Below are 72,089 nucleotides of genomic sequence, written 5' to 3' on the forward strand. Positions count from 1 at the left end.
AATTGAATCCACCGTGGCTAAAACATTAATCCAACGTCTGATTGTATGTTAAAACATCCAGCATTATCGCAGACCACGTGACCAAAGAATATTTAAAGCCACACAGCGACAAATGGTAAAAAAACATTGGTACTTTATGTTGCTTTTGAAGCATGTTACAGTATATTTAAAATGTTTTGGGGTCCCTTAACTCCCATAGAATGCCATATCGTGGCTGAATACCAGCGAGAAGGCTATGGACAAAGTCGCTGTTCTTTCTGTCTTCCGGCGTATGGAGAAGTGTATAGTGTGCAGTGCCTTCCGGAATAAAGCAACTTTATCAAAAAACATCAAAAAGAGTACGATTCATTGGTTTGGACATACCTGGCCATAGTTAAACGTAGAAGTTAAACGGGTAAATAATAATTGATATACTCCACAATGCTAACCCTTGTTATGCCTCTCAACTATAACCTATCGAAAAAACATTTTAAGGTGGGGCCAACACTTGAACATTTCAACATTTTAAAGTCCAAACGGAGTAGCATTTGGTCACAACAACTGAAAAACATCCTTTCATGACAGATTTTGTTGGCTATGGCTAAAGATTCAGCCAAGGCTAAAGTTTCAGTCAAGGCTTACTGGCCCACGGAATATTTTTTGAAAGTACAAAAAAGGCGTAACTTTACAATAAAATTTACTTCATTCAATTAACTTGGTTAACTTTTTTCTTATCGCCGATGGAAATTTGTTTATTTTTTTGTAATGTTTGTACCGTTTGGTTAAATGAATACATACGTCACTTAACATACATTAATTTTTAGTTTTTAGTTTGCTTGGGGGAAGACTATTGTTGGACTAACTCAAAACAATTTTGTACAATAAATAAAATTCAAAATAAATTTCCTGCATGTGACGTATACAAAAATTTGATTTAGATAAGCACTTAATTTATGTTTTAAACACTGATTAAGTATTGTAAGCCGTATTCAAAAGACTATCTGTATTAGCTGGGCATTTATCGACGGTCTTGTTTTATTTTAACAGTGTCAATATTATGAGACACTATCATTATAATCATTTTGTTTTGATTACTTGTAGCATATAATTACCCCAATCAATTAAACACGAGAGTCTTAGGAAATTTAAACTGTTTAGTATTTCATATCATTTGTACCATTGCCTTAAAGTAAGCGGGAGAAACTCAAGGAGCTGTTTCGTAATCACGTTACTTCTAATTACACACTTTATGTTACAATAATCAATTTACATACAATAAGGTTAGTTTTATTGGTATCCCATGAATTTATATTTATACATTATTCTGCCAATATAATGTTTCATAGCTAAATGAAGAACGATAATTCACGAAAAAGGTAGTGTGTACACTCTTTCAAATAATTTATCATGCCCTTATTGTATTTGATCATTAACATCCTTATTATACTTGAAAGTGAAACAATATTTGAAGAGTTTGATAATTGCATCAATTTTTAATGAACCTACCAAGGCATTGTATGTATCATATACGATTTTGCAGGAAAGAAAAATAATATTATGGCGGTACTAGCTTAAGAAATGAATAATGAAATGAAATGATGATGAAAAATCTGAAGTTTAGTCCCGTAAAAAAAAAATCAGGAAAAACAATCCGATCCGCAATCTAATATCGAATCATCGATTGTCGATGATTTCGGGTTAAACAATGTGAGTTGATGTGAATGCCTGAGCAATGAACAGAAAAGTAATCTCATTGTTTACCGAAGACGATTGCGTACCAGTTGTGTTTGAACAACGCAAGTGTATGCGTATGTAAGTGAGTTTGTGTAAGATATGTCTTCTCGGTTGTTGGTAGGATCTACTAATCACCTGCGATGATTGTTTCTGTTATGAAGCTTAACATATGGTCGACTCAATGGTCAAAAAAACAAGAATAAGGTAAATGAAGTTATAATTTTTTGCTATGATGCTATGTTTACCTGCCGATATTAGTTAGCTCTTAATTTTGGATCGTTTACTTATTGATGTTCGTATACCAAAAATTCCAAGGTTTGAATTAAAGTGCTCTACCCTATAATCTCTACCCTTGATATAATTTGGATTTTCTTGAATGTAATCAGATTTTCTTTCTATTGCAAAACTTTTTAATCAGTCAGGAAAATTATGTGTACAAACAAAAATTTTCTTTAACTCTTTCATCACAAATACAGTGCACACTTAAGGACATTTACATCGATCGCAGCATCATTGTTTCCAATGATGTGGATGATGTAATTAGCAAACAAACGAAGGACGACCTTCCTCTGCGCCATGCTTATGTTCCCAAGCACTGGGAATCGGAGACATTGAAACGAGTACTGACACCCTGGAGCTTCATTCCTGATGCACCGCTGCAGCAAGTCCCAGGCGGCAATAACGCGAGTGCAAGAGGTGAACCTGTGTTCCAGGGTGTCACATTCAGCACAAAACATACAGGACGATGAGGATGAACGTCCCATCCGCATTAGCAACTCGCCATGTGGAACCTTGCCGTTCGCCACAAGGTAAAGTGCGGATCGCTGCTCTGATGACAATTTCGAGGAGTGGATATTCTTCCACACCATCTTCCAGATAACATTTGGTGACTGCTCCTGGATTTTTGCATTGGGCAACCGTTGCACTAGCGTCTTGCGAAACGCTCTAGTGGACGGGTGTTTCTTAAGTGTGGAGGGAACGTATGCGAGTGTGTGGACAACGCTCCGAAGGCATGGATACATTGATGGGATCGCTGCAATGTCAGGCGGGTTGTCAGCGTACCGTATGTGGTCAGCACCAATCCGCAGGCACTCCTGTTCCACCACATACCGGTTGGACATCAGGGCTATAGTAGTCACAGCTGGGATGTGGAGGTTGAGTCCCCCACGGTTTCGGGGCAGCGCCAGCTGTTGTAGTGGGATCCGTATTCCACCTGCACCGCTCCAGGGGAGAGACCCTACCAGGCTAGTTACCTTGGCTGTGTCCATTGCGCGTGCACCAAAGACCGACGCAACGAACCACAGCTTCGACACCAAGAAGGTGTTGAGCAAAACCACCTTCTGCATTAGATTCAGGTCTATCACCCTGTGTAGCCAACACAGCCGACGAAAATGGTTGATCACTACATCCCAGTTGTGGCCTGCTGCTTCCCGAATGTTGTTGGAAAACAGGATTCCAAGCAGCCGCAGGCGCTCCACAGTGTGCAGCCATGGTATCGAGAGCCAGTGCCCGTCTGATACCGCTCCAATGTCCAGACCCAGAGTCTTTTGGATATTTAGTTTGGCACCAGAGCAGACGCCAAAAGCCTCGATAGCCGCTCTCACCCGCTCAATTTTGGAGGAGGATGTACTCACCACTGAGACATCGTCAGCATTAGCATTGACCAGGTCATCCGGATCGCAGCAAATGCCTTTGATTCTAGTGATGAGGGGATGAAGGTAGAGGATGTACAGGTGCATTGACAAGGGATCTCCTTGTCGCACGGAACGTTGGATGGGAAAGGCAGGTGATAGGGAGCCATTTACAATAACACGGGACGAAGATTGCTCACCAATTTTCCTCAAAAGCCGCACTAGTGCGGGATTAAACCCTAATGAATCCATTGTTCCAAACAGGAAGCCCCTGTCAACACGGTCAAACGCCTGCGAGAGATCGAAAGAGACGAGTTTTGCACACTTCTTCTTCCGTTTGAGTTCGAATATTCTCTCCTTAACAGAGAGCACAGCTTGGAAGATATTGCAGGGTTTATTGCTACACTTCTGCGATGGTGAAATGATTTGCCACCTAGCAATAATCTTCTCAAGCCGCTGCTTCAGAATTCTGGAAAGCAGCTTGTAGTCAGTGTTGAGCAGAGATATCGGACGGTACGAAGATAGTGTGCACCCATCTCCCCTTTTCCTCGCAAGCACTATGACCCCATCAACAAAGGCCGCCGGAAGCTTAAAATTGCATTAATTCCCACAAGAACACTGATTTAACATAAATAACAAAAATTATTTTTATAATGTTTAAACTTTCTTTATTCAGACCTATTGTCCGTTTGGATAAGGTTAAAATATTAATGACGGTTGGCTGATTATAATATTTTTAGAACCTTTATCCTTACAACAACGAGTTTTCTATATTATGAGTATACTACTGACTATTTTTCTTTACAAAATTGAATAATAAACATTTTCAAGATCAATTCGTTAGGTGAATTTTGTTTTCTCACCTCATTGACCAAAAAATGATTGTTCCTACTCACGCAGGCTAGAAAAGAGGGTTTTGCAAAAACCGCGACAAAAAATGCATCAGTCCAAAACATGCTTACGATACAGTAACCTAACTATTAGTAGAAAAGTACCATTACTGTAGTTGCACCGGTGTTGGGTTTTCCCGTTTAGCATAAAATAATCCATTCCTACCTCGATTCGTTCAAACTACAAGGAGTAAAAATTAAAATATACATCGCATGACATAAGTAATGCATTGATCAATACAAGCTTGGAGAATAGAACATTGCTCGAAATGGACCTTACCCGAAACTAAAAGAACTATATGCATGTGAGTTGCAGCCGTACAGTGTTGTTTCTAAGACTCTTTGAAATAGCTCGTCATTTTTTTTTTTGCCGAAAACATGAAAATAAACAGAGTAATTGTGGATTTACTACACACCTTCACTGCAATAATGAAAAACATTAATTCATTTGCGCTTTAAAACTGTACCTATTACCATGGTTGTAGACCGATTTTTCTATTACATTTTTATTTGTGCATTTCAAACTCGACGCATCGAATCGTAGAATTCGGAGAAATAAACATATTTTCAATGCTGCTAAAGTTCACTAGTTTTGTTAGTTTGCAACTAATTGCTCTCAGTTCGATCACCATCTACGATGTTACGCGAATAACGACAAAGACGAAAAACTGATAACATAAATACATATTTTAATCTGTCATACATTATTTCTTAGTTTTTAGTACGTTTGGAGGAACACTTTTGTTTTAAACATTTATTTTTTCATTTAATTTATTTTATTTTACTTTTTTTTATTTTTTGACACGACATCCTTTAGCGGGACAAGGCCTCTCTCCGAAGGGGTTACAGTTACAGTGACCGAAAGACGGTATATTATAGATCGGTGGTCAGCCGTTCGTAATACCGGAGGATGCGCAATATATACTGGTATTGCTAGCACAATCGTTCATTATCGATCTCCTATCGTTTATCTCTATCTCGATTCATATTTGCGACACCCACGAAGGTGAAAACATAAAAATATTTTATAAAAATGAGGTCTTCGATCGCGCGAACTATTCGGTTAGACGTGCCGTCATGGGCCGATTTTTTAAGTTGTGTCTCAAAAATCACGTATTTTTCTTATAAAATGCAATGAAACCTAGAACTATTTGACAAAAAGTAAATGACGCGAAAGCTGATCTCATCTAGTATACGATTTCAATTCCAATTCGATTACATAATGCAAAAATTGATGAAGCAAACACTGGTATCTCTTGGTTGGTTGAAATTGATCAGATGACAAGCTCAGAATTAATTCTTTGAATAACGTAAATCGACATTCGTCCATGCTATAATATTTGACAATATTTTCCTTTAAAATTTGCACCCAAAATTGATCCAACTATATCCAGTACCTTTCGAGTTCAATTAATTGGTGCGCTATACAAATAGCGTGGTAGTATAAAGTACAGTAAAATGATGCTGAGGAATATGTTTTTTGAGTTATGATACCCATAACACTGCTAACTTAACTCGTAAAACAAACCTTACGATCTGCTGCACATTTGACATTTAATCGTGTACAAAATTGTTTAGTCCATTTTTTCTTAAAGTAGAACAAAAACTTAAATCACTCTGTCCAAATATGAAAAATAACCTCATGATTAAGTCAGTAAAGATTATCAGTAGTTTTGTCAAAAATTTGTCAATAGTCATTACGATAACTTCATTTTGAATATTGGCACAATATATTATTTAATATAATTGTTACATTATATAGATCCTGGCAGCTATCTGAGATGAATCCAGAAAAAATACAAAAAAAACATGTTTTTCAATCATAAAAGCTAGGATATTTGCGGGAGTTACTGGAAATATAATAATATGGATCAGGGTAAGCTTTAGGATTTTTTCTAATTAAAGCGGATTCATCTCTCGGCAGGTAATAGTAAAATCTTCTTATTTTTTTGACGTAACAACCGTCTTAGGTCATGTCTACCACCACAAGACCTACCAGAATATACCATTTGCCCATCACTACTTAGGTTGATAAGGAATGATTTTAACTCACTTCTTCTACGCGCTTGTTTTATCCTTTTATGTTCCGAAATTCACGGTCCGTTTGACAAAAAGTTACGACCAATTAAGTTCTATAACTATCCCAACCGAGACCGGACCCCCCCCTGTACGAGAGGACTGACTATCTACGTACAACAGGGAAACAAGTCTCGTAAGCCCTTAACGGGCAGGCATGACCAAGAGGTCGTTACGCCAAGAAGAAGAAGAAGAACTATGGTTGGGTATTGAGAATGAAGGTATTTTTCTTCCAAAAGAACTAATCTGTGCATTTCAATGCAAAGCAGGAAACTACATCTCACTACATCTTTTTTGTTAATGGCGGTTAGAAACGATTTTATGCTTTGCCTGGGTGCTTAAAGAACATTCAATCAATCTTGTTCTGTGTTATTAATGCCTTTTTTTGTTTTTCAGCTTGTTGTTTTTGTTACAAAGCCGTTTGGGCTCTTCATACTTTCAGAAAATATACTGTTGAGTGATTGACGAACTTTTAGTAAATGTTTGCAATCATGTTGAAGGTATGTTTTTTCATCTTTCTTGGTAAAAAATTTAAAACTTTTCATAACGTTCTAAGCCTGTCAACATATTCACTAAACCACATGGTTCGGATAAAACACTGGTTCATGTTTCTGATGTTTTATTGATAAAGTATTTTCGTTATTCAAAGTTCAAGTTGTCCCTTTGCGGATAGGAAACGGTAGCATTCACCTTCAAATCTACGATAATTTCTGCGCTCAGGCGGAACGTGTTTCAAATTGCGATACGTGCCCAAGTGCCAAAACGCCCTCGGGAGAATTATTCAAAAAGGTCACTCGTGATGATAGTTTTGCCAAACTTCTTGTTACACTGACACTCAGGGATACAAACACGTCCTTGCCAATGGGTTTGTACACCTCGGAATATCGATGCTGTGCTGTTTAGTCAAAGGCCGGTAGGGTTCTCTGAATCGATGAATAAGTAAGTTTCGAAGCAGGGTTTTTAAGGATTGCCGCAAGATTTGGGTTACTAATTCATCGTCCCCCGGAATTGAGGTTTGTCCAGATGAACCCTACACATTGGACAGTTGTTTAGCTCTCTCAAGATTTTGAAAGTATTTCGGATAGGAAAATATAGTTGTAGCTGAAAGGTTTTTTTCTCGTTTTTTTAATTTTCTTCTCACAAATTTGAGTTTCGTCATAACATTTCTGTAAGATGTCTTTATTTTACAGTCTTAATATTACAATCTATATTTATTCAAGAAGAACAATAATATAACCAACACATATCTTCTTCTTCTTCTTCTTGGCGTAACGACCTTATTGGGCATGCCTACCCGCTTACGAGACTTTTACCCTGTTGTACGTGGATAGTCAAGTCCTCTCGTACAGGGGAGGGGTCTGTTCGCGGTTGGGATTCGAACCCACGCCCACGAGGTGGAGAGCCTCGGCGCTCATGGGCCGATATTCTAACCGGCTCTACCGCTAGGCTGTCGCAAACTCCCTACAAAACCTATAAATAAACATATAAACTTAAGTTACTATTAAAGACCATGTTTTTGATATTTGTGTAGATGCGAAAAAATCGTGTTACCATGAAAACCACAAACAAAGAAACCGTGTTACAAAGAAACCATAAAAAATTAAAAAAAAATTTGAAAAATTTAAAAAAAAGGAAATTTTAAACTTTTTAACTAAGAGACTTTTTATGTCTGAAATAACTCTTTATATGAGTTTTTAAATAAAATCAAGTGCACATTTTTTTTTGTTTTTGAAATGGTGCTTTTTCTCAAACCAAAAGCATAAACTACATTAACCGTCAAATAAAAAAGTTGTTTTATTTGTACCTGTAATAGTGAGCATCCATACCTACTCTTCTCGGTAAAAACCAATAAAAATTCATAAAAATTCATAAAAAGTTAATACACCATTTGGGCAACTCAAGCTTGGTAAACTTGTTTTTCCCCAAAGGAATAATAAATTCAATCACCTAACCTCACCGCATTACAATTCTTCTTTTGTCCAATGGGTGTCTATTTAGCGTCACAGTAGGTCTTTCTTAAATCAATGTCAATATTTACTCGAACGTGAGAAAAATAAAATGTGACGCATTGCTCGTACAGTACCGTTCCAGATGTCGTATTTTTACAACGATTCATACATAGTCCTAGTGTGATCCATTCAATATGATTTAATTTCCAATTTCAACACAATTGTGAACCATTAGCGAGCGTTTGGATCGTTTTGGTGAAGTCTTTTCAAATATTGTAGAATTGTCTTAGGTTTTGGGTTTATGCTCTAGATTTTTTGCTTTGTTTTTTTTAATATTAATTGAAATCATTTAAATTAAAACATTAAATCAAATATAATATTTCAGGGAAAGTTTTATAAATAAAACAAATTATAACAACATTTTTTTAGGGGCTCTACTTATTACAAAATAGCTTCTACAATAATAGCAAAACAGGTATTATTTCCAATATACAATGCATTCTCATCGTACAGGAGTAGCAATTCTATGAAATTTTCCTTAGCAAAAATGCTTTCGGAATGCACGAAATTGTAGTGTGTTTTCATGAGCCGTGCTCAGCCGATCTCATGCACGAATGAAGCAGTTAGCTGCGAGGTAATTGAAACTTGCACTTAACGCAATCACAATTTAATAGCATCCTTGTTTCAGTTACCAGTTCGGTTCATTTATTTATCACAATAACCCCTGGATACCATTTATTCCATTAAAACCATTACATGCGCACCATTCCGTTCCTAGCATTTTTTTTAATTGGTTTTTACTTTGAAAGAAGAACTCGAAGCACAATGATTAAAAATTAAAACTAAAGTACTGTTCACAAAAGCCCTCTTGCTGTCAATGTTGGATATTACGAAACGTTGGTGATCTTTCTGGATGTTTATAACGCTTAAACATAAAAAAATCATCGACAAACATTTTGCCAACCATATAAAACATAAACAAATGATTCTAGAGCACCAGGACAAAATTTACAGCTGTATAGTATGACTTAGTTTGTACTAACTTAGAGACATCGACTTGTGATTGATTTTGCGAGATTTTTTAAATCGATTCTTAAAAGTAAGTCAGAATTGAGTTAGATTTTCTATAATGTTAAACATATGATTTCAAAAATTTTTTTGTAGAATTTCAAGAATCATTTCTTGATGGTCAGGAGAATTTACAATAAATGCAATTTCTATTTAAGTAACCCTAAATATACGCTCGTTTCCACCGTAATGCTTGCAATCTAAGTGTACATTTAATGATCCTCTCTCTCTATCTTGTAAAAAATAGTATTGAATTTCGAAAGCTGTCGAAACAAAGTTTATCGAAAGCTGAGTCCACGTCAAGTCGAAGTTGTTCTTTCAAAGTCTATTATTATCAGTGGCGTCTCGTGGAAAAATGAGATAGTTGTGCACCTTAAAAAAAGTAATACCTACTTAGGTAAACCATACCATGGTTGATTAGAACCAGAACGACACGACACACGACGACAAATTTTGTCAGGATGTTGAGTGAAATAAGAAATAGTTCTAGGGATCATGATTGGTCTATTTAATTCTGCAATCTTTAATTGCTACTAAATGAATCTACTTGAAAAACGAGTTTAACAGCCCATCTACGATGTCCTGCTTAATGTGGATGTACAAATTGACTGGTAATCTCACGCTAAATAGAACAATTTTGCATGAAAAATCCTTCGAATGAAACTATGTGCACCAGGAGTATTGCCCAGTCCAGCGTGCCTGGACTTAAGCTTTAATAAGCTTTAAACTGTTGGCTATATTTGCGTTTTTGTTCCAAAGTTTTATTTTCTTCCAAATTTAAGAGCAGTTCTTTGGTGATTTTACGATACTTTTTGAAGTGTTATACTTTTTAATGATGTCTGAATCTGTTAGTTTGCTATTGTAAGTCTAATTTCATATGTCTTGAAATCTTTTTCCATCGTTATGATGGATAAATGATGACGTTTCGTTCCAACAAAGTAGTGTGACGCATATATCAATAAAAACTTCAATAATATAATAAATCGAATCATCCGAGTGCTTCTAACGATGCCCAAGAGTCGTCTGCATCGATAATAACAAATATCAAGTGTCGAAACTAACTTACACACCACTTTAGCTAACAAAAATACGATGAAATATAACTGTCCGACTTTGCGTTTGGCCGTCAAAATTCTGACTTTTTCCAGTCTATTGTTCATTGCGCCGGTTGGGTACGATTTTTTTTACCATTCTTTTTGCACGTACTTTGTAGCAAGGTGCACCAAGAAGATGCAATGAACAAAAATCATTGTTATCAATTCTAAGTACTCTAAAATCGACCACAAAGTCGGACGCATGCTCATTTTTTTAGCGTCCGGATTAACTTTGGGCCCAGTGTATACGATTGGCTAGTGCACTGGCAGAAGTGCCCACCCGTAAACAAAACTGATCGACTTTCCAACCTGGATTTTGACTCTTGCTAATAAGAAAACTGGCGGTTCTTCTCCGTTTGTAATGATTCATGATTTATGATTTATTTATTTATTTTGTCTACCATTTTTGGGCTAAACAAAACTTAAACTTAAAATTAAGATACATAAACAGGGGCTTAAGCACTAGATCCTAGCTCAGACTACAATAACAAAAGATAAGCGAGGACCCGAAAAGATGCTGTTGAACCGGAAGCAGAAAGAAGGCAATAGAAAATTAAAGCAAAGCAAGAGTAGAGGATATTGAAGAGCGGAAATTGAGCGGTAATAAGAACTGTTCTTATTTGATTAAAGTTGCTCGTTTGTAGCAGCGTTGCACTTCTGCTGCCCAGCGCTGCGTTGTAATGCGTTAAGTAGATTTTGAACGCAACTGTTGCGCGTGGAAATAACAATACCATAACTAAACAAATAATTTTGTGATTCTTTTTGAAAATTCATGACTTTGCAGTGCACAGGTTGTTCGGGTGGACGAGACGCCGCTGATTATTATAAAGACCAATAGCTTCGTCCAATACCAAGATACATAAGGATTATAGCTAACGTATGAATATGTTATTGATGATTGTCACATATGGATAATACCATGCAATGCTTTGCGATTTGATATGTGTGCAGCTTTTTATTTATTCATTTATTTATTTATTTATTTATTTATTTATTTATTTATTTATTTATTTATTTATTTATTTATTTATTTATTTATTTATTTATTTATTTATTTATTTATTTATTTATTTATTTATTTATTTATTTATTTATTTATTTATTTATTTATTTATTTATTTATTTATTTATTTATTTATTTATTTATTTATTTATTTATTTATTTATTTATTTATTTATTTATTTATTTATTTATTTATTTATTTATTATTTATTACAAAATCGGCCAAGAGCCATCTCGACGGCGTGGGTTCGAATCCCAACCGAGACCAGACCCTCCCCTGTACGAGAGGACTATCCACGTACAACAGGGAAACAAGTCTCGTAAGCCCTTAACGGGCAGGCATGGCAAAGAAGCCGTTACGCCAAGCAGAAGAAGAATATTAGATAAAATACCACAAACACGGCTTAACGGGGCCTCAATTGGGTTTTTACCTTTCGTAACGTTATTGGATAAACCCAATCCCCTATACAAACTCCACTAACTGAGTGGTTCCATTAGACAGTACGATTGAGCGAAGCGAGCACGTAAGCGAGATACACTAATTCGACAATTTCTACCTTGAGCTCAGATAGCAATAGCAAAGGTGAACGAGCGAAGCAAACACGTAAGCGAGATGCACAATTTCAACAATTTCTACCTTGAGCTTAGATAGCAATAGCACCGTTGAACGAGCGAAGCGAGCACGCAAGCGAGATGCACAATTCCCACGCACTTTACGGTTTCCCTAGGCGCTATGCTTTAGCTAAGGATACTATGGATGCAGGATGGTAGGGGAAATTTTTCTTGCGCTGAACGAGTTTTTGGTAGTCGATGGTTACTTTGCCGAAATAATACAAAGTAAAACGTGAACGTGCTACACAATCTCATTCAAAGTTTGCAGTACGAAGGAAATGAAACGTTTTCGAGATTTAAGGGACAATTTTTGCGAAAATTTTAACTCTAGGGAAAAGTGGTGCTGCAACGTGATGGAAATAACCAACGCAGAATAAAATTAAGCTAAAAACGGGCCGTATTACCGGGCCATGTAAACGGGTCCTGTAAACGGGCCGTGTTACCAGGGCATGTAAAAGGGACCTGTCAACGGGCCTTACCGGGCCCTGTCAACTGGGTCCTGTAACTGGGCCCTGTTACCGGGCCTTTGTAAATGGGTCCTGTAAACGGGCCGTGTATACGGGCACTGTATCCGGGCCCTGTAAATTGGCCGTGTTACCGGGCCCTGTAACCGGGACCAGTCAACGGGTCCTGTAAACGGGCCCTGTAAACGGGCACTGTAACCTGGTCCTGTAACTGGGTCCTGTAACTGGGACGTGTAATCGTGCCGTTTTACCTAGTCCCGTATACAAACTCCAGTAACGTGGTGGTTCCATTAGACAGTACGATGTAGCGAAACGAGCACGCAAGCGAGATGCACAATTTCAACAATTTCTACCTTGAGCTTAGATAGCAATAGCACCGTTAAACGAGCGAAGCGAGCACGTAAGCGAGATGCACAATTCGTACGCTCCGGTTTTCCCACGCATTTTACGGTTTCCACAGGCGCTATGCTGATAAGGATGCACGATGGAAGGGGAAATTTTTCTTGCGCTGAACGAGTTTTTTGGTAATCGATGGTTACTTTGCCGGAAAATAAAACAAAGCAAGGCGGAAATCTGCTACACAGTTTCATTGAATATTTGCAGTACGAAGGAAACGCAACGTTTTCGTGATTTGGAGTACATTTTTTTTCGAACATTGCATTTACTCTTGCAAAAGGTGGTGCTTCAACGTGATGAAAATAACCAATGCAGATTAAAATTCAGGCCCTGTAAACGGGCTCTGTTACCGGGCCCTGTAAACGGACGCTGTAACCGGAACCTGTAACTGGGCCTTTTAACCGGGCCGTGTTACCGGGCCATGTAAATGGGTCCTGCAACCGGGTCCTGTAACCAGGCCGTGTTACTGGGCCATGTAAACGGGTCCTGTAACTGGGTCCTGTAACTGGGCCGTGTAACCGGGCCGTTTTGCCTAGTGAAAAATACAAACACACCATTCATAAAAACAACAGAACATTTCTTTTAGTTGCGTCACAAATCCTGTAAAAGCACAGCACCCACAAACGTAATTATTTGCAACAATTGGTAACTTCTCTAACACTCTTTCGAGACAGCGGAACCCTATCCTCCAGTTTTAGAAAAAATCATAATTTCAAGATGCGCCGTCAACAAGAGGTACCCACAGTGAAAAAGATGGAATCCTCTTATCTAGAAGACGACTAAAAATTTGGACTCAACAACGTGAAAACCGGTTCAACAAACAATCACTCAGCAATTACGAGTATTACTTCTTTCTCTTCGTGGTTCTTTCCATAACGCTATTGATAAATGTTTTCTACTAAGTTACTAGCAAATGTCAAACCATTCCATTTTGTCTTCACAACCCTCTTGGGCTATAAGTATCCACTTCATTTGGTATAGGTTTACTGTTTTTCTAACCTGCGTAACTTGCCTTTCCCGCTTCGTAGGAATTGAAAAGAAGCATTCAAAAAAGTAACATAAGGGAGTAACACAACACAAATTAACAGACGGCTTCTAGTAGCCATAAAATTTCAATTGCTATCTGTTAAATGATCCACTTTTACTCTTAAATGATCCACAATCTTTGTAGAATGTCCAAATAACGGTCTCCTTTTACAACCAACCATCTGACAAGATGCGTGGAAATCCGATTTTTTGTGCATGTGCGAGCTGCACTCAACCATCAAGTTGCCGGGTTTGCACGTAGAATATTGTTCCGTCAATTAAAACCGATAAACTATGCCCTTCGGCACACTGCCGATAAAGTGCTAACCACTCAGCCTTCCACTCCATAATGCTTGCTTTTAATGGTCAATCGTATCGTCGGTGGTGGTAACAGTGTTATTCTAAAACATGTTTTAGAAGCTGCAGTTGGTACCTCAGTTCAGTCTACACTCAGGCGCTCAAACACGTGGTTGCAATCAACATGTACCACCCAACATACCTAACCACTTCGAAGGCCTTGTCGGTTCTTGAGTTTAGTAAATTGGGAGCTATCGGATACGTTTTGCTCTATCGATCGATTTGGTATATCGACCAACAAGTGTTCATTTTCAGGATACTTGGTTCACTAAGCAATCGCGAACGTTGAAAGCTATCTATCGAAATAGCAGTGGATAAAACGGCTGTCAAACGCGAACAAATTTGTCGAGTAGTTGCTATATCGATAGATATTGCTATCGCGAACGCTAAAAGATGAACCCTATCGATCGATATAGTATCCACTGCTATGGACCAGTCGATAGCGAGTTAAAAGACCATTTTAAATGATGGTACACTAAAAAATCAACACGAATCCACAATAGCCAACACCAGTGAGCATCACAATTCGTTATTTCTACCAAAATCACTGATTTTATTGATTATTTCTTTTCATCTGATTTCATATGTTTACCAAATGTATCACTTGAGCAGTAAAAAAAAGGATACTTGGATCCAGCTGGATGACGAATGTCTTCCATGCGATTTTTACATCCATAGAAAAGTAGCTTGGGGGTGCCCATGGCGCAGCGGTAGCGCGAGGAAACACCACACCACAGGTGTGGGATCGAATCTCGAGTCTGGCACCCTCCGGTATTACGAACGGCTGACCACCGATCTATAATATACCGTCTTTCGGTCACACAAACTCTCTTCGGAGAGAGGCCTTGTCCCATTAGGGGATGTCGTGCCACATAAATAAAAAAAAAAAAGAAAAGTAGCTAGTTAGCAGCCAGAAAACTGGTTGCCTTATCGACCGATAAATTTTTATCGACCGATTCAGAAAAAGCGTACGCGATGCCAAATTCGAGTAGATAACTTTATCGACCTATAAAAATGCATCGATCGATAAGTGAAACCTACTTCGTTCGCGATAGGCATCATTGTATGAAGTTCGACTTTTGCCCGACGTTCAATTTTTTTACTTAGACCGTTCCACGCAAGACGAAGAATCCAACAATCAAGCATCGAATGGCTTGTTCTCTTCTATCACTGTGTGATTGAGCTTTTTCTCGTATACTCCACAACAAACTAGAATAGTTTAAAGTCACTAAGCAAACAGTCCATATGAATCAAACTTTTCAATCAGTATCTTCTTTATTTAGAATAATTTTTACTCTTTTATTGTTTGTTTAACTCTATATATATATTATATAGATATCTATATATATATATTTATATTTAACTCTTATATACAGTTAGTTACAGTTTGTTTATTTCTTATCGGGAACAATTTTTGGAGTGTTTTTACATTGGATTTACATAGGTTTCGGTTTTTACCACAACTCTATACATATAAGTTTTTTCTGCTGTTTGCGGGTATGCATTTTTCCTGGAGGATGGCCGTGAATGTTTGATACAGGGAAAAATGTGAAAAAACCCTCTGCCTATCATTTTTGAGTTATATCTACTAGCTACCTTAATTTCCTATTTGTACAAAACATCCAAGCCTAATACTTAACAACTAATTGAATAAGAATAATTACCGTCGATCGCGGTGCCGTAAGATTAATCGGTTGTTGTGTTTATGAGAGATGTTTCCTATATGCTGTGGCATTTTCTTGATGTTCGTTTTTCTATGTATATCGTTAGTGCTGTGCCAGGGGGGTAGATTTAAAATTCGTTTAAGAGTCTTGTTTTGAAACCTTTGAAGCTTAAATAGGTGTATTTCTGCACAATTCGACCATACCGGACATGCATAAACCAGTACAGGTCTGATGATCGAAGTATAGATTAGTAGTTTGTTATTAAGCGTCAGTTTTGATTTTCTATTTAAGAAGCAATGGAGGGATTTCAATAATTTTTCTCTGCTTATTAATTTAGCTTCGATGTGTTTACTAATGGTAAGTCTTTTATCTAGTGTGACTCCTAGATATTTCACCTCGCTGCTCCAGCTAATATCAACATTATTGATGGTCAAGTTGGGACTCGGGAGATTCCTGTTGCTAGTGCAACGAGAGAAATAAACAGCTACGGTTTTAGAGTTGTTGATTTTAAGTTTCCAATTTTTGCAATAATTGCTGTACTTAAGCATGCCACGATTAAGGTTTTTGCTACTGTTTTTGGGAATACACTGCACGAGCTCATTGCAAAGTCGTCGGCGAAGGCGTATTTCTTTGTGGACTTCATTTTTGGGAGATCTGCCGTGAAAATGTTAAATAGTGTAGGGGAAAGGACACTTCCTTGTGGAAGGCCTGCACGGGGTTTGAAAGTCTCGGAGGTAGTAGATGCAATATGTACTGAGCACACGCGGTTGGTAAGAAACGAATAGATCATGAGGATGTCTTTTGGAGGAAAATTAAAAGAAATAAGCTTATATATTAGACCCTGGTGCCAAACTGTGTCGAAAGCTTATTCAAAGTCGAGTAGAACCATGCCTGTTGATTTTTTGATGTTCCTATTATTTTTTATGTTGTTACAGAGTCTTTGTATCTGGTGAGAAGTGGAAAGTCCAGGTTGGAAGCCGTATTGGAATGAGGGGATTATTTGATGGTTGTTTAAATGTTTTACTAAACGTTTCAATATCAGCTTCTCTATGATTTTACCCATGCAGCTCAGGAGACTAATTGGTCGATAATTTTCAGGTACTGAAACGTCTTTGTTAGGTTTAGCTACCGGTAAAACTTTTGCTATCTTCCACGCGTCGGGAAAGTAGTTTAGTTTTGTGAGGTGTGCGTGAATGAGTTGGCCTAGGGTGTGTGTGTCATGGGGGTGCACTGAGGTCTAGGCCGTACGCTCCTAAGTCCGCTAGTGTGCCAGCAATTGTCGTGGAGGCAAGCCGTGTGCAGTAGCAGCCGGGTCGGGTGTTTCCTGCATCATTATAAAGTCACACATTGGCGATCCTGCCAGGTTTCTGCTTTTCGCAGCAGAATAATTCATCAAATTGCTTCTTCATTTTCGGCCGGTGGGAAACACCCGATGCCGGTTTGTTTTTCGCCTCGATCTTTCTCGATCAATCAATCGATATAGGAGAAGGAAACAGCATGTACCAGCAAAAGAAAAGTGACAAAGAAAAGCACGTGCATGGTGCAGGCTATGGAGCGCTAGCGCTCCGCTCCGCTCGCTTACCTCTTACAGTGTTGCGTGTAGTAGTGGTGTGTAGTAGAGGCGCGAAAGTAGAGGTGTGAACGGAGCGGAGGCATGTGCATAGAGTGGTAGTGATCGTGACGTGCTTGCATGGAGTTATACAAAATGTAAGGGCAATGTATCGCTCGGGACGATCGCGTGGAAGCACTTCTTTTGGATCAAAAGGGAAAAAGGTAAATAGTAGCTCGGGACGAACACGGGAAAGGAGTAGCTCGGGACGAGTACTCGAAAGCGCAGCTCGGGACGAGCAAATTAGCGCATGCTCAGGAGGAGCAGGAGAGAAAGTAAATCGTAGCTCGGGACGAGCACGGAAAGGAGAAGCTCGGGACGAGTACTCGAAAGCGCAGCTCGGGACGAGCAAATTAGCGCATGCTCAGGAGGAGCAGGAGAGAAAGTAAATCGTAGCTCGGGACGAGCACGGAAAGGAGTAGCTTGGGACGAGTACTCGAAAGCGCAGCTCGGGACGAGCAAATTAGCGCATGCTCAGGAGGAGCAGGAGAGAAAGTAAATCGTAGCTCGGGACGAGCACGGAAAGGAGAAGCTCGGGACGAGTACTCGAAAGCGCAGCTCGGGACGAGCAAATTAGCGCATGCTCAGGAGGATCAGATCGAAAAATGAATCGTAGCTCGGGATGAGCATGGACAAGCGAAGCTCGGGACGAGCAAATTGACGCGAACTCAGGAGGATCAGGCTAGGAGTGGATTATCTTATTTCGCTCGGGGTGAGCAGAGGGAACAAGTACACTACGAATTTCTCGGAAGCGTGTTTGTTTTTTTGTTATCCTTTGAATGTTTTGGTATTGAGGAAACGTGTCGACAACTTACTGGAAGAAATGACTGAGCAAGACAGAACTAACTCGCTAGGGTAGTTTTCTCCTGTGGAGTGCGTGGACACTTCGCTGCAACTTGCCGCAGGAAGCGGATCAATGTTGTGGAGGAGAGCGGCTCCGGATCAAAATTTTGCCAGTCCGAATTCCCCCGTTCGCCTACAGGGGCTGTAGGTCAAAAGCCGCAGGTGTACGCCCCCTCATTTGAGGATGTCTTGGTTGACCGTGCAATCAACACATCGGAACTAATCAGGTTCCTTATTGATTCCGCAGCGTATACTAATGTAATTGGCGGTGATGATTGACGAAAACTCCATGAACAAGTACAACGGGGAACGGTAAACCTCGAGCCCATTGAAATCCCGAGGGACAGAGGCGTTCGGGGCTAACCAATGCTGGTAAAGTGTGGTTTTAAAGCCAACGTTCGAGTAGTTGGGCTCAACAAACCAGTTGTTACGGCAAATTTCTGGGTAGTGGAACAATGCCGCTGTTCGCTACTTGGTAGGAACACCGCTAGTGATATGCACTTATTGAAAGTAGGGGCTGAAGTCTACAGTTGTAGGCAGACAGAACAAAGGAGAATATTCCCAAAAATGTCAGGAATCAGGGTAAAGTTGTGCGTTTGCAAATCGGTTCCTCCAGAAAAAAAAAAAAAAAAACGCTTACTATAATGTGCCGGCAGCATATCGCGAGGCTGCAAGCAACCGATTGAAAGACATGGAAGCGCAAGGGATTTTCGAGAAGCTAAATGGAGCGCTGGAGTGGATCTGCGGCATGTCAGCAGTGCCCAAGGGTAAATACGATTTTCGCTTGGTGGTTAGCATGCGCGCACCCAACAGAGCAATCAAGCGCCAGTATTGTCGGTTGCCTTTGTTGAAAGAAATGAAGGTCAGGGTACATGGAGCTTAGTACTTCTCGAAACTGGCAGAGGATGGCATGTATCGGTTTACTCAGCTTATGTTTGGCGTGAACTGTGCCCCTGAATTTGTTCAGCGAGAAACGTCTCGAGCCTTGGAGGAAGTGGAGAGCAAAATCGTCTACATTGATGATATCCTGCTGTTTGTGCAAACGCTGGAAGAGGTACACAAGACGGTGGCTCATGTGCTACGAATATTGAACGCGAACAACCTAACCCTAAATACATACGTCGAAATGTGAGTTCGATAAAACTCGTATTTAATTTTGGGGTCACGTGCTTGATGAATCTGGGTTCAACATCGATGACTCAAAAATCAAGGACATAAGGAAATTCCGTTACCCGCACACTTCATCAGAACTAAGGAGCTTCTTGGGTTTAGCATCTTTCGTCAGTCCGTACATGAGGAAAACTTTGCGGCCATTTCCGCTCCTTTGTGGACAGCTCTCTCCTCGAATTCCTGGTCGTGGGGGCGGGAGCAAGAAGAAGCATTCGAACTAGTTAAATACCGTATTGTGCATTGTACAGTGTCAGTGATTATTTTTCAGAGAGAGACAAAACGGTGCTGTATACGGATGCCTCCCCCAACGCGCTGGGAGCGATGTTGGTCCATGGACATGAAGGAAAAACGCGCGGGAAGCTTTGGCTGCGGTATGGGCGGTCGAACATTTCCCCTACTTCCTGTTAGGAAGATATTTCACTCTACGCACCGATGCTAAGGGTATAACATTTATACTTAATAGAGCTCGGGAAACAGCAAAACGAGCATTAACAAGAGCTGATGGCTGGGCGTTAAGGCTAAGCCCCTACAGCCACGACGTGGAGTTCATACGTGGTTTCGAGAACATCGCGGACCCTTTTTTTTTCGCCTGTATGAGGGGAATAACGATGCCTTCAACGAGAAAACCAGCCCATGGGAGATCGCACATCTAGAGGTGAATGCCGTCCGATTTTTCAAACGAGGAAGAGATCAAAGAACACACGGCTCGAGATACGACCCTTCAACGAGTGCTGGATTCTCTGGAATCGGGAATCTGGCCTAACGATTTACAGAAGTTTAAATCAGTTTCTAGTGATTTATACACTAGAGAGGGGATATTCGTAAAACGAGGATGCGCTGTCATCCTAGCTGACTTAAGAGAGAGAACGCTAGCGATAGCACATACCGGTTGATACGCATGTATCAACCACTGCTCCAAAAATAATAATAACAATCAAATCAAATTATCGAACATCACCAACGGTTTATTCAAACAATTGAGCGGTAACCCTTTATACACTTTTGCATACACCTTGATAAATCTCGAATTCGAATTTGGTAATGCCGAATATCGAATCTCGAACGTAAATCTCGAACGTTCGGATCTCGGAATAGCTCTTAAAATTCGGAGGAATATCCGTTTTAGTCTTTATCGATTTAAGATCAAGATATGCGATAGCTCGTCCGGTAAAATCAACAGTATTCGAGTACACAAGAAAAATCCTGGATGATGTTTTTGAAAGGGAAGGGTTCCCGAAAGCTATCAAAACGGACAACGGGGCTCCATTCAATGGTGAAGAGTATGGAAAATACTGTTCGGATCGAGGTATCCACGCGATTTTCTCAACACCATTCTTCCTTCAGCAAAATGGGCTAGCAGAGAGTTTCATGAAAGTAATCAATAAGGCGATGTCCATAGCAGTCGCGAGTGGGAATAGCTACGTAGAAGAACTGAAGAATGCTGTTGAAGCATACAACGCAGGAGTTCATTCGGTGATCAAGTTCGCCCCAGAAGAAGTTATGATGGGACGGAAAATCAATCGGTTCCTTCCACTCCTGGAACGCGGAAATTCGGATTCTAACGACAAATTGTAAGAGAAGAGAGATCTAGAGGTGAAGATGAAGGGAAAAAGCCGAGAGGATAATCGCAGGGGAGCAAAGGGTGCGTCAGTAAAGCCTGGGGACACGGAAGTTCTCGATCGACAAAATAAGGGAAAAGGGGATACAAGACTTGACACGAAGCGGTTCACTGTTATCAAGGCAAATAATGGTAACCTGGTACTTTCGGACGATGCGGATCGCACCGTAACGCGACATGTATCGGAAACGAAAAAGTTCATCGGTGGAGGGATAGCCGCGACAATGATCCTGATGGTAAAATTCTGAGTGGAGTAACCCATCGTCCGGGAAGGATTTTCAAAACTCCACACCACCTTTCCGACTACATTCGTTAATCAGAAGGAGTACGCCTGCGCGAAACGGTCTTAATAAAGACCGAATTTCTTCCTTTTCCTCTTCGCATTGACTAGCGTCTAAAACAACGTTCTGTAACTGTAAAATCTTATGTATTTTTTTTTGTTTTCCTTGGGAGAAGAGGGGAGATGTGTGGTGTGCGTGAATGAGTTGGCCTAGGGTGTGTGTGTCATGGGGGTGCACTGAGGTCTAGGCCGTACGCTCCTAAGTCCGCTAGTGTGCCAGCAATTGTCGTGGAGGCAAGCCGTGTGCAGTAGCAGCCGGGTCGGGTGTTTCCTGCATCATTATAAAGTCACACAAGTTTTAGACACGAATTGAAGATAAATGTGAGGAAAACTAATGCTTTTTTGGCAGTCTTTTCAAGGATCTATTGTTCACGCTGTCTGCCCCAGTAGACTTTTTCCAGTTAGGTTTTTGATGATAGCTAGTACTGCCTTAACTGTAAACAGATTATTTGCTTGCGGGCAGTCGGCGGAGTTGTGGTAGTTCAAGAATGTGTTTAATGCATCCTCTACTGTATGTTCATACTGGCTGTGGTAATTCCTAGTGGAATCGTTTGCTTTTTCAAAACATTGTTTAAATGCCTCGCATTTTTCTTTTGGGGTGATTAGTGTATTATCGTTTGTTCGAAGTGGTGGGATTGCCATTTTCTTGCCTTTAATTATATTGATGAATCTCCAGAGTCGGTTGTTGTTTGCAGAACTGTTAATCTTGGATAGATTTTTCCCCCACGATTCATTTCTGAGTTTTTCGATATCTGATTTGATTTCGTTAGTTAGTGTGTTCTGCATATCTTTGAGAAAATAGTTTCTCCTGCATCTTTGCCACCGTCTTCTATAAGAGTTCCTAAGCTTTATTTTGTTGGTAATGTTTGTTGGTAAGATAAGTTTATATCCGTCTGTAGGGGCAAGAGGTACGGATGTGTAATGGGCATGTATAATAATTTTGGTTAAGTATTTGATCATAGTGTCAATTTGATCAGGGTCATTAATTTCTGCTAGGTTTAAGTGATTTAAGTGTATGCTACGGTTTAAATAGGTTTTGAAATTATTCCAGTTTGCTTGGCCATAGTTTGGAATCATTGGTCTACTTCGAACTGAGATGATAGATGTTTTTATGTTGAAGATGACTGGCAGGTGATCTGAAGAGAACTGTGTGACACTAATAGGCTTTGAGATTTCATGGAAACAGTTCGACAATATTAAATCAAGCGTGGATGGCGAGCAGTTGTGATCGCTAGGGTAGAAGGTATAATCGTCAGGATGGAGAATTGAAAAGTGTTCCTCTTGCGTCACGTCAAGAAGGGTTTTTCCCATCGTATTTGCTGTGCTACAGTTCCATAGACGATGTTTAGCATTAAAATCACCGCATATAACTAAACTGCCTTGAATATTTAAAAGGCATCGAATGTCTCTCTTGAAGTTTTGATGGCATCTATTAGAGCCTGGGTTATAGCATGCCAATACCGTGAGTTTTCCTGTTGCCGTTTGTACGGATACCCCTACCGCTTCGAGACATATCAATTGAACATGTTTTAAGGTTTCATAAACAAGACTCTTATCGACAATCAAAGCCACCCCGCCTTTTTCTCTACCTATTTGATCTATCCTAATGATGTTATAATCTGCATGGTTAAGACGAATGTTTGGTTTGAGGAAGGTTTCGCAGACAGCAGCGATTTGAATTTTTTCACTTTTTAAGTAATTAAAGAATTCAATAGATTTGTTTTTCAGCCCGTTGGCGTTCCAGGATATGATTTTCAGATGATTCTTATTTTCCATTGAGGATATGTTTAGCCGTGAGCTGGATGATAATAGCGATCGCTTGATCTCTGGATTGACATTTGCGAAGCTCTAAACAGACTTCTTGGATAATGGAACCGATCTCGTTAATATCGATTCCCGGGATATGATGTGACCCTTTGTGGCTGGAAGATGTATTTTGGGGATACATGTGTGTGTTGGCTTGTGGCGAGAAGATTTGGGAGGGATCTGTGTGTGTATTGTTGGCGAGATGTGGATGTTGGTTCCGGATGAACAAATTTGCATCCGCCAATAAAGACCAACTGGGGGGCACGGGAGATTTTGGTAATGCGGGGAAGTCTTTCTCCTAGGCCGTATAATTTTGTTTATCTCTCTTTACAGTCGGCTTTCTCGGTGCTGGTCGCTTAGGGCAGCCCGTAAATGTTGAAGTGTGGTTGCCCTCGCAGTTTGCACACTTCAGCTTGTGATCTGGTATTTTACCTAGTTCGTTAGTATTGTTACACAGCGGGCAGCTAACGGATGCATGCTCGTCTCCACACTTGTTGCATTTGAGCACCCGATTGCAATTCGCGGCGCCATGGCCGAACAATTGGCATCTTTTGCACTGCATTGGACCTACACGTTGGACAAAATATTGCCATGTCATTTTGCAGTGATAGAGAGCCTTTATTGAGCGCAGTAGTTGCATGCTTGTTTGGTCCTTTGGGAAGTGAAGGAGATAGACGGCATGCTCGTCATAGCGTTTATTCCGCACTTCTAATTTACGTATCATAGTCGGGAGGATTCCTTCTTCGCCTAAAATTTGTGATACTTCCTCGATCGGAAGATCAACCAGGCCATGTAAGACGATTTTAGTCGTCTTTTCTTCTTCCAATTGGTACGTGTGGAAGTTTACGTTGCGAGATTTAAAGTGTTTGACCACTGTCCGGAAATCTTTGGTGCATGTCAGTTGAACGACCGTTCCGGTTCTTTTTTGTGTCGTCGTATAACGAACCACTTTTGCTTCGATCAGTAGCCTGTGCACGCAAGCTACCGAGTTGCTGGCCACCGAGATTGGTGGTACTTTATTGCGGTTACCGGACACCTGCTGGCTGGTAGGATCGGGTCTCCGTGCGGTTACTGCTGTTGGCCCAAATTGGTCATCACTCAGAATAGATACCCTATCGGTGGAGGTCATTCCACTCTCCATCTCCGGATTCATCTCAGTCTCATCTGAGCTGAGTAGAGAATATCGGTTACCTCTCGAGTTTGACCTGCTACGGCCCTCCATCACGTGATCGCTTTTCAACACATTAGGGGGTCTTCCCCTTTTGCTACGAGTGCCTCTCTTCACACTGGCCTCCATTCCGAGAGAGCGTCAGCCAGTCACTATCGAGATAAAAAACTTGCTTTGTTAGATATATATATATATATATATACATATATATATATATGTATATATATATATATATATATATATATATATATATATATATATATATATATATATATATATATATATATATATATATATATATATATATATATATATATATATATTGTAATAGTAGACATAGGAATAAGTAATTCACGATTACTATGGCAACGATAATACTATATATAAGCAGTGCATCTGCTAATAAAGATCATTCAGTTAAGGAACCATTCTGCAATAGGTTATGGGCCCAGAAGAGTAAAAACAAAAGTCTGAAATGAGTACTGGAAGTTCCGTTGAACAAAACGCTACGGAGGGAAGAAGAGCAGGATTGCCGACGGCTGGCGTAGCTGAACGGAATCGCCTAATGAAGGCGAAGTAGTGGACAAAGAGACAAAATTGCGTGCATTGGCAACAATCTGTCTGAGTCTGGAGAGTTACAACTACAGTCTGGTTCAGGACGCAACGGATGCAGCTTCAGCATGGAAGAAATTGGCCGCAGCATTTCAAGACCCCGGATTGACCAGGAAGATCGGCTTGCTTCGGAAGTTAACGAACATCAGGTTAACCTCCAGCATGAGCCTAGAAGAGTATGTTAACGAGCTGATGTCGACCAGTCACAAGCTTGCTGCGATCGGATTTCAAGTAGATGATTCCTGGATGGTAGCATTGCTTTTAATGGGATTACCGGATCATTACGAACCAATGATCATGGGGCTAGAAGCATCAGGAGCGAAGCTTACGTCGGATGCAGTAAAGGCAAAAATTCTGCAGGACGTGAAGTGTGATAGGATTCTTGATGGCAGTATGAATAACGAAGCATTGTACATGCGAAGAGAGCATAAACCAAAGGCGCAGTATAAGAAAAGGACGGAAAAGACGTGCTATAATTGTAAAAAGCCTGGACATTTTGCAGCCAAGTCCAATATCTGGAGAAAAAGGAAAATCAAGTTCACTATGGAGTTCGTTTGCTAGTGGCGATGCAAACAGTGAATCTTGGTATTTTGATTCCGGAGCAACTTGTCACATGGCAAAACCGAATCTAAATTTTACTGATGAGGCAACGTTGCAGCAAGCGATATGGACAGCGAATAATGGCAGCATGATGGCTATAGCACGAGGTACAGTAAAATTAGAAGAGAATAACGCCAACGTATATCAAGTTCTGAAGGTTCCTAATTTGGTTACGAATCTATTGTCTGTGAGTGCAATATGTAAAAAAGGGCACACTGTGATTTTAACAGCTGACAAATGTAAAGTTATAGATACAAATGGAGAAGTTATTGTATCTGGGAAACAGGAAATTTTTTTCCTAAAAATCCCCTAGTGGCAAAATCAGCATGCTTTCTCGTTCTGTCCAATTGACAATTGATACCGCCAGAATGAGAAAGCATGCTGATTTTGTCACCGGGGAAGGCCTTTACAGATTGCTACAACCGGAACAGACATTTATGACAAGGAACTTGGAATTATGGCATAGAAAGATGGGACATCTGAACGAGGCTAGTTTGAAGCAAATCGAACAATTATCGGATTGCGTGCAAGGAAAAAAAAATGAAAGATTGCATAGCATGCTTGGAAGGGAAGCTAGCGCGGAAACCATTTCCAAAGAGCGAATCCAAGACATCAGACTTGCTTGAACTAGTGCATTCAGATATCTGTGGACCATTTGAATATTTCGTGACGTTTATAGATGATGCAAGCAAGCGATTTGCAGTGTATTTCTTAAAGGCGAAGAACGAAGTACTAAATGCGTTCAAGTTGTTCCAAGCAGAAGCGGAACGTCAAACAGGAAAAAAGTTAAAGATTCTGAGGACGGACAATGGTGGAGAATTTATTTCGAAAGAATTTAAGAGAGTTCTAGAAAAGGAAGGTATTCGTCACCAGAAGACCTGTCCATATACTCCAGAGCAAAATGGCACGGCCGAACGAATGAACCGGACCTTGGTTGAAAGGGCTCGATGCATGTTGAATGATGCGTGTATGAAGAAAGAATTTTGAGCAGAAGCAATATCGACGGCAGCATACTTAGTGAATCGTTCGCCAACATTGTCTATTGGAAATAAGATGCCTTTAGAAGTATGGACTGGAAAGAAGCCTTATTTGAAACATATTAAAGTATTTGGTTCGATCGTGATGGCTCACATTCCGAAGATTAAGAGAAAGAAGCTCGATTCAAAGGCAGAGAAAGCTATATTAGTTGGTTATTGCGAGGACACTAAAGGATATAAAGTGTACTATCTTAAGAGAGAGTGTTTTGAAATTAATCGTGATATTGTGGTGCTAAATGAAGAAGTCGAAAACAAGTGTGAAAGTATAGCAGAAAATGTAGAAAGTGTTAGCGAAACACCGCATGTTACAGGACAAAGCGAAGAAACTCAGCCAGTTTTGAGACGAAGTAGTCGCCAGCGTAATTATCCAAATAGATACAATGAGTTTGTAAGTTACAACACCATTTCAAACCATCCACCGGAAGAAGATATTCCGCAGAGTTACGATGAAGCTATGAGGAGACCTGATCGTGAAAATTGGATCGAGGAAATGAAGCAGGAGATGGTATCCCTGAATGAGAACCAGATGTGGATGATCACCGATTTACCTAAGGGTCGAAAAACCATTCGAAACAAGTGGGTTTGCTCCATCAAGCGAGGATCTGACGGAAATGTGGACCGGTACAAGGCGAGACTAGTTGTTAAAGGATGTTCGCAGAAACCGGGAATCGACTATGAAGAAGTGTATGCTCCTGTAGTGCGATATTCAACTGTCCGATACCTGATGACACTTGCTACGAAGTTTGATATGGATGTGGACCAGATGGATGTGGTTACCGCATTTTTGCATGGAGAACTAGGTGATGAGCAAATTTTCATGGAGCAACCCGAGGGGTTTGCAATTCCAAATGGAAAAGTATGTAAACTGAAGAAAGCGTTATACGGTTTGAAGCAATCGAGCCGGGTGTGGAATGCAAAGTTGAATGAAGTACTCATAGAATTTGGCCTACAACGATCGAAAGTTGATACTTGTTTATATTGGAAGATGAATGAAGATAAAATGCTGTTCGTAACAATATATGTTGACGATCTGTTAATTTTCTCGAATGATAATCCTTTGAAGAAAAGACTAAAACAATTTCTAATGCAGAAATTCAAAATGAAGGATTTAGGCACAGCATCACATTGTCTTGGCATTCGAATCAAGCGAGATCGAAGTGCAGGAATATTATCACTAGATCAACAGTTATATATCGAAGAGATCGTTCGGCGATTTAGAATGGTCGACGCAAAACCTGCAACAACTCCAATGAATCCTGATCTTAAATTGGAAAAGTCAATGACACCAAAGAATGACGCTGAAGTTGAGGAAATAAGAAGTGTATCATTTAAAGAAGCAATTGGATGTTTGTCCTTTGTAGCGCAAATAACTCGACCTGATATTGCCTTTGCTGTGAATACTGTTAACCAATTTTCTTCAAATCCCGGAAGACAACATTGGGAGGCTGTGAAGAATATAATAAGATAACTGAGCAGGAAATTGCAGTATAGAAAGGATGAAAGCGGAGAATTGGCAGGATATACCGATGCTGATTGGGGAGGAGATCCTGACAGTCGCAGATCAATGAGTGGATACGTGTTTATGTTGCAAGGTGCAGCAATAGCATGGGGCGTAAAGAAGCAACCAACAGTAGCTCTTTCATCTTGCGAAGCAGAATACATGGCTCTCTCTCGAAGCATTCTAGAGGCAATATGGTGGAAAAAACTTTGTTCGGAATTCAGCGATGTAGGAACAGTTCTGATTTACTGCGACAATCAGTCTGCAATCACCATCGCTAAAAACGGATCGTATAACCCTCGGACGAAGCATATAAGCATACGCTACCATTTTGTGCATGAAAGCTTAGAAAATCAAGTGGTGAAACTCGAATATGTATCGAGTAAATTACAACTGGCCGATGGATTCACTAAGTCTTTGCAACGGATGAACCAGGCGAGGTTTTGTAATAGTATAGGAATCGTGAATTAGGGAGGAGTTTTATAGTAGACATAGGAATAAGTAATTCACGATTACTATGGCATTGATAATACTATATAAGAAGTGCATCTACTAATAAAGAACATTCGGTTAAGGAACCATTCTGCAATATATATGTATAGCTACGGTATGCACCAAACAATAACTGCACGGCAAGCAGTTCATCGACACCGCATGACCGCATGGCAACGAACAACCGTACCAGCGCCAAGCAGCGTCAGCAACGCAACGCCAGCCGAGGGCACCGTACCTGCAAAGCAGAGTCAGCGGAAAAGCGACCAACCAACGACCAGCTGAGCGACCAGCCGATGCAGCACGTGCAGGAAGAAAAGAAATAAGAATAGGAGACACAGAGGCTAGCTCCAGCACCTAGTTAATAAGAATCGATTAGTTTTAATTCAGACTTTGGAGACGACAGGCTCACCTGTTTGAAATAAAGTTATTTTTTTTTAGGATAACTCCTTAACACTTAACGTTTTTATATATATATTTTTTGTGCTTAACAAAAAAGATGATGATGTTCAATATGAAGCTTCAACTTTTCTTTATGCATGTAATGGGTTATGACTGGTTATACAGCACAAATACTTATTTATTCAATTATGAATACTACTGCATTGGATATCTTGAGTTTACGAAAATTGTCTTGTTTATGAACATTCACACCCTAAAATATACTATATTTACTATGTCTTAATAAATCAGTTCAATTATCATCAAGGGTTTATGTGTAAAAATAATATAAAAAGTACCCGCTTGATAGGTAATCCAAAAGTAAGATACAAAACCACTTTCTATACTAGATCTGAAAGAATCAGCAACATAAGTGTCAAAGATTTATAATTTTGTATGTGTTATCAAGTACAGCAATCTATTTAAAATTAAATGAATTTGTTTCAATCTAACGCTAAAACACGAAACAATTGTCTGCGGTGGAAACGGTCGGTCGAAAACGTACGGATGAAACGAACATTGTATCGCTTATTCCCTCTTCCCATTACATGGATCTAAAACAATACTATCCAAGAACAAAAAACAGAACAGCTTCCAGTGATACGTAAGCTAACTGAAAAATGCATACGTTTTTATGAACGAGTTTGCGAACGGGAAAACCATGCCTGTTGTGCAAGTTTCAACTAATGAACAAATCATGCAATGTGTTCGTTCCGATTTTTTCAACGTTACCATAACCACTGCTTCCCTAAGGATCGATGTTCATCGAATCGGATGCGATGCACGCTTAGACAATGAGCCATTAGACATCCTCGTTGTATATTCCGCATTTACCTTATGTTTAGATGTCGCGCCTTTTCTCCACGAGTTTGCGATTCCTTCGCTGCTTGTGAGTATCTGGAGAACTGTATCGAATGAATCGGTTTGAAAGCAACATCAGAGTAGATTCCTTCAGTTGTTTGGAACAAAAACATAACTCATAATCAACATGCTCATACGATGACTTTATGTGTGTGCCATAGACGAAACAAATCCCGAGCGTGAGTGTTTTCTAATCGGACCAGCTCTGACATTGAAAAACTGGTTAGGCACAGCCCAATCGAATCCAGGTTCACCGTGTTTCGGGCCACACATTGTGTCGTCTTGTTCACAGAGTCGATTTTGCCGACGTTTGGTTTCAAAACAAACTAGTGCGATGCTTTAAAAAAATCACACAGACTGATCGAAACCAAACATGCGTTGCACGAATGGAACTGATCAAAGAATGTCATTGGAAAACAAAAAATACTAAACCACCGGGATGAGTCCTCATAATCTCATTTGAGTAGCTAGATACCATTGAATTGAAAGTGGATGTACTCCGTTTGTGAAGTGATGCGCTTAGCGATCTCTGAAACGATTCGAATGACGGAGGAGTGTACTTGAAGGAGACTACGAACATTTGATCGATTGCAAGATCCCGTCACTCTACGTCAATCAGTAGATTGATGGAAAATTTGTCTAAAAGTGACCGGAAGCCATGGGGTATTTAACACGTTAAGCGCTACGCGTAATTTGTACTGCTTTCCGTTCTGCCGGCGATTCGTAGCAAACTATCAACGACGAGCGAGGCAGTGCTCTCACGTTCAATCATGTCCCGACGAAACAGAACCAGGCAAAACAGAGAAATGAAAATACGGTCAGACTTTGAATGTGTGGCATCTGTTTTCTTTAGAATTAGAACAATTCTGTCTACAAAGCGATGTCTGACTACTAATAGAAACAATGTTTCCACAGCGATATCTGCCGACATCGATGAACAAAATCATGTTCAATTATTATTTCAACTGTGTTTTATTCTAGAAAATGCAAAGCCTTATGATGAAATTTTGTTCGTTTCCCAACGACTCGTAAACAAATGGTTCTAATATTGCGGACCGACAGAAAAACTTACTACGCTGTCGGTCCCGAAGCACCGGTGCCCCTACCAAACCGGCTCTGTCGGTCCGAGTGGGCCGACGCCGGCATACGGGAAAGAACACTGTCGGCCCCATGGGACCGACGTAGCGCTTAACGTGTTAACAAAGATTGTCCATACTCTAAACTTAAAAGGAAAACTAAATGCAATCAAATCTCATCATGCTACCAAAATCATCAACATTGCGCATATTTATTTTATAGATTGCTGTTTATTTCTTATAACAAAAATGTTGTTCAATATCAGATATTGATTAACTGGAAAAAGACAGTATTCAACGAACTCCACTGATGCACTAAGAATGTACTTTTCAATCCAAGCTACGCTTTCACTTTAGACAAATGGGCTGCCAAAAGTCTCTATCATTTTATAACCATTCTCTTGGTCAAGTCTAAAATCCTTTTCCTATTGATTGTAAATTTATCTAACAGACATCAATCGAAAATAATACAAGCGTAATTAGGCAGTAATGCTTCTGGAGTTTAACAAAAACTGTTTTTGATTAAAACAAACAAACAGTACTATACATTCATTTTAAGATTCGTCTCTCATCGAATAATGAGTAATTCATTCCTGGCGATGGTGTATGGCTTTTCTTTATCGTTTCGGATTTGTAGTAATCTTGATAGGATTTACTATTTCTTTGAAATTTTATAATACCTGACGTAACTGCGTCTAAGTGAGTATAACCCATAGAAAGCAAGCTGGTAGAGGGTGATTCGCGAAGCCGGCACAAATTTATTTTTGACAGATTTCCTGTTTACTACCCGGTTGACAGAAATTGACATTGTTGCTGGTACTATGTAGTTCCAGCAAGAGTCCCAGCAATCTGCCATGGAAAAACTTGCTGGTACTACATGACAGCTGCAAAAAATTTGAATTTTTGTCAACCGGGTAGTTTCTTCGTAATATCGGAAACAATCAAGCGTAGGAATACTAACGATAATATGATCAACTACGTGATATGGTTCTAAGTTCCATTCCGTGTGCTGACCCGGCTTTTCAAATTGTGCGACACGTGCGATGTTGACACATCCGTTTTACAATGATGAATGTTCTTTATTATCAGCAATACATGAAAACACTTGAAAACATTTCAAGTGTGTTTGGACTTCGGAACAAAACATTGGTCCAAATTTGAAGCCAACGTCTCAACTACATTTTTTGTTCAAGAAATAATCTTTTGCTAAGTTTGTAGCTAACAAATCAAATTTAAGTTTTTAACACTCGAAACATCCAAAATACGCGATAGTTGACAATCAATCGCTCTTTCTCAAACTTCAAACTGAAAAGCTGGGAAAAATAATAAGAAAAAAAACCCGTAAACTTCTCTTCAAAAATCGTTTTTGTTCGTCCTGAAAACGATTAGTTGGTCTTTTGAGTTTATTCAAGCGTCAAGATACTGGTCGACGTACGTTTTGCAAAGGCAATTTTTAGCCAGCCTTCCTCTAAGCTGTTTGCGAAAACCCATGGTCAGCAGCACTGCGCGCTTAGTAAAAATCTTCTGTTTTATGCTATTTTTTTTTTTTTGTAAATTATATGATACTCTTTTATACATGTATCAACGTCATGGCAGTAGTGCTGTCTTGGGCACATCTACAAGGAACAAAATTTAATGTATGCGAAAACTCCCAAAGGTGGCACAAACAAACTCCAAGAAAGAGTGCGCAAGAGATAAAAAGCTGCACAAAATGTTTTCTTTTTAACATTATCCGGCTATTCATTCAACATGCACAAAAAATCTTTTTTTTGTTCATTTGTGTGAGGAAAAGTAGTATGTAAAAGTTAGTACATTTTTAGGCAAACAGAAAAGCTGTTTTGAAGAAACACCCCCTGAATGGTGTGAGTTGTAATCCCCACCAAAACTGGACCCTTGTGCAAGAGGAAAGCCCACGTACGCAAATGAACAAGTCTAAGAAAAGAAAGAAAACAGTTTGTCGTTAACGCTATATTTGTTGGCTTTCTTCGGCCTTTGTTTAATTTTTTCACGCACCTCTGCATCATCCCATCAGCTCAAAACAAACAACAAAAATGACTTGAATGTGTAAAACAAAAATTCAACGGAGTTTGAATTTATTTTGTTTATTTATTTGTTTATTTATTGGGTCCATCAGACATTATTAGTCTACATGAACTTTATAACGAAACTAGGCAAAACGCGCACGCTAGTCACGGAAACTTTGGGACATGTCAAAGCTAAAAAGGTCTGAATTCTCATTAAAAACTGCGGCCATGGCATTTACTGGTTCTGATTGCCTGAAATTTGTGCGAAAATGCCTTTCCCTTAGAACGTGGCAAGGCCGAAGAATTCTTGGTGGCGCTGCAAAATGTATCTCACTCAATAGGTTAGGCGCATCGATGTGGTTATTAATTAGTCCTGTTATGAAAATACATTGAGCTGACTTACGGCGCGAACACAACTGTTGTATGCCGAGCAACATACACCTGGCGTCGTACGAGGGGAGGGTGTCCCCTTTCCTCCAAGGAAGTAGCCTAATGGCATAACGTGTTGCTTTTCGTTGAATAGTGGTGATTACACAACTTTCATCGTTTATAGACAATTATACAAACAATAAACTGCAATACAGTGAATTATCTTTTCACCTTCGTTATGTCTTCATCTTGGCGTAACGACCTTGTTGGTCATGCCTGCCCCGTTAAGGGCTTACGAGCGAAGCCGGGATAAAAATCAAAAATTCATCTTTGGATTTCAGAAAAATGAATATGTATTCTCAAATTACAAGATGAAACTAAGCAATGACCCAAAAACTAGAGCCTCTGTTCTTCTATGTTCTGAGAAACAGCCCGTCAAAGTCAAGATTTGTGAAAATATTTCGTGAAAAATTGAAAAAATCCGTCAACTTTGAAGGTCTGTAACTCCTATAATAATGGCCGGAATCGGATTTTAAGTACAGTGTTGGAAAGGTATATTATCATGCTTTAAAATTGTTGACAGTTTAAGTAAATTGAAGTGGAATGTCATAAAATATTATGCATTGTTTCAAAAAATTCCTGAAAAATTCATAAATTTTCTGTTTTTAACCTTACGCCATCTGTTGTTGATTCACGTTTCGGAGTTCGCACAAGAAAAGGCGACACAGTAGATATTTTTTAAGCACTATGAGAAGGCTAAAAATTCAGTCTACTTGCCGCAAGTGTTGTTTTTTGTTTATTTATTGATTTGATCTTTGTTGTTCTTCTCGGAAGTACCTGCGCCATCTGCTGGATTATGTTTATCGGTCGATCGTCAGCATCGATCGCACTCGATCGAACGTCAATCATTTTGTCAACAAAAACATCAATAAAATTATTGACATCATCGCTAAGGATTGTAAAAGATTGTAAAATGATGCCTACCCCCCTATAGTCTAGAATATTTTGTAACAATAAATGGTCATATTTTTTGCGGTTAAGCGCGATCTTTGCCTTTTTTCGTACTTCATATTGTAATATGTTTTTATCACCCGGATAGGAGAACTCGGAACACTTTTATATTTTCGAACTTTGAAGCTTGTTCCTGCTTCACCGATAACTTTAATTCCGAATAATTTTACATCGCTCGTAGCGCGCTTTTATATTAATTTGAACAAAGGCCTACGCTTAGAACCGCGTAATTGCGCGCAAGGTGACCGCTTGATTATGCTGACCAATTTGATCCTTTACACACGGTTCCATTTGAGTTACACACGGCTCCAAATCTTAAGATCTCTGACCACGAAACAATTGTGATCGGACTCTGCGATAGTTTTCTTTCGTCTAATCAAAAACGAATCAAGTGCTGGGACAAATATTCAAGTACCACGCTCACATTTCTCGTACAGGAAGAACTTAGACAAAACATACTCAACTTTGAGGAGAGAGCGAGCCGGCTTATCCGAGTCCTAGAGGATAGCGTCACTAAATTAGTCTATGAAAAAGAAATAACGACTTAATGCTCGAAACCATGGTATACAGCTGGTCTAACTAATTTAAAATCCAAACGAGACAGTTTATATGTGAGATTCTTGAAATACAACAGGATTGAAGATTGGGAAGCATATAAAAAACTTAGGAATGAGTATTCAAGTAGTATCAAGCAAACGCGGGAGAAGTTTTTTGATGCTAAGATAACTGAATACAAGAATAATCCTAAAGAATTGTGGAGAATATTGAAACATATGCTTAGCCCAATACAGAGAGTTTATATCAAGTTTAATGATTCGGTCGTCTACGACGGGAAGACTATCGCAGAAAAGTTTAATGCATATTTCGTTGGTAGTGTTGAAGAAGTCCATCAGAGCATTCCTCATGAACCAGAGCCCCCTGCATTAATACACTTGTTTCCTGCAACACAGCTATTTAAATTCAAAACAATAGACTGCGAACAATTAAGGAACATATGCAGTACACTGAAACACACTGCGGGGGTGCGCAATGTCAATTCTCGGGTAGTTCAGGACTGCTTCGACACCATAGGACGGGAGTTAGTTGAGGTGATTAACGAGTCCTTGAGTACAGGTCCATTTCCAGCTGCATGGAAGGAATCCTTTGTCATTCCTGTACCTAAGATGACGGGAACTATCAAAGCAGGGGAGTTTCGTCCCATAAACATGCTAAATATTTTGGAAAAGGTTCTGGAAGTTGTTGTAAAAAAACAACTTGTAGAACACTTGACCAGAAGCCACTTGCTGATCTCGGAACAGTCCGGTTATCGTGAGGGTCACTCTTGCGAAACTGCACTGAATCTCATATTGGCTAAGTGGAAAATGTTTATGGAACGGAAACAGGTTACGCTTGCTGTGTTTCTGGACCTCAAAAGAGCTTTTGATACTATATCCAGGCCGCTCCTGTTGGAATCATTGGAGGGTTTCGGCATAACGGGAACCGAACTTATGTGGTTCAAAAGCTATCTGGAAGGGAGAACACAGAGGACTTTGTTTGATGGATGTTTATCTAGTCCGATTATAAATACCTTGGGAGTTCCGCAGGGGAGTGTACTGGGACCAATACTTTTAATAATGTACATAAATGATATGAAAAAGGTCTTGAAATACTCCGACATAAACCTGTTCGCTGATGACACAGTGATTTTCACTTCATGTACTGACGTAAAAGAGGCAGAATAAGTTAAATGTTGTTTATAAGTGTTGTTTAATAAGTTAAATGTTGACCTGGAAGCTGTGAATAAATGACTTAGGTTTAAAAAGCTCAAGCTTAACGTCAAAAAGACAAAAATGCTGGTGTTTTCACGAGGCAAGCTGGTATCGCAACCAACTGTTGGCTTAGATGGAGAATCGATCAGTTTGTCATCCGAAATTAAATATCTAGGAGTGACAATCGATGATCGTCTAACTTTTTCGGGCCATATCAACGACACGATAAGAAGGATGGCGAAGAAGTGTGGAGTTATCACTCGACTAAGGAATGAGGTGAATTTAACTGGAAAGATTCAGCTTTACATGCCATTGATAGCCCCACACATTGATTTCTGTTCTACTATCCTTTTTTGGCTACGGAGACACAGATGGTTAGGTTGCAGAGACTCCAAAACAGGGTAATGAGAGTTGTTCTAGGCTGCAGTCGGTACACTTTTTTTTTAATGTGGCACGACATCGCCTAGTGGGACAAGGCCTCTCTCCGAAGAGAGTTTGTGTGACCGAAAGATGGTATATAATAGATCGGTGGTCAGCCGTTCGTAATACCGGAGGGTGCCAGACTCGAGAGTCGGTACACTTCCTCGGTAGTAATGCTGAATATTCTGCACTGGATGTCTGTAAAGCAGCGTGTGGTGTACCAGACAATGGTCTTCGTGTATAAACTGTTGCATGGGCTGTTGCCGGATTATCTTGAAGAGAGAGTAATTCGAGGCACTAATGTTCACGCCCATGGGACAAGGAGAGCTAATGAACCAAGGATACCACAGTTTGTGTCATCCAATGCTAGGAACTCACTTCTGTTCAAAGGTATCCAGTACTTAAACAGACTGCCTCCTCGTGTTGTCAATCAGACCACATTGTCCGGGTTCAGGCGTTCTTGCGCTGACTACGTTAAATGTTGTATCGTTTAGGTGGTAGATAGAAGTAGATGTATTGTTGTTCTTTTTAGTACCTTGCGTTGATCAACAACTTGATGATGATGATGTTTTTTATTTTGTGTTTGTTTTTTGACTTGCACTGCACTGACTGAATATAAAGATAGATTAAAATGTAAATTTAGAGTAAATGCATGTGTCTGCTTAGGTTTGAGACTCGCGCGCGTATAGTGGACCTTCGTGTGATCATTAGACTGATTAGGAGAGAATAGAGTTGATCTCTGCAGGCGGGCAACCTGCGACCTATGTTTTGAGTCTGGTGTGCTCACGGAACCATCCACTCGACTACTACTAAATATTGAAAAACTGCTTGAAACTTAATATCACAAGATAACTTCGCCTTCTCTCAATCCTAGACAGTGGTGGGTTCTTCATCATCTTTTACCTTTACATTTTAATAACAACCCTATCCTACCTAAATCATATCTCAAACTAACTTAATTGAAATCACCTATCTGATAAGAGTATTGACTATTTAATTAATATAATATTTAAATCGAAATTTTATGGTTAATTTACAATCTATGGTAAAACAACTATCTATCTCTTTCTAATATGTTATCGTTCTATCTTATCTTAACTGCCTAGTTCAATTTAACTTCTATTATAACTTAACGAAAATATGAATCTTACACCTGCAACGCGTGAGCTGCAAACCTGTCCTCCAGGATCTCAACAGCGGAACAAAACGGGCATGTTGGTGTGTCGGCCCTGTGTGTGTGGGGAAGCTCCAACCACCCTTGGGTCCAGTAGGGAGTTTGTTGCTGCGCGCCGCAGACCTCGTGTTGTAGGCGTTCGTCGGAGTGTCTTTGGCACGTACTCCAAGTGCCGGATATCCATGCGGAGGCAAGGGTAGGACGATGGGACGGAGTTGGTGTCGGGAGGGTTCCCAGCATTGGCGATATGCTCGGACCCGATCACCAAGCATCCCTGCTCCGCAAGGTACTGGTTTATTAGCAACGCTTGTGTGGCGATGATGGGGATGTGAAGGTTTAGACCACCGCGGTCAGTTCAAACGTGATAAAATATATTTTGGTACTTCTGCCTGGAACGTTAAGATAAACTCATTCCTTAGATACGTGTGTTTTCATTCAATTAAATCCCTTTTACATGTAAAGATTTTTTGATAAAAAAAAATTGAAAATAAAAAACTGCGTTGATTATATTTTTAGAAAAACTAGCGCTAGGGCAAACCTCAAACACTTTCGCTACGGAGCGTTTTTAGAACATTTTTCAATACAATAATTTTAGATAAAATTTGTTTATTCAATAAAGTTAACGAAATGTTTTTAAATAAATTACCAATAGACTATGCTTTCCTAATGCTAGTTTGTTACACCAGCCGACCACTATATTAGTGCAATACTATTATTGGCAGTCAAAGTGTGAAAATCTATGAAACCCTTAACGAGAAGGTAATAAAGTAGGTGATTCTACCATTGAAAATCATGAAGGGAAAAAATGGATTGAAATCTTTTACGATTGAAATCGAATGATGGACCAGATTCAATGGCTGAAAACAAAACAAAAAAAACTTTATCCCAAAGGATGCGGATGGAGGAAAACTATTTACAGTATGCATAGGAAATCCTTCCATTTTCTTACAGATATGTATGAGCCTACATTGAATGAATCTACATTGCAATAAAATGCAAAATTTTATAGGAATACGATATTTTACGGGACGCTTTAAAAGCAGTTGAAGCAGGTAGCTGTGCCCGATTTATGTGTATACGAAAAACTTTTTTTTTTTGAAACACCATGCTAAATCAAAACGAGGCAAAACAGTTATTTTTCATGAATTTATGTCACTGGTTTACTACCTGCTTCGGTTTTTACGATGGCCGACATCGAATGTTGTCCCTCATAGGACAACATAACATTTTGTTGATTTTGTACATCTCAACTCAGAACAAAAAAATGCACGCTCCAAAATGAAGATTGCTTTTCAAGTTGACCTCTCCTAGTTAAACATAATAGGATACATTTTTATACAACATATTCAATTGAATTTATATGGAATGTATGTTGCTTTCATCAGTTTAATATAAGATATTAAACCAAATTGTGCACACATGTTTGTGAGAATATGGCATGAGAAAAGGGTTTGGAATATATTTCATTTACCGAGTCTCCAACTTTTAATTAGTTTAATATTTTCATGTACAGCTTGGCCTCAGCTTTTGTCACACGCGGTCTAAGTCGTTCGAGAAAAACGTTCGTAGATTATTTAAAAAATTATCAAAAAGACGAAATTTACATATTAGAAACTCAATCAATACAAACGAAACACTGTTAATAATTGTAATTAACACATCAACACTAAGTGAAATCATCTAATAGGAATTAATACATATTGTTTTCATTATTTTAGAATGAAATCATTTCCATCGTTTACCAAAACATGCGTAGCTGCTTCACAACGAGTGCTCTGTTTGTGTAAGCCACCTTGCTGAGTTTTAGATGGTATCTAAAATTTTGTGATAACAGTTTGAAGTGCAGATTATTCTTCCCACTACTCGTCCTTTTATTGAATGATATTATTTATTGATAAGAATATGAATTTGACTCGTTAAATCAAAAGAATGCCAAAGAAAAGGTTGTACAACTAGAACTAGAATGTACCTAAACCCTGATAAATTTAAAATATGGGTTGTGAATCTCTATGAAGCGTATTGCATACAAATTAACCTATTTACTTTTGTATTCTTCTAAATACCAAGTAGTTTCCCTTGGGTTCAACGTATTTACAAGCTACGTGGCTCGCACCTTGTGCCCACCATAAAGTTTAGCCGTAGCTGCTAAGAAGAGAATTTGGGTATTGTGTTCTTGTATAGTAGACGAAATATTTTTTTTATATAAGTTTCCAGCAAATGAGACTAATGAAACACCGATTACGAAGTCGGGAAAGTTAGAATACGGCATCAAAGAAGCTTTTAAGACATCTAAGAAGGAAAGAAACTATAAGCTCCTAGAATTTCATTGGAAAAGTTTTTCAATAGTCTGACCAACCAATGTGCCTTGATTACAAATGAGTTTTCAATGTGAGCACAAACAGAATACAAACAGCTTGAGTCGATGAAAGACTTCGAAATTGGCGGTTTTTAGAACCAAATAGAGTTTGGATTTGGTATTGCGGTAGTTTAAGTGGTTAGCTCACTACAGAAAACTAATGATAAAAATGAAGGATCTGAAATACAATTATATTTTTTTTTATACCAAAGCAACTTTTCGCAACGTAATTTTTTTTAAGGTTTTCGGGGGCTTACGCCTTTTCGGATCGATTTCGGATTTCGGATGTTCGCTGGGAAACAGGTCTTGGTCGATGTCCAGATGCGAAGAGAGTTAATTTTATTACTGACTATGCCAAGGCAGTGCCTTGTTCTAAAATAATTATGGGGCCTAATTATGTCACCCGTTTAGAAGTGTGGGTCGAGTGCTCCGTGGTGGTGCTTGAACTGAGCGTAATGTTCGTTACGCCACAGGTTGAATTAAAAGAATTTTGTTTAAAGCATCTTTAATAATTAAATAAATAAATCATTCATAAAATGATTAATAAAACTTAGTATTGAGTATACATTACACAAGTCTGTTTTATACATGAAATATCATGACTTTACCTTATTTTTGCATTAATATGCTCCCTGCAAGCTAGGATCGGTCAGAAAGCTACGTAAATTTGATTAGAATGATTGTAAACTAAAGAATAATTTAGATCGCTGAAAGCAATGACTTATTTCGGGGAAACTAATTAAATCGTATCACCATGTTCATGAAAAGACGACACTGTGAAAGGCTTAGTTTCAATGACGTACTCCAGTGGGAAATCATCGTCCTCGTACCGTGAATAAACGTAGATGAAAATTGTACAGAAATTACTGTTGCTCCTTGTTGTTGTTATGATGGAGTAATAGTGTTATTCATGCTCGAAACAATTAAGCAAATTATTTTATATCTTATTAAGAACCTTTTTCATTTTTTTAAATATATATTTGGACGGCCAGGCCGTATTGTACTTGTAATACTAAAAACTATACGTTTTCCTTAAACTAAGTCTTGAAACTAATTGTAGCGTGACATTTCCACCAGCTAACCTCGCTAACCTATCCCCTCCTCGAGGACTATTGCATCCATACCTACAAATTAATTTACACAACAAAAGAAAGATAGGGGATTTTATGGAATATTTAAATATCATCCACGCGTATTTGAAATCGTTTTGCCCAGGATGTCATAGATGAAGGTCACTGGGGGCCTCCCCAATGCCTGGGGCTCGGCTAATAGTTCGAAATCCATGCATGACCAGAGAATGTGGTCAACGTCACGACCCACTTCGAAACCTTTGAACCAGGGGCGCAAGGTTACCTGGGGTGTGATCGAATACTGGAACCTCCCGAACCCGTCATCATGCCACATCCTCTACCACCTAGATAAGCAGAGGTGTTATAGCATGGAAAAGAACTCGTGATACGGAATGGGCATCTCAAAGGAGCTGCCCTCGTGGGTACCGGGTTTAGCTAGAGTATCGGCCATTTAGTTACCCATAATGCCGCAATACGCTCGAACCCATATTAGTGATATCCTGAACGCTTTATTAAACATTGAGCACAAGACGTCGTGAATTTTATGAATAATATGATCTTTGCTCTTAAGAGACTTGGCTGAGCTTAGCGCTTCCACAGCACTTAGAATGTCTGTGAAAATGTGATAAGTGTCAGGTGGTCTCGCGCCGATGGTTATCAGTGCCTGACTGTCGCGATCGATAAGTCAACGAGAGCAGACGTATTTTTGGTACACTCCACAGAGAGTAAATTCAATTATCGATTAGTCGTAGTGATTCCGCGAGTGCTACAGTGATTCTGTAAAGAGAGACACTACCACACACGAGGTTCCTTGAGTATTGTGCTCCCTCTCCCATCATGGGACGAGGTAATAGGAGTGGCGCGACGAGCAGCCGCGCCAAGCAAGGTGCTCCATTAGAGAGCGTTAGAAGATAGCCCTTCTCAGCGATGAAAGTGATAAAATGGAGGAGTCTGTGCAGCCACAAGAGCTGATTAGCCAGCCAAGAACTACGGCTACCGAGAGATCGGAAGAAAGGGACCCTCAACGGTCATTGCCTCCAATTGTAGTGAAAAGCACTTCTGTTTACGCAGTACACAAATTGGTATTAGCAGCGGGTGTGAACAAATATTTGACAAACCAATCACGCAACGGCGTGATAGTGAAAGTGACAAGCAGCAGAGACTTTCGAGCCGTGATAAGCCATTTAAAAAAGACAAATGTGCAGTATCACACATATCAACTGGATGAAGACAAAACAACGAAAATAGTGTTACACGGTCTAATAGACCTTCCTACGGAGGAAGTAAACGAAATTTTACAAAACGAAGGTATAATGCCCTCAAGCATTAAAAAGATTTCTGTAAAGCAGAAAAGGTATGACGAACATGCTGTATACCTTTTGCACTTTCCGAAAGGCACGTGCAATATCAATTTGCTGAGAACGATTCGTGGCCTGTACCACTGCAAGGTCACATGGAGCTACTTCTCCACAAAAGCGGCCCAATGCAATGCAAAAGGTGCCAAACATTCGGTCATGGAGCAGCTAACTGTAACAGATCGATGACTTGTAAACTGTGTGCGGGTAGCCACGAGACAAAAATGTGCCCACACAAAGCCGGGCCATCGACTGGAGATGGTCTAATACCACAGCACAAGCTGAAATGCGTCAATTGTGAAGGGAATCACTCTGGAGGGTATATTAATTGCCCTAAACGTCCGCAAACTATCGCAAAACAAGCGAAACCCATACAAAAACAGCAGTTCTCACTGCAAAACGAAAAATTCCAAATCTTGGCAACAACTGCTCCGTGGGCAATTATGTGCAATCAGGCAAACGTCACTAACACACAAACAAAGCAGCTAGAAACAGGTCCCAATGAGACGAACAAAAAGACGGGTAATGACACGTTCTTGCCATCAGATATTCTTCCGATTGTCACGGAAATCTTTAACAAGTTACCAAAGTGCAAAAACAAGCCAGAGCAGATTGCTCTTATGTTCGAAATAGTCTAAAAATATTGTTTATAATGAAACCGCTACCGCATAACCTAAATACAAACAGGCTTAAAATAGCCTATTGGAATGCTAATGGCATTTTAAATAAGTCCAGAGAACTGACAAACTTCCTTAACAAACACAACCTAGACGTTATGGCGATCTCTGAAACGTTTTTAAAACCAGGAAATAAATTAAGCATCCCCGAATACGTAGTGCACAGACTAGAGCGGTTAAGTGGTCCCAAAGGTGGGGTACTAATTATTATTAAAAAAGGAATCAAGCATGAATTACTTAAAAACTACCAGTTAAACATTATAGAAGCCATAGGCATAAAAATATTTACTCAGAACTCTCCCGTGATTATCACTAGTGCATACCACCCTGGCTCCAACAAGGATATCACCAAATTCAAAACTGATGTAACAAAATTGACAAACTACCCTAGTAACTTTTTCATCTGCGGAGACCTGAACGCTAGGCACAGACAATGGGATTGTACTACTTCGAACTCAGCGGGCAAAATACTATACGAAATTTCACAATCAGGCAAATTTACAATCCAACACCCTGCTACCCACACATATTATCCGGCTGACACTCTTCGAAACCCTTCTACAATAGATATTTGTCTTACAAATAACCTCGTAGACGTTTCAACTCTCAAAACACACACAGATTTAACATCAGACCACCTACCGGTAATCCTTTCTATAGGAAACGCAAGTTACAATAATTATCGAAATCAACTTATCTTTGACTACAAGAATGCTAATTGGAATCAATTCAGAGACGAAATCAATAGCAAAATAGATCTTGCAAACTGCCATCTAAGCAATATAATTTCAACCAACATTATTGATCAAATGATCATCAATCTAACAGACATAATGCAAACTGGTCACAACAATGCAATCCCAAAAACAACGCCGGGGAAGTACAATGTGAAATTATCCACGACCACTCTTTCACTTATTAAGATCAGAAATAAGTTTAGAAAGAAGTGGCAAAGACACCGTTCAAGCTGGTTCTTCAAGTAAGAGTATTACTCGTTGAAACAGGAAATAGAAACAAGAATTGCGCAAGAACGAAATGATAGCTGGACAAAAACGCTTGAAAGTGCAAACTCACGAAATAACAACAATAGTAAAATTTGGAAATTAATAAGAACAACAAAAAATAGCAATCCAGGTGTCCCACCATTGAGAGACAATAATAAATTACTAATCACAAACGGGGAAAAATGCAACTCCATAAAAGAACATTTCGAAAAGGCCCACAAAATCACATTTGACACTATCAGTCCAATAAGGAATAGAATAAATTCCAGTAACAGTAGTTTCTTTACACTAAACACGGCTCCAATATCTGATACAATAACCTTCCAGATGATAAAACCGAAAGACCTTATGAAAATAATTAGTAAAATCAAAACAAAAATATCTACAGGCCCGGACAACATAAATAACAAGGCAATTAAAAACCTCCCAAAAAAAGCTATAGTGTACCTAACTACAATTCTGAACAGCTGCTTCAAACAGGGATATTTTCCTGATAACTGGAAAAAATCTACTGTTATTCCGATACCCAAACCTGGGAAAGACAATTCAAATCCATCTATTTATAGGCCAATAAGCCTCCTAAGTTGCATAGGGAAATTATTTGAAAAAATAATTGCATCACAAATTAAAAATTTTACGGAGTCAAACAATATCATCCCTGATCACCAATTTGGATTTCGTGAAAAATTTTCAACAACACACCAATTGCATACACTTAAAAATAATATTGTTGAAAATAGAAACATTAAAAAATCTACAGGAATGGTCCTATTAGATAGTGAAAAAGCTTTTGATTGCATTGGGCACGAAGGTTTAATTTATAAACTCATTACACTTAACTTCCCAAAACACATCATTTATGTAATTAAATCATTCCTATTAAACAGAAAGAACTCTGTTAAAATTAGAAACAAACATTCGGAGCCCTTTACCCCGGTTGCAGGTGTGCCACAAGGTAGCATTTTGTCTCCTATACTCTTCAACATTTTCATGGCAGATATGCCTAGTTTGGAAAATTGCACAACTTATCAATTCGCCGATGACGTTGCAATAACCGCGGAAAGAAAGTCTCCTAAGCGCATAATCAAATCGCTCACTAAGGCCCTAAAAACATTCTCTAAATTTTGCAATAATTGGAAACTAAAAATAAACAATTCCAAATCTGTAGCCATTTTCGTCACAAGAAATCGCTGTTCACGTAAACTCCCGATCAGTAATATTAATTCTAATAATGAACAAATTCCTTGGAAAAATAGTGTCAAATATTTGGGGCTCCACCTAGAAAAAAATCTCACATTCAAAACGCACATCGAAAATACAATACGGAGAGTGAATAATTTAAATAAATCCTATATCCGTTCTTAAATAGAAAATCCAAACTTAACGTTAAAAACAAAATTCTTTTATATACAACATGCTTCAGACCAATAATGTGCTATGCGGCCCCAGTATGGCATACCTGTGCTAAAACTCACATAAAAAAACTACAAATCATCCAAAACAAAATAATGAAAACTATAATAAACGTTCCTCCGTGGTTCAGCACTAGACAACTCCACCAGCGAACCAAAATAGAAATGCTACATGATTATATACATAATTTAACAAACAAGTACAGGTTGAAATGTCAACAGAGCTCAATCAGAGCACTAAATAGTTTAGCTAGATAATAAGGTGTGGGTAGTTAGGGTTAGGGTTAGTTACAAAAATTCATAAAATTCTTCTATTTTTTTTTTTAAGCCTGAGGTTTTTGAAAAATTTTCCTTGGAATCAAACAAAGTCAGCAAAAGCGTATGATAACTAGCAATAAGAAATGCCTTAACGGTAAAAGAAGCCATCAGAATCACAGAGGAAAACAATTGATGAACCCTGTAATATAAATGTTAAGTATACTATGTAATGAATTAAACTGAAGACCAATAAATCACAAATAATAAATAATATCAGTGCCTGAAAGATTGCTACCAGTTCTGCTATGTAGACGAAGTATGGCTGGCGCAGTTTATGATAGATCTCGGAGTGCTTTCATGCGAGGAGGAGCCGTCTGTGTAAAACGTGTTGCCCGTCGGTAAGTGTCCAAACTCCTTCACAAAAAATGCTGGGAATGGACATCCTGCGTAGGGAATCCTTGGTTTCCTTGGTTTCTTTCTTCAATGAGGTATCTATTAAAATAAAAAAAAATGTAGGATTCTGGGAGAGCAGCCCGATGTGTAACAGGGGGTGTTGGGATGATTTTCTTTAACCAGGCTTCGGGCACAAGGGGCACAGGGCACAAGGGTTCTGAAACTATTTATTTACATATAGTATGGTATATTACATTATTCCTCCCTTGCCCTTTCTACTTACTCCTCTCCCCCTCTGTCCTTCTAATTTCGGTGGTTCTTTACTAACGTTACTCACTCACTACTTTCACTCTGGGCGCACTAATCACGTGTACTGCTATTCCGCTACTACCCGATTGAGACCCTGCCTTTCCCTTTTATACGGTCCAGGATCCTAATCGGGTAGGAATACTCATTTCTGGGGTGTCGAACGATCGTCGCAACAGGGGAAGAGTGACGGCAGACTTGTAATGATAGAAAATCATGGAAAGTTTTCATGATTTTGCATTTCGATCCCATATCTAGCAAATTCTCAAAATTCTCTAACACTTAAGGATTAGATGCTCGGATAAGAAGGCGAAGCGAAAACTGAGTGAAACGAAGAATCAGTGGCAAATCTCCGGACATGTTAAGTGTTGATTTCATGTTTCCTAGAAAAATACGCCAACAACTGTACTGGATCCGCTCCAGCTTGATCGAGTGCGTCTTGGCCGCCCAGTGGAAGCAGATGCAACCATATTCCAATACGGACAGCACCGTGATCTGATATAGCCTCAGGAGATCGGAGGTGTATGCTCCCCCATCAAAATTGTGGTGGATATACGGTATCCATAACTCGTGGTCACCTTGTATCAACGCATACTGCGTGAAACCACTCGCGGTCGCGGACTTATCAAAGCGGAGGGTTTGTCATCGTGTACAACTTGAACTTAGATGAAAACTCAGAAGTTTTTAACTTACTGGATGCGCGACGGGCATTACGACCACGTCCGATCAGTGTCCACCGAATAGTTCTCTGGTCTATTCGGTATCGATTTATTTATACCGTTTCTTAAGGCTAGTTTACAGGTAGTTGGATAAGTGTTGGGTTTGAGACTGACCTAGTTTACAAACTTTTGTTTATCGATTCTATAAATGCTGGTTGGATAATTTTGGTGTTTTTAATCATGGTTAGGTTATTGACGTCGATCGCGCAAACGTTTTTGCGCGCATCGTTCCCTGCCTGTTTCATAACATCCGGCCCGAAGTGGGTCATGCTAACTTGGCTCAAATGCCCGAACCCGTTGGTTCCCTGTTTTTCATGCACCGGCTTGCCGTGGGTCATATTACTTATGTGCAATGCTCGCGCACGATCGTGTCGCAACTTGTTTGCGCGGTATCGCTGGGTGCGTCGATCTATCAATTTGCCTAGATTGCAGTTTTGGGTGTTTTGCGGTTGTTTCTGGGTTGAGGTTTTACCGAAATGGGTTTTGTTTGTTTTGAGGCGGTGTCACCTGATTTTGTTGTTTTCGATACTTAGTTTATAACATTTGATTATGAAATGGAGAGTTCATTGTGCTTTCCACGCTCAGCAAAAACGCGGTACTTCTGTGGTGGTTGATTTTCAGCCGTATAGCATAGGCATGCTACACGCCCCCCTTTTCTTGAGGAAGGTTATGGTTCTTACTCAATTGTCAAGAATCATGACCTTACTCACTAGGTTGTTTAATTATTCTGTTTTTATGAACTGTACTCTCCTTTTTAGATTGACAATTTTGTATTATGCAATTGGTATCCTGTATGCTTTTTATGAAAAATGGTCCAATGTACATGGGATCTAGTTTTCTTCCAGTTTCATTTGTAATGTACACTGTATCTCCTATTTTTAGGTTTATTGGATTTGTGGTTTTGTTCAAGATTGCCTGTCGTTTTTCTTTTGTTCTGATTAAATTTTCCCTGGCTATTTCGTTTGATTTTTGCAACTTGAATTTCATTTCATTGTAGTATTGCTCGATATTATAAACTGGTTCTGTTTTTGCTTTATATAAATCTTGTGGTAAATTTGCTGTTCTCCCGAAAACTAGTTCAAATGGTGTATATCTTGTATCTGTATGGGTTGTGGTATTGTACACGAATTCGTAAAATTTAGTCCAGGTATCCCAATCATTATGGTGTTCGTTTGAGAATGACCTTAAATATTCGTTTAAGCATCTATGGTTTCTTTCTAACGCTCCTATGGTTTGTGGATGATATGCGGTTGCAAATGTATGTTTTATTTTGAGAATTTCTGCTACTTTGCTTAAAATTTCATTGTTGTACTCCAGACCTTGATCAGATTTTAGTTCTAAGAAATTACCAAAAGTGAGAATAAAGTTTTCTACCAATGCTCTGGCTATTGTGTTTGCTTCTTTGTTTTGTATGGGGATTATAACAACGTATTTTGTTAGGTCACATTGAATTGTAACTGCGTATCTATTTTCGTTGTTTGTTTTTGGAAGTGGTCCAACTGTGTCTATGGATATTACGCTAAATGGTTTCGAAGGGGTTGTCGTCACAACTGTCTCTTCTTTAGTATGCTTAATTGTTTTATTCCTAATACACGCGTTACAATTTCGTACGTAATTTTTTATGTCTTCCTTCATGTTTTTCCATCTATACTTCACTCTAAGTTTTAGATACGTTCTGTACTGGCCTATATGTCCTCCCGAAGGGGTCATATGATAATCGTGGATTATTCTCAGCTGATTTTCCCTTTCTGTGATCCAACTGGTTGGAGTGAACAGAATTATACTGAAATTAGAAATAGTCCTATTGGCTACTTCCTTTACCATTTCATGGGAGAAGTACTTGAACAATATATCTTGCATTGACAAGGCTAACTTGTCTCGGTGGTAGTCTTTTGCTACTTGGCACAACTTTAGAAGAGCAAGCTCTAGTGCTTGACTTCCATTTTTCGGTGCATCATTATTAGAGGGGATTATTATCGACCCTAGCGCTTTATTTCCTTTATGGTTATATACCATGAGCTCTATTCCTTTTATATTTTCATTTGTCTTTATTTTCAGTATTTTGGATACCTCGGAAGGTCTATCCGTTTCCCACATCGCAGGATGATCAGTCCTCGATTCATTTTTCTTCTTCTTTTCCTCACTCTTCTCAGATTTGTTTATCTCCTTCTTCTTTAACATTGCTCTCGTTGTCACTGTTAAGATTGTGCTCTTCATCTGTACATTCATCTTATCCTCCTTATTTTTGGGAATAAATGATTTTAGTTCATCTGAATTGATGACTATTCTGGACAATGCATCTGCAGCTACATTGGCTTTACCTGCTAAAAATTCAATCTCGAAATCGAATTCTTCTAAATCTACAAAATACTTTATCTAGGTTACTGATATGATGCTGTGCACCGCATCCAGTAACAATTATATCATCTATATATATACAAATGCGAGTTCAGGTGCCCATACTTGCTGCATCGAGCTCCTGCATTCTTTGCACTGCTTCTGAGACAGTTGCAAACTTAGTTGCCATTAGCAATGTCTTCGTTCTCTCGCCACTAATTTTTTCCACAAGTGTATCGACTGCCAGTCCTACTACCATCTTATTTGCAAAGTCGTCAGGGACTTTATTTTCCCTATACAAAGCCATCAGCTTGTTGGTGAGGAGTTCAATCTCCTCTCCTATTGCCTTATTGTCCGACTTCCTGATTGCTTTGATAGCAGCGATCACTTTCAATGGATCAGTTTTTTCTTCAAATCTCTTCTTGATTTCGGCGATGATGTCATCAATTTTCATAATGTCCTCGGGCATCGCTTGAGCTGCCTTCCCTATCAGCTTTGTTTCTAATACCCTTACAAACATTGGCTCATTATCCTTGGCCAGATCCTTGGCTATCTTGATCGCCTTGATGAACATTTTCACATTTTCTGGCTTGCCATCAAACGACGGTACAACCGCGTTAATCGTTTTGAAATCGAACGTAGCCATTTTCTTATGCTTTTTGTGTAATTTTGTCAAATTAATAATGCAACGTACCAGTATTCTGAACTGTACGTGTTGCGGTTTTGACATATGCAATTTGACTAACTCTTTAATCTTTGTCAGCAAGTTTCTTGCTGCTACCATATATGCAGTTACTTCGTGGTCCGAGTACTTGCTCTCATGCTTAAGGAAATAATGTTGTAACCCTTCGAATGTTTCTTCTGAAGTTAATTCGATTGCTCTTAATGTGGCCTTTCTATGCCTTTTCGTACAATCTTTAATCCTATCTAAGATCCTTTCTAATTTTTTAATTCCATCCGCGGGTTTAATATTGTCTGGCATCGTTCATCTTGTAACTATTTGTTGGATTAATTGTAAACTTTGTTATAGAAATTCTCATTTATACGCATATTATCCCCAATGTCTCATATTTTCATATTTTTTCGTTCATATTCTGTTTCATTGTCGTATTATTTTCTTTTATCCGTAGAGCATCTTTCTTTACTTTAGTTCTTATTCTTACTCTAATATATTTATGATAAAAATGTAATAAACTTAACTTTCATGCTTCTCGCCACCATCGTGTATCGTTGACCTGGGGTGCAGGGATATTCGTCATCATCCTATATTGCTGCTATCGTCATCCTTCCTTCCTTCCTTCCTTCCTTCGGTAGAGTAGTCTTCACTGCTGTAGTCGCTTGGTGTGCGCCTTTTCCTTTGATACAAGTGCCGTTCCGGTTACCACTCGATTCATTTCCGCCAATAACTGTGTTTTGCGTAATATAGTCAATCATACACACAACAAGATTTTCTAACGATAGGCGTTAAGCATTTCACTCTGTTTTGTTTGCTGCGTGCGTCGACACTGCTTTTTCACGCACCATTATTTTAATTGTTTTTATCTTTGTATAATTGGCACTTTGTGTCTGTGTCCGTTAAACTCAAATTTGCGATAACTATCGTCACTTTTATCGTGGTAGCTCTAATGCCTTTAATGCTTGTTTTTTGGCGTTTTTCACAACGAGTTTGTAAGCATATTTCAAACACTGCAGCAGTAAGATTGCTGTCACCAAAACCAAAAGAATGTTGAGCTTGAGCTCATGTCCTTTGTGCATTTCTGTATGCACTTCCTGATTTTGCACAATTGTAATGTCTTTTGTTCCAGAGACATCAGCCTGCGGTTTTGACGATTTTCCTCCCATTTTGTCTATTTTTAAAGGTTATCGTTTTTGAATGTATAATTACACTTTTCCGCACTCTCAACCATCAAGGTTCTTGTTGGTCACGATGATTCGAGTCACTTATTAATCACTTCACTCCGAAGATTGCTGATTATAATCACGGTCGCCATGTGGTGGATATACGGTATCCATAACTCGTGGTCACCTTGTATCAACGCATACTGCGTGAAACCACTCGCGGTCGCGGACTTATCAAAGCGGAGGGTTTGTCATCGTGTACAACTTGAACTTAGATGAAAACTCAGAAGTTTTTAACTTACTGGATGCGCGACGGGCATTACGACCACGTCCGATCAGTGTCCACCGAATAGTTCTCTGGTCTATTCGGTATCGATTTATTTATACCGTTTCTTAAGGCTAGTTTACAGGTAGTTGGATAAGTGTTGGGTTTGAGACTGACCTAGTTTACAAACTTTTGTTTATCGATTCTATAAATGCTGGTTGGATAATTTTGGTGTTTTTAATCATGGTTAGGTTATTGACGTCGATCGCGCAAACGTTTTTGCGCGCATCGTTCCCTGCCTGTTTCATAACATCCGGCCCGAAGTGGGTCATGCTAACTTGGCTCAAATGCCCGAACCCGTTGGTTCCCTGTTTTTCATGCACCGGCTTGCCGTGGGTCATATTACTTATGTGCAATGCTCGCGCACGATCGTGTCGCAACTTGTTTGCGCGGTATCGCTGGGTGCGTCGATCTATCAATTTGCCTAGATTGCAGTTTTGGGTGTTTTGCGGTTGTTTCTGGGTTGAGGTTTTACCGAAATGGGTTTTGTTTGTTTTGAGGCGGTGTCACCTGATTTTGTTGTTTTCGATACTTAGTTTATAACATTTGATTATGAAATGGAGAGTTCATTGTGCTTTCCACGCTCAGCAAAAACGCGGTACTTCTGTGGTGGTTGATTTTCAGCCGTATAGCATAGGCATGCTACAAAATAACGAGACTGTCCTCAAGAAGTTGATCCTCTTACTACATTTCTGTATTAAGTAATTAACATATGACCTCCACACATTTTTTGTATCGAACCATACCATATCTAAAAGTTCTGGCAATCGTGATTTTTGTGCCATAGAAAAAGACATCAAAGACCGGATTGACCACGTTTGTGGTCGAAATTCATTGCCTTGATCGAAAAGAGGTTGTACACCATCGTCACTGGCTAAGCCCCGCCGACTGAATTTTGTTTTCATAGTATATCGACAGTAGTATATCTGAGTTGAGAGCGGGCCATCTCTATTTCGGTTACCAATAGCGCATGGCAGTCGTTTGTCCCTTTACCCTTGCGAAACCCAAACTAAGAATTGGAAAGAAAGTTGCTTGATTCGAGCCATCTCTCTAATCGAAAAAGGGTCAACCTTCTCGAATAGCTTCCATAAGCATGAAAGCATAGCGATGCGTATGTAAGATCCATGTCTTGATGGCGGTTTTTTTTTTTTATGTGGCACGACATCCCCTAGTGGGACAAGGCCTCTCTCCGAAGAGAGTTTGTGTGACCGAAAGACGGTATATTATAGATCGGTGGTCAGCCGTTCGTAATACCGGGGGGTGCCAGACTCGAGATTCGATCCCACACCTGTGGCGTGGTGTTTCCTCGCGCTACCGCTGCGCCATGGGCACCCCCAACGATGGCGGTTTACCAAGTTTCAAATTGGCGATGACTCTCATGGTGTTGAGCTCCAACATTCTCAACATGTCTAGGCCTGGTACAGAATCACGGTTAGAAAGAAGGGCGAGAGAGAGCTCGACCATCGTGAATCGTGAGTCCATGATAGGGTCACAGCCAGGCGCATGTTGGGTAAAGGTTTGCTCAGGGGCGGGATCAGGATAAACCCTTCGTGCAATGGGCTCTAGCAAATCATCATTATAAGATTCGCTCGAATTTGTTACGTTCCTACTTCACATCCTTCTAGAGTGGTTGAGACTATCTACGTATCTTGGAGACTATCGTACGCCAATAGCTCTTCGTTTTTGCTTTTAGCAAGTTATTGCATTTATTCTCCAAGGCTTTATACATATCATATAGGGCCGTGGAGCCAGTATCTCTAAATAAAACGCATGCCTCTCGCTTCCCTTGCGATGCTGCTTCACAGTCTCTGTCCCTCCAAGGTTTGGTTGTATTCTTGTATTTTGTTCCTTGGGGGTGATTCCATGTTTGGGCTGCAAGTTCACACTCGTTAGTACAATAATCGGGATTTTTATACTCCTCTAGAGGAAATGAATTGGATTCAATGAGAGAGCTGGAGCGAGACATTAACTCGCACCCCAGTCTCAATTAGTAAAGGAGTTATCAACTGCAGGACTCCGCTTAGGGATAGAGATTTCGATCGGCAAGTGGTCGCTGCCGTTCGGGTCCTGGATGACCTTCCACGTTATATCCAGCGCCAGCAACCACGAAACTAGAGATAGGTCCACAGGGTTATGTCATGCTGAAGGTCTAGCTACCTTAGTTGCCTCACCAGAATTCACAATGACCATCCTGTATTTGTCACAAAGATCCCTGAACCCCATTCGCAACACTTTTCCCTCCGACCACAGCGTGCAAACCTCCCATGAATTGACAGCCTATCAATATACACTAAAAGGCATCGTTTGACGTACGCGAACACCCATTTATCGTTTTTGCTCAAACCGATGTGACTGTCAGCAACAGCTAGCAAGCCGCAGTTTTCTCTCTTCGCAGTTGAGCGAAAACGTTAAATGAGTGTTCGCGTACGTCAAACGATGCCTTTTGGTGTATGTTTATGATTTGTTTTGTCTGAGCACAGACAAAAAATTAGCCGCGCGCCATCAGATCAAAAGTTGCAGCAATAAAACGATGTAAACATCGTGAATCGTTCAGACCGCTAAGTGTTAAAATCTATCAAAGTAAAGATACCTAATAAATTTGGGCGATAGAAGATTACCTGCAAGACTTGGCGCCTCCATGTTTACACCCATTCATATGAAGAACCAGGCGTCTCCATCACTTAACCCTCAAGATGTTTTATTGATACTAGCAATTACTGTGAAAAGAATAACGCCAAATCCATGTACTTAGTTTTCAATACTTCTTTTGTTAAGCTGGTCTACGGTTAGCGCTACTTCACTAACGATTTCTTAACGCTTTGATGACGGGCGTCTTTTACCCAAAGCTAGCTGTTATCACCGTGTTGAGCCACGGTGTGTATCGATTTACGCTATGCTTGTACCCACCGTTTTCGCCAACTGTTTTTTTTTATAAATCGGTAACGAACGAACGACCGAAACGGAAACGATGAATCGAACGAAAAAATAAATGCTCTATAACGCAATAGTATGCGTGCATCGGACGAGAATCTCCGTCTTTTCTTTGACAACGTTGTGTCAAAAACAGACGAAGATCTTCGTCTCCCGTCAATAAAGTGTTAACACCTGCTCATGGTTGTCGTGCTATTCATTACCGCGAATAATCGGATTTCTACTGTATCAGTAATCTTTATCAGAAATTGTTCTTACTGATAGGTGTGTTTCATTATCGAGATTTATCAAATACCGTTCTAAAGATTGTGAGAAATTTAACAAATTTAAACATCAGCAAAAGAAAATAACTTGGAAGAAAAGTAGAGCAAAAACCCATAAACTAAAACATTTCAACAACCACCGATATAGATCCCACCATTTTCAACTAGACGCTCATAAATTGCCAAAGACGGAGGAATGTAAATTAAACCATATTGAATAGATCCCACGAGATCCTCAGGAACCATCGGGAACAATCGATAAGTTGCCTCTAAATCGGGACTGAGGGGTGCCCATGGCGCAGCGGTAGTGCGAAGAAACACCACGCCGCAGGTTTGGGATCGATTCTCGAGTCTGGCACCCTCCGGTATTATGAACGGCTAACTACCGATCCATAATAAACTGTCTTTCGGTCACACAAACTCTCTTCGGAGAGGCCTTGTCCCACTAGTAGATATCGTGTCACATATAAAAGAAGAAACTACACAAACAATGAACCAAACCTGATGTTTCCCACGTATGAGATATTGAAGTATGAGAATATTGAAATTTTTTGTTTTAAGTAGTATCAACAATGATGAGAAGTGCAAACTCAGAGATAAAATAGAAAACGGTTGCATACAGCACCACGAATGTTGTTTTTCCTAGCCAGGTTAACTAGTAAACCTATTTTACATTAGATTGCTTTTTTGTGATGTCGAGAAATGCGTTGAGACTTCAATTTTGTATAGAGCGAGTCTTCAAATAATTCTATCATTTTTAAATTCTTGTAATCTTCTTGTGGCTAAAATATTGCCAATTGTTCTCTTCGTAACATGATGAAATTAATATGTATCTATCAATATTAATAACTAATACTGAACACTCAATGTGTTTACAAGTAAGAGCTTTTGACTTGATCTAGTCAATCTTTGTATTTACTCCGCGGACTGTTCTAACAGGTATATATTCAAAAATATTTTTTCATGGAATATAACCTTTTACTTATCAAATTATTTCTTCAATCAGATGCTGTTCACGGTAGATTTTCGTGCAGTAGCTTGCTATTTCCCACATTTTGCTTTTATTCTTACTTGCCCCAAAGGGACATGAAATCCTTAATCTGTCGTCAAGGTGGTTTGGGAGATTTGCAAAAGGTCACGTTTTGGGATGTCGCCAACAAACTTGTACCCGAGTACGCCATAGTATGTGCATCACAGCAATAAAACATTACAAAAAACATAACATAAAAGGAAAATTCACTGCCGGATAGGTTAGTTAATCTGAACTTATGAAGTATCTTTAATACGCAGTGCTACAAAATACAAGCTCACAAAGTCTTCAATTGAATTTCAAAACCGAAAATTACTAACTCATACATAATTATACAAACGGTCAATAAAAGTTTTTTTTTTTATATATATATTTGGACGGCCAGGCCGTATTCCGGTCAATAAAAGTGACTGAAAAGCAAATGCGGCAGCATTTATGGCGTAATTTTTTATTATTTCTGTAATTTATTCTGATTATAAGCAGAGATAAAATATAGAAAAAAACTTAAGTAAGTATAAGTTAAAGATGACAAAACGGAAATTTCATTTTTAAAGACAAATATGCAGTTTTGTCGCAGTCTCTGGTCGAGTGATATTTATACAACTTCTTTCAACTTCTTTTTACAGAAATTTAATAACAAATCATCTACGTAATTTCTACAAGTTGTTTATCAGGAATTTTCACGTACGCAAGAACATTCCCTAACTCAAAACCTAGGCAACTGGGAGACACTTTCAATAAATTTTCAGCTACTTTAACTCTTTATCAATTGATACTTTTGTTCACCATTCACCAAAAGGAAGCATGAAGTCCCTTCTTGTCTCGGTCAGCGCTCGCAATGCCTAAAGTTGCACGTGAGTTTGTCGCCCTAATAGTGTAATGGTTTTCTTTTGTTAATAGTTAGTGGTGCAATACATGTGCTAAATAAATTTAATTAACACCGCGTTAGATGAATATAAATGGAGGAATTTAACATAAACACTACATGAAGCTTTGAGCAACTGTCTCTGCCATTCACATACGATTACTCTTTTTTCCGTTCGATTCAATTTTTTTTTCAACATATGAAAGTAATGGGATTATATGAACCTTTTTCATGTACAATAAATTCTACATAATTCTAAATAATGAGTAAAACATAGGTTAAAATAGGCAAGTCTAATTATTGTTATTGAATACATACTGCACTTCCTGGCTTTCTGTCATTCTCACGGATTCAGATACCAAGTGAATATCCCAAGTATACAACTGCAATTTTCTTCGTTTATAAACTTTTAAATAAAAATTAAAATTTTAAATTTTCATTCGCCACATTTTTTTTAACAGCAATGAGTTGACCACTTACCTAGCAGTTAAAGGTGAATTTTGATTCTGAAAAACCTCGTAATATTTTAAATTTATAAGATGGCAATCCTTTGTCAGTGCTTTAACTTGAAATATTTGCACAGTGAATCTTTTATGCATCGTTTCTAACCAAAATCTGTTGAACTGGTTGATTTTTTTCGATACTATCAATTAATTAAATTAAACATTACTAAAAAACAGCCACCATTTGGTTTCATTTATCATAATTTGAGACCTGTGGGCTTTGGCTTCAATTCATTTTCCCCTAGCTAAAATTTTGAAGAATGAAAAAAGCGACATTTTTCAGCCCGATTTACAAGCGAATCAATTTTGTCGCTTTGCCAGTTTACAACTTTCCCAGCGGCGTTCGGATGAAACCCGTAATCCGTGCAACCGTACGTGCTCTCGTAACCTTCAGTCAGAACGTTCCGAAACCTACGTGTGTCGATTGAAGATCGTAAGATGATGGTAAGAAGCTCAGCTTACGTACAAGTTGGCAACACGAATGTCTTCATCGCTTTTCATGTTGGTCTCTTACCGGTAGCTAACGTTGAAAAACTGTAACAGAAAAAGGTAGAAGTAAAAGAGGACATATTTCCTTCCGCTGCCTTACACCACGTCAGTTAAAGATTCTGTGGAGTATACTTTTCGGCGAAATGGTGATGGTTTCTTTCTTTAATAAATACGGAGACACACTAGGATTCCGGATGCCAACCCGCAAGAAACACTGTGCACTGCGTCATAAGCCAATTCACAGATATGGTGTAACCGATATCAAAATTGTAGCCATCTTTGTTTGGTTTCAGGATATACTCGACAGCATAGAAGCACTTCGAAATTCGCCACCGGTGTAGACAAGGTACCGTTTCTGACTAATGCTCCTATTTTCTTCTTTACAGTTAAATTATTTATCGCTTCTTATGGTCAGAAGAAAGGCAACATTCCACTCGGTTAAAAGATGGAACACGAAGAAAAGTTTTCAGGATTTACAGGGATCGTTGTTGAGTTTAAAGCACTTAATTGAAAATGCCAACCCATGAAATTGAAAAGTGTCCATAATTGAAATATATAAAATACTCATGCATTACGTTAAATGTATCACACCTTAGCTAGAAGAAGTTGATAAACACTTACATTTACACTTTTTGATTACTTACCAGTAATTCAATTTTAGTTAATTTCTGGAATTTCTTGCTCATTTTCGGGAATACAACTATTTCATTCTAAAGTAAATTCTATTCCGATCGTGGTCAGGCATGGGTTATCATGACAATCCGCAAAAAAAGCGTTACGCCATTCCTCAATGGACATGCCACACGGACTACGGATGAGCACCATGAAATGGCCAGAAAGCCTCATTCTGTTTACGATTAATAAAACGCATTAAAAAAAACTTGAACTAAGTATCGGTATCCAGTCACCTCGGAAACTTTACCAGCAGTAAATCATACAGCTATTGCCGACATGACTTCTTAATCTCCTGTCGGGATTCTGTTAATAATGTTATCAAGTTACTTTTTGTCTTGCGAAAAAGTTCTTAATGAGAAAAAAATCATTAAACAATCCCTTCAATGTCAAGTACTTGGTCGACGAATAGGTTTTCCCAACACATGAACATTCTAAATAAACATTCTACTTTGTACATTGAACATGCAACAACTTTGAACGTTGGTTGAACATTCCAAATAAAAATTATGTTACTGTTGCAAATAGGCTAGAAAAACCACATCGTCATCACATGTAAGAAAACGAGCAGTCCAGTTCTGCATGCAGATTTTGATGATCTCTCTCGAATTGCAATCATGTTAGTCCACAGCTCGCACGTACTTGGCCCTTTATATCATGGACACCGTATGGATACCGGAAGCACGTGGAATTGCACGACGAGATTTATATGATTCTCTATTCCGTAAGAGTCTGTCTGTTCGGCATGAGCTATCTGAAGCAATGATGTCAAGATCAAGTGATAACGAAGCCATCAACATGCGTGGTGAAAATTTGTTTACCTTCTATCATTTTGTGTAAATTTTGGGGTTCTTATCATGTGCGTGGGTGGAACAAAACAAATGCAGACAAATAGAGGCGAAGGTATCAAAATGTACATTGAGCCAGCATCCGGTCTTGCAAGATACTGTTAAGCTTCCCTTCAAATACCCTTGAGCATTTAGAGGATTTCTGCCTAAAATGGGCAGCTTTAAGGTACATCAACTTAACGCTTTTTTGTGGGAAAATTAGGGGATCCCAAAAGCATACCAAAAAAAGCCTTAAGATGGAGATAAGTTTACTTCTAACGCTTTTATTCCTTCTGATCGAATGTGCGCAAAGCTTGATTCGGATATTTTTATGGCACAATCCATCATTACGATCCCCGCACTTGGGAGCGACTTTTGAGGAGTTGTAGAATACTTTAAACCTACTGGAATACTTAAAACCCTACATGCACTTATCCACACCCCTTTAATCCTGAGAGTCAAAACGATGGATAACCGCGAACCGCAATTAAAAAACGAAAGCTAATACGGAGCTAAACGGACACAATTACCGTTTTCCCAGCAGCTCAAGTATAAATCGATATGTCAGCGGTTTTATTGCTGACTACATAAAATTGGGGGTCCGCGACAGCCGAGCGGTAGCGCCGGTTAGAAAATCGGCCCATGAGCGTCGGGGCTCACCACCTCGACGGCGTGGCTTCGAATCCCAACCGAGACCGGACCCTCCCCTGTACGAGAGGACTGACTATCCACGTACAACAGGGAAATAAGACTCGTAAGCCCTTAACGGGCAGGCATGACCAAGAGGTCTTTACGCCAAGAAGAAGAAGAAGAAGATTGTAGAAAATTTCTACGTAGCTTCTTTTCATGGCTTCCTTATTAATCAAAGGCAAGGCAACATCGTTTCACCTTTTCGTTTGATACATGAAATTCGCGCTAGCTCAACCATAAATATAATTGTTTGGAAGATTTGCAATGCACTTTTCATATGTATGTTTATATTTGGGATTTTACAGATGCTTTCTAGAGCACATTTTTTTGCAAGGCTCACATGTTTAACTTTGGAGAATATAAAAACTTGGGAAAAAGAAAAAAATCGATTATATGCTACCTTTTAATCATTGATAATATCATTCTTGCCAGATTTTTTATTTTAATGCGCAGCAAATCTACCAACAATCGCTATACTGATAATGAAAAAAAAATGCAGCTATTAAAAATAATACATCTAACAATGAAGGATGGTACTACAAACTGCTTCCTCCCATTCATCAATATGCTTCTTCATTTGCTTAATATTTACTTTTATCGTTCAACCGTTTTGGAGGCGGATTTCCAGCATATGCGCCAACATTATCCCCAAAAAGGATCATCATCTCTACAGAAAGCAATACGGGTAACGATTGAAAGCGGAAATCAAAACCCTGACACGAAGCTATACTGTTTGATAATGGAAGAACGTTCTTCATGTCCCCATCTCCCTTCATGTCCCCAACTCTTACATCATTATCGTCAATCCATTTCATTTTGGGTTTTCTTGAATGCAGTCAGATGGAACGTGTAACTACATCGAGGCCAAAAGAACGTTTTTGAAAACTCACTCGGAATGCTAAGTCTCAACACATTCTAAAGCTGGAAACATCTGCTTTTTTATTTGTTTTGCCTTCGACCGTGAATCATAACAGTTAAAAAAGTGTGTTTGTCAGTAGTGTATGGTTTTCTTAAAAAAAGGCACAAACGTGAAAACCGTATATTGCGGTTTTAATTTACTGATTAACTGAATAGTTCATCAGCACAATTTTCAAGATGTAAAAGAGCGTCATGAAAGATAATGAAATATGCACGAATATCAAACACAGCTGATACCGGTAATGAAAAAGAAATGCCATACTTTGAAATTGAACATAACAATCCAATCAGTACGGACAACTTGCAAAAACTGATGTAGCAACAATAAGATAATATCGCAGGCAATTCATTCCATCTAAATGTGTTTTAATATTAAAATTATTGCTTCAAATAATACTACACTACCACTACAAAAATTAATATCCATAACGTGTCTTAATTTGGATAATATGAAACAAATGGGGTCCGTGACAGCCAAGTGAAGGCCCCGGATAGAAAATCGGCCCATGAGCGCCGCGGATCACCTTCTCGACGACGGGGGTTCGAATCCCAACGGAGACCGGACCCTCTCACTGTACGAGAGGATTGACTATCCACGTACACATAGAGTAAAAAGTATCGTAAGCCCTTAACGGGGCAGGCATGACCAACAGGGTCGTTACGCCAAGAAGAAGAAGAATTCCGATTGAAATTTATGAATCATACATCATCCACATCATTGGAAACAATGATGCTGCGATCGATGTAAATGTCCTTAAGTGTGCACTGTATTTGTGATGATAGATTTTAAGAAATTTTTATTTATAAATCTTATCTAGTTATAAAATAAATAATTTATATTTTATAAAAAAAATGTGCAGATTCCTTTCTGCCATACAGCCCTACGCTAATAGTTCGCCTCCTCGTCAGTAATTAACAGCTCATGGGTTTCAGTGCGTCCGCGGATTTCCTTCACACTTCTATTTTATCATCCCATCCAAAAATATTAATTTACCCTCTCCTTTGAATAATATCGTGACCAGAACTCTTTGAAATTGTTTATCACGTATACCGTGAAATCTAATCGCCGCGGGCTATTTACTGCTCCATCGTGATGTTTCTTTCGTTGAATGTAAGCATTGTAGTTAAATTGGTCAAAGTATCTTCAACGGTTTCACCACTATTTGCTAGGCAATGCTTCTCATACAATGTTGTCTCCACAGTCGGTGCCCTCATGTTTAGCTCTACAACCAGATCTTGCTAAATTTCCAAGAAGACTCTCGTTTTCTATACTAAACCACTTTTGTTTATTTTTGTATGGAGTCTTGTGTATAATAAAAGCTCGAACAATACTGAACCATCGATTCCGATACTTTCCACACGTTGAGTTGCAGATATTGTTGAAGCTTTTTATGATCACTACTTTTTAGTAAAATCATTAAAACTTTACATTTTAAACTCAGTTTTACTAACACAAAATGAACAAAGTCTACTTCAGTTGCACAAACCAAAGATTGTCCGTCAAAAAGTCAAAACCATTATGATTTGATCACAATGATTTGATATAATATGCTATATTCTTTTAGATTTCAATCAGTCAGCAACCTCATTAGTGTAAACATTATTCCACCACGCACTGACTATGTTATCTGAAGGGCAAAACTTACAGTTCACATTTCAAGAGTTACCATTATGTCAGTATGTCGTTCATCGGTAGAATGTTCCATGCTATGCTCTCCCTTTTGCACACGTTGAAAAGAATTCGTTAAAAAAAATTTCTACAATGTATTTTATTTGATATACCCCTCATTGGCCAAGCTTTTCCAGCTTAGTCTTAGCTGAAACTTGTCAGCTATCCGTTTTTTCCGATCGGTGGCGTTTTATTTTATAGAAATAAATTTGACGTTATCGAAGTCAACTAGCAGGCTCAGATTTCAGTCGCCCTGCTAAACTGGTTCCTGTTGAATGTTGATTTCGGTTGTTGGTCCAAAATTTCACGGGTTGAACGTAATTAACTGTGTGTATAGCCCTCATCAACCAACTCCTCACACATTGCCAATTGAGAAACAAGGCGACGGTGTCCATGGATTGAAGAACATATGGCTACTTTTCTCATCTGCCTGCTTCTCGGCAACGTTCTACATTGTCTATTTGGACCAGTGTTTAGATTGTACCATTGAATTATTTGTTCTAGTTTCTTCTTGAACCTGTCTCTTAGGAAATATTGGAGCAAACCTGAAGATGTTTTTCTAAAAACAGAAATGTATAGCTTAAAAAACTGATTTTAACTGATAAAAATATCCTTGTTTGATTTCTGAAAAACTAACTAACATTTTTTAAATGTAAAACTCTAAACATTTCTATTACCATGTTAAATGTAATTTATCAACCATTTCTAACTATCATATTAGTTCGATACATGTTGATAACATTTTGAACTTATTGCTTTTCAAGGAGAAACAGCATGATCAACACACATTCCCAACTGAAAAGCAAGTTTTTTAACCAATTTCTGGCAGTAACTTACTTTTCGGTAGTGGAAACAATCAGGCGTAGGAATGCTAACGAGATATGAATGTGATATGGTGCCAATTTACATTCCATCTGTCTTGCAATTACGTGGAATGTAAGCAATGTTGCACCTTTCATTGTAAGAACTCTTCCATCATATTCCATCTGTCTTCAAATGCAATTTCGCTTCTTCTAGCAATACAGTTCCTATCATGAATAATAAAGAGAGGCCTTCATTCTCTGGCTCCTATTTCAAACATGTTTGGTCTTTGTATGCAAATTGAACGGCACCGCAGAAACCGTACAAACAGTACAAATCTTAGTTTCCAAACAATTGTACGACGTCGCTCAAAAAAATTACGTACGTAAGTACACAAGGAAATCAACTCCATCACGCGTCTCATTCAACGCAGCCAGCTTTTTCTTCGAGAGATGTTTTGCGCATTTAATTGTTTCATATCTGTTCGCATAGCATAACAATTCTCAATTAGACAGAATGAGAAAGCATGATGATTCTACCGGCCGGGCATCACATATCGTGTATTTTTCACGCTAGAGAGACTGTGCCGTTGAATTTTGTGAGTTTAATGATAAGTTTCTCTGAAGTGGTGCCTCTTTTGATATTAACTTCTTCTATATTTTTTTCTGAGTCGTGTGTATGTGTGTCTGCATCATACACTACACTAGCATGACAGGGGTCCGCAACACCCGAGCGGTAGCGCCGGTTAGAAAATCGACCCATGAGCGCCGAGGCTCACCTCGACGGCGTGGGTTCGAATCCCAACCGAGATTGGACCTCTCCCAACCAAGATTGGATTGGCTCTGTACGAGAGCCATAAATCATTCAATCCCTGTCTTTGATTTTGTAAATTAATGCGTAGGTAGGTATGCAATCGACCTCGGGGAGAGGATAGCATGTGGTAGGGGACTGCATCGCTTGCATCTGCCGATCCCCATACATGCGATGCCCGCACAGACCAACAGCACAACCCGATTTTTTGCAGTTCAGTCTATGTGCAACTCCAGCTTTTAAATCTAACTTTTCTAAGACTCACTATGATGAATATTTTAGTGCATTGAACAAAAAATCAAAAGCAAAAGATAAAAAGAACATACTAATTGGCCCAATTAGTGCTCGTCGACGTAACATATAGTGTTGGGATATCTTCGCACTAATGGTGCCAGTTTTCACACCTATCCTGCCCATGATGCACAATTTTTTCCCAGGGTGGTTCAAATACGTACATCAGTTCAACATGATACCTCTCCACACCATAAAAAATTGGAGATCGTTAATTCAAAATATTCACGTGCAACACCGCCTATAAGTTGAACAACATTTTATCATTGTTTTCTACCAAATCTTTTGCTTTCATAAACGAAGAATCGAAAGGATATCTGAAATTTTTGCATTACATACTTAAACTAATTTTAGGTAACGGTGGTAAAAAAACAATTCATGGAAGGCCTTAAGTATAAACAACATTTAAAGCAGTGATATGGCAATTACTATTTTCTATTATCAATACATATCGAATTGTTTTGTAAGTTTCTTTCGCAAATTGTTCTACAATAACGTGTTTCGGGTTTGAAACAGGAAAATATTACAACCATTGTTTTGAATGCAGTTTCTTCTATAATGATTATGAACGTTCTTCAATACTTAAAACATTAGCTTATTAATGAACATTCACTTTCACCTTGTTTTATTATTTGATACAAAAAGTTGATACACATTGCTAAAAATGCGTTATCTTAACTTATATTTATAGCCTTTTTTTATTTAATTATTCATTACTCATATGCCAGATCCTTATCAACCAGATTTGAAATGCTTGTGACGTTTTCAACGGAGTATTGCGCATTGTCAAACATTGTATTGTTACTTTTTGTGACATTGAAAAGGGTAGAGCTGGGTGCTATAAATACTCTTCTGTTATTAAATGAATTTAAGTTTGGTCCGTTTTTTCCGAATCTGTTTACTACTTTTTGAAGCATCAAACATGAAAAGGACAAGGATACCGTTTTGATGGTTGGGAATATTATTTTAGACTAAATTTACTACTATTTAAAATTCAAATGTATAGCACATACCTGCGAGCGACACCATGAAGAAAACAATAACTTTGTAACTGCCTTTGTAACTTTGAACAATATTTTTTTCATATGTCGAACAAATACATGTAGACAAAAATTGGAACAACATTTTTTAAAATGTTGAATAAATACACACCTTGAAAATTTAAGTCAGATAAGCTTGTAAATATTATGTCAAACTCTAATAAATAGTTATTTTCGGTGTTTAGATAACCATTTTAACCCTAAGACAGCGTTGGGATCAGCAATTTAGTCTTGGATAAAGGTTAAACAGGAAGCAGTATGCGCACGGAACTAGAAACCAGTGTGAATAAAAGGTTTCCTTTTGCAATATCAGTCAATTACAAAAGGCGCATATTGCATATTTGAAACACTTACAGCATATGTGCATATACAGCAATGAAAAAAATTTCTAGTCTTCCGAAATCTCAATGATGGGTTCTTGCAAAAAATCCAAGCAAATATGGTGTAATTCTGTCAAGCATGGAAGTCAGACAGAATGAACGAAGTTAACGAGCGACAATATAAATATTTTGCAGAATATGCATGTTTTAGTTTTTTTCAAGACTTCCTTCTTGATGCTGGAGAAGTGGCTTTCACAATGGTTTTCACCAATAGTATACACAGAAATTTTCTCCCGTTTTTTGTGAGTAATGGAAACTTTCCTAGCCCTGAAAGCATTGATTTTGAATGTTGCATTGTCGACAATTCGTCAACGTTTGAAGAAGAGCAAAAATAAAGTTATCCTTTTATTTTCCTCAGTTATTGTTGTGCAAAGCTATACGTTTGTAAGACAGAACCAACCACTTATATCTGTATTTGATTTATTTATGTAGCATGTAGACGAGCAAGGCTTGATAAATCAAAGAGCCTTTTTGATATTTTTCTTTAGTTTTTCTATGTTCCATGTAGAAGAATCTAGCCATGATGTTAAAACAACATTCGTCTAGTGCTGGGGTTAAAGGGGTTCAAGTTTTGTGAGATACGATCACCAAAGTAGGATCGCATTACTAGGGAATGGACTAATGATTGCTTCATCAACCTGAGCAGGTAGATGTAGGTCGGTTTATGAGTGATACAGATGACAGCATTTGGGGTCCGCGACAGCCGAGCGGTAGCGCTGGTTAGAAAATCGGCCCATGAGTGCTGGGGCTCACCACCTCGACGGCGTGGGTTCGAATCCCAACCGAGACCGGACCCTCCCCTGTACGAGAGGACTGACTATCCACGTACAACAGGGAAACAAGTCTCGTAAGCCCTTAACGGGCAGGCATGACCAAGAGGTCGTTACGCCAAAAAGAAGAACAAGAAGATGACAGCATTAATTTTTGTAGGAACAAATTTCTATAGGAATCATCTGCATTGTGACCCTATTTTATGATAGGGGTGGCTGGGGTAATACGCACCCCTGAGGCAATACGCACCCTTTCCCATTTCCCTTGAAAAACGAGTTTTGGACGCGTCAAAAGTAGTCACCCTGTAAGATCAAACTAAAATATGGTCCCCCTGTGAGTTTGATAGCTCTACATCAACAGAAACGTGAAATAAACGCAAAACAAAATCATTCTCAGCTTAGACAGTTTTTGTTATAATGTGACGTACCATTCCGCTAAGAAATATTAAGTGCAAAAACCGATATTTACCCACGAGGAATACGAAATTTAGTGAATTGAGAATCAGTGCTTGAGACTGTTCATGAAAATTTCGGAAAGAATGCAGATTTACTCATATTTTAGTTGAAAATGTGTTCAACTATGAATGGAGGCAATATGCACCCAGTATGTCGGGGTAAAATGCACCCGTTTGTAAACAAACTATCTTTATTTGACGTTTGATGTTGCCTCTTTGTTGTGGTGCGTATTGCCTCTTTGTTGTGGTGCGTATTGTCTCTTTGTTGTGGTGCGTATTGCCCCTTTGTTGTGGTGCGTATTACCCGTAGCAAAGGTGCGTTTTGCCTCAACCAGATACAGATCGATCAAAAATTGAACTTTTTCAAAACTGAAAAAAATACGTTTTTCTTAGCAAAAAAAGCAAACATTCCTGAATTGGTAACTATTTTGAACCTTTATGAATCCTATCCAGTGATAAAATCAACAATCAAGAGCCAACTTGATAGAAAATTGTATAGTTTTCCTTAAGGGGTGCGTATTACCCCATCCACCCCTACGCATAATAAAAGGAAGGCTAGTCCGTCTAGAAAATATATCATTTTAGCAAAGTTCTCTTAGGAGGCGTGATAGGCCTCTAGAAAAGTGCAAAGAAGCTGTAGAGCCAGTAAGGCTTGCATGCGGAATTGGACCAATTTGCTTTCGACCATGAGCAAATTAGAATGAAACTTCGTGTGACTAAGACTACATACCAGTTGTACCACAAATTTAGTAAGTAAGGAAATATCTATATTACAGGAAAATTAACATTGTTTTGGTAGTTGGTCAAGGAGCAATCAATTTTCCGTGAATTTGCTACCAACACAAAAGACAATAAAATCAAGTCAATGCTTTTCTTGCTGTTTTTCTTTATTTTTATTTGATTTTTATCTGCAATACTACTGCTCGTTAAGGTCCTTTATGTACCTCCATTCCTCAACACGTGTCAAATGAACAATGAAAGTACGTCATTAAGATTGAGATTATGTAAGTTATTAATTTTGGGAATACCGCTCAGTTGTTGTTATTTTGTAATATTATGTTAAGGTAAAACATTTTTTTGCTGCTTAAATTTTGAAAAAGTCTAACTTTCGGAAAATAAAATTTATTCAATATCAAACGGAGTGACTTTTGAATAACTAAAACCTCAAAATTAACTTCACTCAAAGATTCTAAGAGAAATATGTTGAGTAACAAGACAATTTCAACAATAGTTTCGATTGTGCAGGTTGTATTAATCGTTATAAAACATAAAGATATAAAATAAAGATGTAAAAGATGTTAAGACGGAGCTGTAAATTCTAGCTATCCAGCTGGAAAACCATCGTATTCCACTCCAGCTAATTCATCAACACCAAATGAGGTCGAAGGATACACCGTACCACCGCTGGATCACACGATTCTTGTGGGAAAAGGTATATGCTCTGAGAGGGCCCGTTGTATGTTAAGTCATATTGCTGAAGAATTTATGGTAGTTTGCACTAATGGCGTAAATTGCTACGATATAGAGATAATTCCTGCGGTGTTAATTTTCACTGCTAATCTAGTTCAAGTAAGTTATTGAGGTTGTCGTCATGATTTTCATGCTGGGCAGCACTCAGCAACTCTGGTATACACATTCTACACGGTCCCAAAGAATAACTTCACGTGTGGATAGCGTATTGTCGGATAATTTGAAAAACACTGATGACCAACTTACAATAATGTTTTATAAGATCATTGCAGGTTTTGTAAACCATACATTATTATTGTGACATGTCATAAAAATACCTGTGCTTATATCTTATACTCGTATATGTAGTTGATTGTAGATCTTCAGATATGAGTGTTTTTAGTTTTGCAAAAAAGATTTTGTTACCTCATACTACATACATGTAGCTTTTTCTACAAGAAGAGAGTTTTCATTAGTTGATCACGCGATTAGGGCTTTTTATTTACTTTTATTATAACAATGTTGTATAACAAATATAAAAGTAAAAATATGTACATGTAATTGTTTTTCAATGGTATAGGAATTTTTCTGTTTTTTTGGAGAACTTAAGATGGAAATTGTCTAAGGACTCAGCAAAGCAGAAACTCATTGCAAAAGTGAACACAACTGGCAAGTGAATCAGATCATTTTGAACCTAATCAATTTGCTTAATAAGCGTAAAATTATTATTATTCAAGCGTTGAACAAACAACTTGTAAAGCGCCGGTGGAGAGGATGAAATATATGTTTATCGACTTTGCAACCAACGTCCTGCAATGAAGAAAAACTAGCAAGAAATATGTTTGAATGAAAGAGGTTGATCGATTCATGTGTTAAAACTGTTTTCGTCTGTTGGTCTTTTAACATTGCATGGTTTTTAAATTAGACAAAATAAGTCAAAGCTTACGTACCTGCTTGACAAGGATTTAACCTTCATTTTGTTTCAAATTCAAATATTAATGTTAAAAAGTTGTACAATCTATCTAGTTGACAGATAACTATCAAAGCTTTGGACGTTGGACGCGCCAATGTATAAAGTTAACATAGACTGGCAGGAACGGTTTTGATGATGCAAGTGAAAGCCTGAAGTAAGGCTATAAACAATAGGCTTGCTGATGTGGATGACCTTTAAAAACAACTGGTCATAGATGAAGTGGTATTTGTTTACCAGATAACTTTCTTTTTTGTACTGTAGTACTAGTGTACTTTTGTAGCTTTAGACCGGAGACCATTAATTTGTGCGTACTTTTTGCCCTGTTGGACTGTAAAAGTGGAAATTCTTAAGTAACACAGACATATGGAACAGTTGAAGTACAGCTTTATCTTAATCTTACCAGTAACAAACTGAGACCTAGTTCGAAGAAGATAAATTAATACAACCCTTTTTGTGGTTCACGTTTCAGGAAATGAAGAATAGAACTTTTATATAGTCTTCTATATCAATGTAAATATGATCTTTTATAAATACGAGTATTTAGAAAAAATATAAAGATTATACTGCTGATTACAAACAATAGAAATCTTGGATGAAATGTCTTATTGACTTTGTCGTTAAACAATGCTCGACGCATTTTTGCTACGCGCACACGCAAATATACTGACACATTCTTTCTAACATCGTTCTTGAATTTATTTATGGCAATTTAGTGTGATACAACTGTAGACATTGACACGTGCAATGGAAGAAAAGAATTAACATTGAACAGTGCTTAGCGCAATAAATAATGCAAGCTACTTTTGGGAATTACCAACGCATCTCTTCTGTAGTTCATTCATTCTGATGTGTGAGTAAATATTTAGAAGAAAAATTAAAAATTGATACGCAAAGAAATTGACTCGTTTTCATTTTCGCCTTGGGGTAGTGGTTCATCTTCCTCTAATTTGACATCTTCCTATTTAACACCTTTTGATACAAACGTTGTTGAACCCAAAGTTTCTTGGATTAACGTAACGCAAAAGTTCATAGACCTCTTCTTAGCATCGGAGAAAGTTAGAGTGATGGAACGAATTGTCAGAAAAGTATAGTAAGTTTTCTGAACTTGATTGCGAATGTAGAATCAAATATATAGATTCTTTACAAACATTTTTCAAAATAACTATCATATATATAAATTTTGTGCTGCAAAATTGAATTTGTCATTTCTTAAATTTATTTCTCCTTTTACCATGACGACCAGGTTGCGTGACCGCACAAAATTTAAATCCAACTGAAATATATAAGGTGTACAAAGTCCATGTTTTTGAAATCGATTTCTTGAAAGCTTTAAAAAAAATTGTTTTTCCCACCTCTTTAAAATATCATATTTGTCAATTGAAGGGATGCCTCCATCTGACTTAAATGTTACAAAAAATGATCGAAGACGTTCAATTCGCACCCTTCTTTTTCTTCTACTTGGCATAACACAACGACCGTCTACGGTTATCTTCTTCTTCTTCTTGGCGTAACGACCTTGTTGGTAATGCCTGCCCGTTAAGGGCCCACGAGACTTTTACCCTATGTGTACATGAATAGACCGCGGGTCCGCTCGTCGCGATGGTCCGCGGGCTCCGTTGGGATTCGAACCCACGTCATCGTGGTGGTGTGCCCCGGCGCTCATGGGCCGATTTTCAAACCGGCACTACCGCTCGGCTGTCACGGACCCCGGCTACTGTCATGTCTGCTTCATTAAGGACTCATTAGACTTTTGCCCTTTGTACGCGGATAATCCGTACTCTCGTAGAACGGAGCCTCGGCGCACAAAAGATAGATTGATCAAAACCAAAAACACGTTTCGAATATAGTACTATTAAATCGATCGATGCGCAAACGAAAATTGGCTGATGGTGGAATCGATCGAATTTGATATGCGTATTACTATGCTTATGGTATGTCAATTTAAATAATCGCATGCAGCGGGAAGTACTGAACACACTTTTGAAAATAATGTACACAAATAGTTAATGATACACTTATAGTTAAAATAGTTACAAAACTTTATTTTGTTCATCACTTATTCTATGATGATGATGATGATGATGATGAGTCCCACCGCTTACCCCTACATAGGTTTGAGAGAGATCTTACGATATTAAATATGTGTCATCAAACGAAAGGGGACATTGGGGCATTTCTCTACAGAACAATCGTATCAAACTCTGATCCATTCATACAATGGTTGCCATCAGTTGTAGAAAGAGGTACATCGTAGATTTCCCAACTAGCAAAAGAGGGCACCTTCCGGAGTAGGGCAGGTATTTTTGCACTTTTTTATTTTACACCGCTTGTTATCAACGGTTGATAATATGG

The sequence above is a fragment of the Anopheles ziemanni genome, chromosome 3 (genome assembly GCF_943734765.1).
Source record: "Anopheles ziemanni chromosome 3, idAnoZiCoDA_A2_x.2, whole genome shotgun sequence".
Taxonomy (NCBI): Eukaryota; Metazoa; Arthropoda; class Insecta; order Diptera; family Culicidae; genus Anopheles; species Anopheles ziemanni.